Here is a 69666-nt window from a genome sequence, read left to right on the forward strand (position 1 = left end):
TAACTTATTTAGTCATCTCAGTGCCAGTCGAAATATGATTTCATCAGCAAACACCAAATCTTGTAAAAATTCAAACACACGGCTAGAGGAGAGCGAGATATGGCTGTAATAGATGAAAATGTACTCACTGGATAATCCCAACATAAATGTCATTTTGCTGTGTGGTCACAGCTTCAAACAGCGTCCTCATGTTAGTCGTTTGATTGTTTGTGTGGTGGAACTGGACTCCCGTTACTTTAAATTCGATCTGCTTGTTTTCTCCAGTGTCACGATCTGTAGCCTGAGAGCAGGGAGAGATGTGAGCAAGAATTCGTAAAGACGTCAAGTCTGTCGTTTTTCAGAGTACTTACAGTGACTCCTGCAACCGATGTCCCTTTGTTTGCACTTTCTGACACCACGACTAAAGGACAAAGAAGAGAATTAGTGTTAGATTCACATAGTGACAAATCAAGTACCTCTTCAAGTGTCTCTTCTAATCTTTGCTATAAATCATAGATAATTTAAAGGAGACGTGACTGAAACTGTACTAAGAAGTAACTAAAATAGAGTGAAAATGTCTTGTTGTCAAACAACAATCAAACACAGAGCCGTTGGTGCATGTGTTCAAGACAATCAGCAGCTTTCATAAAGCGAGCTTGTATTGCGATACCTACCCTGAACTTCTTAAATGTTGTTCTTGACAAATAACCCCATATAATAATAATAATTTAAAAAAAAACGTGCATATAAATCCACTCTGGAAACTCACAGAAACTAAATTTAAAAATAAAATTAAAATAAAAACTGATGAAAAATAAAAATAAATATAATAGCTCTGGTTTGTGCACAAACAACAGTGTTTACATGGCTTCAAAGAAAGTGCTTCTTTGGATAAAAGTTACAGTCATTCATTATCAGATATATACTCACCAAACACAGCGTCTGAGGGGAGGAATTCTGGAGCGTTGTCATTGATGTCTTCAATGTTGATGACCATTTCTCCTGAAATAGACCAAAGAGCAGTGAACCACCTTTTGTACCACTTGTGTGACTTCAGGCTTCTATTGTGCTTCTACACAGTGACCTCTGCTTTCATTATGTAAAAACTACACAGTGCCTACCTGTTGAGACGCTATAGTTCTCTCCTTTCTCCGTGTACATGTCCACCACCTGAGCCTCGACCACTCCCTGAGTACACTGCTCATAATCAATCTTGTCCTCCGGGTTGACCCTAACCTCTCCTGATGGATCGAGGATAAACCAGTTGCAGGGTTCCAGGACATCGTTACATTTGCATTTGATTGATTTCAGCTCGTAGACCAGGGAATGGTTCCCGTCCTTGTCGATCGCTGTAAAATTCCCAATGCCCTCGCTAATGGTGGTGTTCTCCTTCACTGTCACGGGCGCTACTGGCGTGAACTCAGGCCTCTCGTCATTCACATCCTCCACTAACACCTCCACTGCCACTACAGCAGTCCTCTGCCCCAGATCTGTTGCCTCGACCTTAAGGTTGTACTGTGTGCGAGCGCTCTCATAGTTCAGCTCAATGTCTGGGTCCACAGTGATGTTTCCCATGTAACCCCTTCCCGAGGGAAAGGTTCGAATGATAAAGCTCCCGAAGCTTCCATCAATGATGCTGAAAGAAATGCGGTTGAAGTCCATCGTTTGGTCAGAATCCTCAGCATAGACAGAGCCCACAAACGCGCCTGATTGGATAAAAAAAGTAAAAAGTTATAACTTTGACACATAGTTACAGACAGGTAAAATTTTTGCAAGATGACAAACTCACCTATTTCGCCTTCTTTAACATGAAACGTATAAGAGGGGGGTTCGAAATACGGTGTGTTGTCATTGATATCCTGGGTCCCAACAAAAATAAAAATACATCAGTTGTCATCATCCTCAACATGAGCTGAAAGAAAATTTGTGATAATTTGCTGCAAGACCTACATCTATATTTATGATAACTGGAACCGTGGCGGACAGCTGGGGACTGCCCTGGTCAGTGGCTGTCACGTTGATCTGGATCCTTCCGTTGAGATCTGGATCCAGGGACTCACGATCTAGTTCACCGCTGCTTCTTAACACGCCGGTGCTGGCGTCGATGGTGAAGTTGTCACTGTAGTTGCTTGGCGCGATTCCATACACAATTTGGCTGTTTACTGTGTTGGGTTCATCAACATCAGTTGCCTGTCCAAAGCAGAAACATTAGACAATTTCTTACTAGGTACTGATGTTAGCTTTCTCGTCACATCACATGTGAAGCATCTGCACAAATGAAACATACACGAAGAGATTTGGTTAGATTTGTTCCTCTGATTAAGTCCCCCACGACAATTCCAATTCATATTAGTTTTAACCATTAAGCCACTGGACTTCAGTCAGCTATACAGCTTTTGTTATGTTAGAGGTGCATTGTCATATTCTTACATCATTTCAAAGCAACACTGTAGGCTTAGCATTGTAAATCTTTGGCAGAGTATGCACCAATTGCATTGAATCCCTAATGTAGGAATCAGCAGCTTTTAGCAGGGGAAACGCACCCCTCAGTCCTCTTCACTTGTCACTGAAAGCAGCCTCATTAGTTCAGCTGTGAGTTATTAACACGTTATGTTATTCTGCTGTGATAGGTCTGTTACATGTGGGGGGTTGCTGAGATATTAACCTTTAGCTAGTAAAGGAACGTAGTCAGTGCTGTGTGCAGGGACACTGACATGTGCTATAGACCCAGTATTAACTACATCCCTGTCCTGGAGCAAAGTGACATGTGCTTTTTCACCAGTGATACAAAGCATCAAGAAATCCAGAATACCGCACCAACACCTGCAGTATGAACATGACCTGACATGAACTGCATACTGTTCTCACAATGTTCACACGTACCTCTATCTTAACCTCAAGTTGTTGTCCCTCTTGAACAAACTCCAGATAAGATTCTCTGTTGAAGACTGGGGGATTGTCATTGATGTCCGTGACAGTGATCTCCAGTACCGTGGTGCCGGGCTTGCCATCAGTGTCCGTGACCTGAAGTGTTGCTGAATACGCAGATCTGACCTCGCGGTCCAGCAGGGATCCGTTTTTCACGTAAACTACGCCTGTATTTGGATTCACGTCAAAATACGGCAGTCTGAAACACAGAGAGTCAAGTGGAGTTGAGTAAAAAAAAATTGCAAAGTCAAATATTAAGGAGGACAGGCATGCTGGCTCAAGTGTAGACATACATGCTGTCCGGAAGAAGCTTGTATTTGAGTTTGCCTTGGTCCATTGTGTCGGGATCTACTGCCTGGGAAAAGAGACAAAAACAAGGTGAGCTTCTCTTTCAAGACTTTCTTAAATGTTTGATCAGACTGTTTCCATTTATTATGGACTCACAGTAATTGTTTCCAACGCTGTGTTTGCAGGAGATTGCTCAGGCACGTCCAACTTGTATGTGGGCTGAGGGAAAGTGGGACTGTTGTCATTGGCGTCCCTTATGTTTATAGTGACTGTCGCAGTTGACCGGAACGTGGCCTCTTCTTCATCTGTGGCGATCACCTGTTCCATGACACATGCACAGGAGGACACACCAGGTTCAAAGAAAATCACTAATATGAAAAATAAATAAATGACGCCTAATACTATTTTAAAAGGCACCTGTTTAAATCTTTCCTACCTGTAGAACCATTTGCTGTTTTTGTTCAAAATCCAGTGCTTGGGGCTGTTTGACGAGCAGCTCAACAGTGCTTTCTGACATGACCGATGAAGGCTCCACAGAAAACACGTCCTTGTCTGTTCCCTCCAGCGTGAGTCGGATGCGTGAGGCCTGGAACATCCCAGAACAACTTTTCATGCTTGATCATTTGTATTTATCAAAGCATTTTCTTTTCAGTCGAAAAACATCTCTCTTACCTTATCCGCATCCTTAACCGTCATGTTAAAGGAAACAGACCCCAGGGAGTGCTCTAAGACCTCTCCTGTGAACTGACTTGCGCTCACACAGCCCGTTTCACATCTGTAAAACTCCGGCCTGTTGTCATTGATGTCTTGGATGTGGATCTGTACGTCTGCTGTGGTGCTGGCAAAGATCCCATGGATGTTTGACTGAGACTCTGTGGCCTGACAGAGAACAGAATACAATTGTTATACAGTCTCAAAAATTATATTCTCAATTGAATAACTTCTTATTATAAATTGAGAAGTCTGTCAACATTTTTTCATCCAAATGGTTTTGAGGGTACCTCTAATTTGTGATAGGCCCTATGTAATTATGTTATCTAGGTTATATTCCCCCACTCCACAGTGGTTTTGTCCTAAATGTTGACATATATCCTGTTTTCTCCCCACATAGTCATAGTTGTTTAATGTGCTCAAAATGAGTCAGACACATAATTGAGGGAATTCATGAATTATTTTATCTATTTTCTCTTAAACAGGTCCTTCAAGGCAAATGAAAGTTGACTTGACCTCTCTACAGTTTGAAAATTGCAGTTGTGTAATTGTCCCACCTATTTTATTCAGAACACGTTGGGAGGTAAATTGTATGGACTTGGTACAGCCCCATATCCCAGAGTGCATTTTATGGGCGTCATCAAGTAGACTGCTGTCCAAATTACAGAAGAACCGTCCTCCAGAGTCCGTACTTTAGAATCAACCGCGTCAAGTCCAAACTACCAAGAACACAGGTCAGTGTGGGGACTGATAAAGGCCTATAGTGTGGTGGCATTAGTGAGACTCTTCTAATTTTACCCTTTGGAAAATGCTGTCTCATTGCTCTAAACCAAGATAGGATAATATTGACAATAAGATGATAAGACAAAGCAGACAAAGCACACACATAGAGGAAAACTGAAAAATGTACCTTCACAGTCAGTGTTACAGTATCGCCAACAGCTTCTCTGTCAATGGCCGAGGATACTAATATGGTGCCATCATCTGGTCTGATTTTAAACAGGCCACTTGCTGAGGAATCTTTGAAAAAAACATCGTGAAAACACACACACATCAAATCTTACTTTCTAGTTCACAAAAAAACACATATTGTATGCACTTGAGTGTCTGCTGCTCACTTTGAATGCTATAGGCCACTCTATCGTTCACGCCTGTGTCCTGGTCTAGAGCAATCACTTTAAGCACAGACAAGTCCTGGCAAAAGACAAAAAGAAATTTTTTAAACAAGAAACATTTCTCAGCTCAGAGTCCATTGCCTGTAGATTTGTCTCATCATTGCTGACTTCTCACACCATAATGGTATATTTCCATAAAGTATCACATGTTGATAGTGAAACATTTCATATTTCATTCAATTTTTATAGTCAGATTTAGCAGAATCCAGTTCATCATCACTCACCACAGCGGCATTTTCTTTAACGCTGCCTATGTATGGAAGGCCAATGAACCGTGGGTCAAGGTCTGGGACGTCCACCACATTAATGAAGGAATACACACTGCTCGACAAGTACTTTGTTTCAGCAAAATAACACTTTCCTCCACCATCCTGTCACGAGACACATAAAGACACTTTTTGGTTTTCATGGCTATAATATTAATTTTACTGGAACGCGTTATGAATTACTACATAATAATAAATAAATAATAAATAAATAAATAATTGAATTTAACTAAATTGACGAATCAGTCCTGACAGCAGCGGTCGACACTCAAGTAAACATTAATAGTGTACATGAATAAAGATACTTTCATAATATGATAAAACAGTAACAAACAGTAACAATTTTAACAAACACCACTTTTATTGAGGCGTATTTGCAAACATGGATGCGGCTGTCAAAGGCATCTTGAAGTTTTAAATGATGCTTTGATGGCACTGTATCAATATGGACGAAACATTTCATACCTTGCAATATTATACTTACAGTTGCATTAATCTTCAGTCGATAAAAAGAGCTCAGTGAAGTGTAATTCAGGCTTTGAATTAATGTGACATGACCGGTTGTGGCTGAGATGGCAAACAGGCCAGCTCCTTCAGCTGGAGTTACCTAGAATAACCATGTAAATGACGCTTTGCAGTTTATGGAAAATAAAAATATAATAGTAGTATAAGATTTAAAAAGGACGCTTACTTCATCGATCTTATATGTGACAGCCGCAGCACTTGAAGTGTCGCCATCATTGGCTTGCACTGTGAACAGAGTTGTACCTATAGCTGTGTTCTGTTAAAAGCCAAAGAGAGGATAACCAGAAATTAAAACTTTAATTGCCCTAATGTGTACATCAAGATGGACTGGCAAATTGATGTAAATGAAATTGACACAACATACTGTATGTTGACATGTTGAGGTAGAAAAACTGATAAAAATGTGTCTGACTTACTTCTGGGACATCTTTGTCATAACTGGACTTAACAAATGTTGGTGTATTGTCATTGGCATCTCCTATTATTAAAGTAAGAGTGCCTTGTATCTGAAAGACATGATGGACTGAATGAATATGAGGAGCAAACTTATACATACAACATAGATAATGACCAGAACTATGTCACTTACATCGTTGAGCCCATCAGAGACATCGACTCCAAGTGACATTAAAGGAAATTGCTAGAAAATAAATTGATAAAACACTTAATAGATAACCCAAAATTAAGTTGTTTAAAATGTCAGGTTCTTTACTGAACACATTATACCTCTCTGTTTAGTTCCCTTGCGACCGTTACAGCCCCAGTGTTCCTGTTAACTGTGAAGAACTCTTTATTGCCGTTAGTTAGTGTGAACGTCATGGAATCACCATCAGGATCGCTTGCTTGTATTATAAAGGCAACAGTACCTACAAAAACAACACAAATGGAACACATTAAAACATGTGTTGTATGCAGAAATGAACTAAAAACAATTTTAAATATTTCAGTGCTTCACATTCCTAATATACGTACCAACAGGAGTGTCTTCACACACTTCGTAAAGAACGTGAGTTATTGTGGGACTGGAATTTGCTGTGGAAACACACAGTTTTTCAGTATTAAATACTGATGTGAACACACAAATGAAAGAAACGGGAAATGTTCTGAATACGCACCATTAGCTAAGCTGATAACACACAACAGTAGTATACTTCCTGTGATCGCCTCCATGTCTGAAAATGAAGACACAGGAAATGACAATTTATATGTGATAAATTGTTCAATGCAGTTTAATTCAATACAGTTGTTTATATTTTGTCAGCAACAATCTAAATTTTGCCAAGAAGCTTTACAGAACCCAAAGCCCAAAATCCCCAGAGCAAGCACTGAGACGATGGTGGAAAGGATATTTTTAATTTTAAGAAACTTTTAGCAGAACTAAGCTCATATGAGTGTAAGGCATCTGCTTAAGTGTACATGGAGCATATACTGTATGATACAAACAGGAATAAATTATATTTGGTGACATATGGCACAAGGGAGGTTGATAGTGGATAAGAAGAGCTAGCTTTGCAAGACATCATAGTTTAGTGGGTAATGCATATGTTTGTAGTATAATATGTCTATATATAGTATATATGTATATATATATATATATATATATATAGATAATATATATTATAATAATAGTATAATATATATATAGATAGATAGATAGATAGATAGATAGATAGATAGATAGATAGACACACACACACACAGTTATATGTGTATGCATATAAAGATACATATATAGGTTTCCTAACCAGAGTTGGTTGACATCCAGGCAGGAAGAGATAGCTTTGAGCCAAGAAGCGGCCAACAAGCCTATAAACCAACAGCTCTCACTAACGAACAGCAAACATGGCAGCTCATCTGAGACTGTATCGAACCAGTGTTTAAAGCTAAATTTCGACATCAGTAAGCTAGCAAGCCTACGTTTAGACGGTATACCTTTTGCAGTCTTCAAAATATTAGCTTAGCGTGTTAGCATTAGATAATTAGCACTGACATACAGTTGGTATTGAAAATTGTGCACAATGTACTTTGGACAACATAACTCAGCCACTATATCTCTTTAATCTCTTTGATGGTGCGTATGACACATGATGTAGTACACAATAAAATGTGTCTGTTACATAATGATAAGGGTAGGAAAGCAGGTCTCCTAAATTTTGGTTTAACGTTTAACAGCTAAGCAATATGCCGTTCCTAAATTAGTGACAGCAGCTAGTGAGGACACCTGTAAAGTTTCATTTACAGCGAGTGGAAAGCAGAAATTCTCACACGGCTTAATACTTCCCTCTAAGGCAGATAATGAATATGACTATAAAGACAATTTTGGCGGTTTCCTTTATATTCACAAAAGGACTCTGAATCTCTCACTTTCTTAACTCCTTATCATGTTAAAGTTACATGAAATCAGTTTTTAAAGACAAACAAATTAAGTTGGTTTGACAGTCTCACAGTCTGATTTTACAGACACTAATGTAAACTTATATATATATATATATAGTCCACTTTAAGAATTCAAGTTGCATAGAGTTTATATTAGTTGTATGAAAGGTTTCTTCTTGCTTTATTGGGTAACGCCATTTGTTGCAAGTTGGGCTGAAGACCAAAGAAAGTCAGAATCTTGTCTCAGGTTTACGTTTTGATGAGAATTATGATTAAACACATCCGTTAGAATTGATCATTTTTTTTTTTTTTTTCTGTAACACATGAAAACACAAACATAGGCTATGGCTGTATATGTAGTTATAGTCATACAGCGCTAGGAACCAAATTAGCGTGAAGAGAATGACATATTGTATCTTGCGAAGCGTTGCAGTCACCAGACTATATATACGGACACTAAAATTATTACGCTAATATTAAAAACGCTAATATTAAAAAGATAAATATAATTCAAAATGCAGCAGCCAGACTTACCGAACGACATTCACGGGGTATTCTGCCTTACTGATGTCTGGTGGAGACCTTTGGCTCTTGTCTCTCCTGGTGATTATCGTCCCAAAGCTGTAAATGATGAATGATTTACACGCAAAAGAAACGCCTAGCCAATAACACAGCTATGCACCACCCTCCCTGTGTTCGTTTGTTAAATAAAAAATAAAAGGCAATGTTAAAAGGTAGCTCAGCTTCACATAAATTCACATATCATAGTGAATAGTGAATAGTTGCTGTCAAGTATGGCCCCATTTGCGCTGGACAAGCTTAGGTTGAAATGAGAAGCAACACAGAGACCAAACCCCTCACCCCACCATGGCCAGCCCTGTCACTGTAATACACGGCATCGTGCCATTCTGGGCCAGCAGTGTTTGTACCAGAACCACAGAAGCATCTGAACTAACCTCTTGTCTGTGTGGGTACTTCTGTTGTCACAGCAACAACAGTAGCGTGTTTTCCTTCCATTGAGAAAACCTGATGTGACCGGGGGCCTTTCTGAAACACTGTCTCGTCAGAACCAATCAGGGGACCGATGGCTTGGTCAGAAACCACAGATCCATCCTTTAATGAGCTCTTCCCAATAAAGCCCTCTCCCACCCTCACCACCCACCCACCAGCCTGCCCTGCTCATTAAAGGGCATCTCACAACGTTCTCTTGTACTCGCTGGCATCATTCATAATCAGACATTTGCCTCAAAACAAAAGCGCAGCACTACACCTCATGCTGTGACAAAAACCAATTTGCCAGTAAATGAGATGTTTTGTTTTGGGGGGTACAGAGGCAAATACATCTGAAAAAAAAAAACAACAACATAGAAATATTATGTATGTTCCCAGAAAGATGTTTGTTGTGTACTTCAACAGGGTTCTGTGGATTTTTGTAGAGAATTATTATTAATAGCGCAAAAGTGGTATTTTCTAAACCATTTGACCTTAGATTATGTACTGTATTTTATACCATGAATAAACAGTGCAGACACGGGATGGAAGGGAGACTTAGACAGGCTTTAATGACCCACGATGGAAATTACTTTGTCACCATAGCTTCGTTGCAAATAAAAGTAAACACACATAAAATCACAAGAAATATAAATAAACTAAGATAAAATAAAAAACTTAACTTAAATAAAATAAAAATAAGCAGTGTAATCAAAAAAAATGTACAGAATTAGCATCATGAAAATATACAAAAGTAGATGGCAAAAATAAAATAAATAAATAATAAAACTGCATAGCAACTGCTGTGTGGATCGTGTCGTCATGGTGTTTCTTGTCAATGGCGTCTCCTTATCGGATGTAAATACAAACGGAGTGTGTCTCCCGAAGCCGGGCACAGACTACTGGGGTCCTATGAACCAGGTCTCCCAATCACCTCTCACGACACACTCCCTCGGGTCCCATCAAGCCACCAAGCCACCCCGTGAGTACAGGTGGCACCGCCGACCTGAAACTCCTTCTCCCCTCCACCACCGCCAACTCCAGCCTGGCATCCAAAGCACTTCTTCGAAAGTTTAGTGCGAATCTCAGGCCTCACTCCGGCAATTTCAGTCCTCACTCCGGGCCAGAAAAAGATAAATAAAAACAGCACAAAAAGACAAAATCGACCAAAAACCATTTGACTGGTTCAAGGCACAGAAAAACAACAACAAGTAAGACAAAAAAAAAAAAACAACTATTAACACTCTAAGAACAACCTAAAAAGGTTATTCTTGGCGGAGCTACTGGCTACATGCAGCCACTCTTTCAGGCACATTTTCATTAAAAAATAAAATAAATAAATAAATAAAAATAGGGTGCAGGTACAGTTTTGTGCGTAATTTGTTGTTTTGTTTTATTTATTGTTATTTGTGAAGAACTTGGGACCTTTCAAGCACACACAACTGATGTAGCATTCATTTTCTGGATACCATGTCATGTGATCCTTGACACTAAATTACCAAAAACAAGACAAACCTACTGAAGAAATTAATGCAATTATTCTTTATGTGAAATCTACTTAAGAAATTAAAAAGTTTAAAATTACACACTGACTAAAACTGAGAAATGGCAGTCATGTCTCTTTTGTGCCATGGATTAGTGCTGTAGAGTGTAGAGCAATGCTAGCAGCTTTATGAGTTTTGTGCCATGGTCACATAAGAAGTTATGTTACAGAACAGCCAGGCGTGGTTGGCAACATTGTCAATAACTCGCTGTTGATGTATTGCTGGGGGGCTTGGTTACATGATTGTGTGGCCCTCCCATTATAAACCAGCTCATGAAATGAACACTTTGATTGACGCCTCACCTCTCATTGGAAGACTGACAAGATCAACTTTGATTTGTAGCGTGTCAAGACTTTGGAGTTTGACTTTGGAGTTTCATGCCTCTAGTTTCCATTCTACATTACTTATGGCCATCACTTATGGGATTGCACTTATAAAACTTAAATATTGTCCATTTGACAATTGTGTTAAACATTAGAAAAAGAATCAAAATGGGACATTTGAGTGTCTATGACAGAAATCACTCATTTCTAGATTATCAAAGCCAAACTGACTTAATGTAAGAGTGACAAAACAAGCAAATGACATATTGATGACATATTATATTTCCATTATTGCCTCTAACAAACTTATCCAGACTGACTTTGTTTTATGACTTCTATTGCTACCACACCTGCTCCAGCAATAGAAATATATAAAACAAGGGTCAGGGTAATAAAACCGTTTCTAAGCTCTCTGAGTTCCAGTAAACACCACCGTACATCATAAAAAGATAAATAAAAATTAATTAGACAGATTGCATGATCACAGGCTAAGGATCACACGGGGTTGTGTTCCCTCACAAAAAAAGTTTATGAGACACACGTGTCATAGTTAATAAGACACTGCTGTTTAAAAATAATCTCATTTCTATTTATGTTACTTAGCATGAACAACAAAATGTGATCGACTGGGAGTCAAACTTCTCACTAGAATAGGTCTTTGTCTAAGGTTTCTTCCATGCAGCTCAATGCTATATGTAACTTGCAACATAAAACAATAAAACAATAATAATTAGTGATTTATGGTGAGTCAACAAAAAGAGAACCTTGGTTTAATCACTAACCTCTGTTGGTTAAGTCAATAAAGGTGGTATAGCGCTTTATACAAGTATAATTATGAAATTATGATTGTATCTCCGACTGCTGTGATGTCTTTTCCTAGTTTCGTTAAAAAATACTTTCATACAAACGATCAGTTTTGGTAGTCGAAACTTGATCTTTACAGTCAGACGGGACTCTCGTTTTTTCTGTTCATTACGGTAAAAATGGCCGCACGGCGTGTGCTCACCGCTCATGAAATACGCAGAAATGGGGGTGTAACAGGGAACTGCAGAAACCCAAAACAACCGCGGGGCCGGATCGCCGCTTCCAAAACGGAAAAAGTGGCTTTAGCGGAAGTAATCTCGACTGTTGCGAAGCCCTAAGCCGGCACAGTCTCTGGGAAGAGTGTATCGATAATGTGAGACTCTAATGTTTTGCACCTTTTTCACAGCAGTGGTGAAATCCACGGAATGTTCCACACGGCAACAGCTGACCATAGGATGCCGCACTTAGCCTAGCGAGATGTGAACATTACAGGGACAATATCAGTGATCAGATGGTTGCATACTAACAATCAGGTAACTACACTCCTCGTCTCGTTGCTGCTTTGTCTTGGTTGCATTTCGGAAGGTTTGCGGTGCGTTTTCGATGAGATGGCTAGACGGCTTAGGAAGGCTGTCATCCTGCTCAACCTCCAGCCCCTCCTTGTTTTGCTGCTACCGAGTGCGATGTTGTAATGTTTACATTTAGTCTGTGTTGCATACGGCTGCTCCTGTTCTTAGCCTGCTTTCCATCATGTGCGCGCTTTGGATGCGTTCAAAAGACCCGATATGCTCCACTACTTTGCAGTGAACCCTCCAAAACACACGGAATTAATTATTAACTCTTCCTGGACAAACTGGGCCTGTTAGGTAGCCTAATAATAAGGCCTAATAGTAAGTGCAGCACTAAACTAACATATTTTTCAGCTGCATGCAATGACCTACAAACTATAAGAGCACAATTTATCCAAGTAGCCGATGAAGGGGGATTCTGACCTGATCATGCAAGTGCAATATTACATAACCAACTGGGTAGTCTACAGTAGGACACTGTGGCCTCCAGTGGGAGTCAAAACCGACCGTGAGCAACAGTAGAGTTACAGACCTCAAACAGTGTGTTCTGCAAAATAAAACGGCTCTGTGTTTGTTTTTACTGGGGTGTATCTAATTAATTGAAAATGCAATTTTGTTTGACACTGAACCTTATTTTCTGTTTATTGAAGGGAGAGAGCTTGGCAAAAGAGATGCATTAGATTAGTGAGATGGTAAAGTGTCAAACCAGGATCCTCGTGTGTAAAAGGTTTAACGTTACTGTTAATGGAATAAGGAAAATTAAGAAGAATTATGAACAAAAATGCACTTAAAGTACCAAAAGTACACATACCCACCATGCAGAATAGACAACCAGGGCTAGTGAATGTTACTAGATTATTAGTAGTACTAGTTCATGAAAGTAGTACTTTAATTAAGACATGCTGAAGTGCAGCTGGAAAGAACTATATAATCATGGTCCAGTTGGTTAAACGGAGGCTTTGTAGAGTGTTATGGCCTGAGGGACAAACGACCTCCTCAACCTGTCTGTGGAGCAGGACAGAGTCGTGTAGAGGCTTCATGATGGACTGGATTTTGTTCAAGGCCCTTGCCTCTGCCACTGATATCAGGGACTCCAGCTCTGACCTTACCACAGAACCTGCCTTGTTCTGTATCACTTTGCCCAGGTGCGAAGTTCCCTTCTTCTTAGTGCTTAGTTCTGTTTTTGTTTTTGTTGTTGTTGTTTGGATGGCTCTGCAGCCTCTCGGGGAGTTTGTTGTCTATAAGCTATCACCAACACCAGCAACTGCTTGTTTTGATATATTGTAACCAGGGCTGTCTGGCTGTCTGCTGTCTGTGTTTGCTGCACGCTGATTGGCCGCTCGGGGGGAGTGGGCGTGGCTTCACCATAACAATGCATTTCAAGGAACACACACGCGCCAAGGAATGTTGTCTGTCGTTCGGTAGCTAACGTTATCTTAATCACTTAGAGTTTAACGGTATTTACCGCCGAGGTCACCGCTGCCGTTAACGGACAGACCTTTTTTTTTGCTTGTTTCTGAAGAAAACGGATTTCCCATGCAGCAGCTGAAGAGCCCGTGTTAGCTGGCTAACGTTAGCAGGCTAATACCTTGGTCTGTCGCGGGACATTGTCAAAAATCATCGACTGATCCGTTAGCCTCCGTCCGTCTTCTGTCGGGACACGGTTGTCGGTTAGAGGCGGTTACGTTCAACGATAACTTGATGGGACAAGACATTTCGGAGACTGGGACACCTGCCATCACCCTTCACCAGCGAGCAAGCACACTAGCTAATAAAGTAAGATGTGGGCTGTGTTGTTGCTCAACTCATAGCTAAACATGTCCATGCAGATGCTCTGAATACGCTGCAACACGTTATGTGGTTAGATGTGCAATAGTAAGTGAGCATATCCCACCCGATCAGTATCCCACCCTGGCTATCAGTGTAGCTGACTAGTAGCAGTTTTAAGTCCCGCTATGTTGGACAAAGCGTTAGCCTAGCTCGGCTAAAGTTAGCTTCTCTCCTTCAACAGGGGGCAACGGACGTGTCCTTACTATAAGAAACCAGCGGCTGCTATAATGATAATATTTCTAATTTCCACAGTGGTTCTACATAATACTTGTAAGAAAGGGTGCAATGGTGCGATGGCCTCCTAAACTGTATGGCAGCGAGCCGTCCCGCTTACCTACCACATCTTTTGTTGTTGCTTTGTCTTATGAGCACATGGCTTTCCATGTTTTTGTTCAGGAAGGCTACAGCGACCCCTGTTTATGATCTACCGCGTCAATTACCATGTCACCTCACGGTGTTTCATCACTAGTCTTAATCTCAGCAGATTTAACTGGTAAATCTCGATAATGCCATAACATTAAAAACACGATGTGTATGATATGTTTGGACCTTTTAATAATTAATTAGAAATTACATGAATAATACATGTCGTTTGCGTAATGGCATAATCGCCTGAGTAATTTTTTGACTTACTGTTACAATATCAATAAAAATACCAATGTGCTTGAGCGTGATTTTGCTTGTTTGTTTGTTTGTTGTTGTTTTTTTCAATTATGCTGTTAGGCTAACGTTATGATAAAATACCAAATCTTGTTCCAGTTAGGCACCTGTATCATGTGCGGAAAGTAGGGCTTGGATTTTACTGGCAGTTTAGTTTTGGGGTCTTTGAATAAACATTTACAATATTTAGTGGAACTTTCAGTGGCTATTCACAAGAGAAACTACTGGAAAGGGCATTTTTTTTGAGCACTTTTGGTGTCAGTTATCTAGAAACTGGGTTGAGCTGTATTTTAGTCTATGTTGACAGTGTTGGCATCAGTCAGAAGGGCAGTGACGTAATCTAGGCCATTTCCAATGATAGATACAACTCAATGAGTATGGTCAGTGATCTAGTCAGTGAAACGGTGCAATATATGAATCCACAATAAAAAGGTATAAATTAATCATTTTAGGGGTCGTACAGCTCAGCTAAGGGAGATTTAACCAGGAGAGTGCAGTTGTTGTGACCAAAGTGATTAGGATGAAAGCCTTACTATTTTTACTATTTATGTTTTATTTGCATGTAATTGTATAATTACATGCATGAACCATTGCACTGAAATTTAACTTTTACGGAAGTCTAAATGACAAAGACTGTCTTAGTCTACAGTCTAATAATTCTGCAGCACGAGTCTTGGGTCTGTGACTGACGCTATACACTTTTTACCTAATATTGAGTGTATTCCTGAATATGTGTGTATAAACAATATACACTAAGGAGCAGGTTTGCTAACCTGGCAATTGATGTGTTTTTACAGGGTTAAGACAATCAGAGGCAACATACAAGTGCCTCCACTGTACGGTTTCCTTTCCCAGAGTGTGACTCGTCTGCACGACGTCACCAATGCGACCATGGGAAATAGCAGTAAATAGGCTGCCACCAACAGCCCCCTTAAATCCGAGGAGGTTCCTTGGAGAGCCCTGCAACGCCCCAGTGCATCTCAGGAGAAGGTAAAATCCCTGCCTTGTCCTCCCTTCAGACATTTTTATTTTAAAGATAGCTATTGCGTAGACTAATTTCAAAGCAGAAAAATGAAGATAGGGGTATTTTCAACATCCACAAGCTGCCAGCTTTGTGTGTGACTCATTCCCTTTCTTGCAGGCTAAAAAAACCCCAACATCCACTGTTCTTTGTCCACAGTTAAATATAAACACACTTGTTAACAGGAAGAAACGTTAATCAATGTGTATAATCCTGACATATGTTATAATGTCACTTTCTAAGTCACTAAGCTAAAACTCTGATGACTGATAAAGCATTGACTCCCTGAAGATATTGAAGTAGTTGTGTAAAATCACCTTATGGTCTTGAGAGCACATTTAATCGAAATAACCTGTCGTCCAGCTAAGGTTTTTATAGATGGTGTGCTGAACAGTCTGAGCTGATTATTTATTTTCTCTGTGGAATTGCAGCCCACCAGTGAGACGCCAGTGGGGGAGACGAGACAGACCTGTACTGCACGCTTCCTCGGTCCAGGATGAGAACTTCCATCATCTGCTTTTCTCCCAACATCACCAACAGGTTCCTTTAGATGAGTCCAGACAGTACAGCCACACCAGCACACCACCACGCATGCTTCACCCTGCTGCTCACCTGCCCCAGCAGAGCCCCATCATGGTGGATCTACACGACCAGGTAACGGAGCACCTCACGGACTATCATGCGCCGTCCACAGTTACATATTTAATGTGGTGCAGGTCTGTTTTGTGATAGTGTGTGGATGGTTTTTTTTTTTAAAGAAATTTTAGGAAGGGGGGGTCTGGTTTCAAATTGCTGAATTACCTCCTCCTCCTCTCGTTTCTTCTCTCGAAAGATGCACCAAGGATCAGTTCCAATATCATATACTGTTACGACGGTGACGACCCATGGATTTCCCATGCACACCGGGCAGCCCCTTCCAGGGTGCAACACTCAGCAGCTCCCAGCATGCTCGGTAATGTTCAGCGGACAGCTCTCTCTGCTCTGCTGCCTTCCTCCTCCTGTGAGTTTGAAAAGGAAGAGCCCAAATGTCAGTGGCATCCATGTAGCACACCATACCAGCCATGCAATCTGTCACTGTTCATGACTAACAAACAAGTTGCTTGGATTTGTAATTTAGTGCTCATGTCAGCACAGTAATTAGAATCAGTTAGGCAACATCAAATTGTGTTCCTTTTACTGTTGATTTGTTTGCTGTGGAAACACTTAAGCAACATCTGGTGTTAGTGGAACAGTTAGTTTATTAATCAGATTGATGTTGTGGAATTACTGTCAGTGGTGTGGCTTTATGTAACGCATCGCTTCTATTCACTACATGCTTGTAACATGCTTTCATGACCCTGTTTTGAACGTGAGAAGAGTATTTGCTTTGGTTAGGTGAGGCTTCTTTGAAGCGTAGAGTTTGATTCATAAATGAGTTAAATGTCTGTCCGTTCCTCTGTTGTTCTCTCTCTTCAGCTCATACAGGCATGTACCATGCAGCATATACCGGTGTCTTATCAAGCCTTTCCTCCCCTGATCTCCAGCGAGCATTTTGTATTGCACCCAACCCCATCTGTACCCCCCCACCAGCCGCCGCACCTTACTCCTTTGAGCCAGTTTGTCCCTTTACAGCCTCAGCACCCACGCATGGTGAGTAGTATCCTGTGTACACAAGGCAGAGGATGTAATAACGTCGTAGCTTGCACATTTTGAGTCCCGACCTCTTCTACCTCCTGTCAGCCTCTACAGAGGGTAGACAATGAAGTTGACCTAAGAGGGGACCAGCACCCTTTAGGGACCTTCTCCTACCCTCCCTCTCATCACCCACCAGCGCTGCCTCCTTCTCTGCCCCTACAGTATCTTCCTCAAGAGCCTCTGCATCAGGAGCTTCCCTTCGGAGTGGTAAGATGCTCTTATCAGAAATGTCCAGACTTTCACTCCCAGGGATATTGACAGCACTTTTTCAGCGATTTTACTTGAACATACTAAATATTCAGTCGGTGAGACACATTCTTGCTGGAGGCTCTTGAGTTTAGCTGCATTCTCATACGTCTGGTCCCTGAGCTGCTCCGCTGCAGCAATCTGGGACTAACTATCTTGCGCAAAGGGGCCTCGGTATCCACTGTGGAGCATCTCTACACATAACAATGGCTTAGTAAGTTGAGTAAAACTAAGGTTAAATAGATTTTTTCACACTGGGAATTGTTTGCAGTGAAATATGTAGCCAGTCATGTTGTTGTTTCGCAATAATGTTTTGAATGTGCATGTTAAATCACTTAAGCTTTTCCTGCTTTGACATTTTAAAAATATGTGAATCAAATTCATTTTTAGACAATAAAGAAACAGGTGATTCATAACTCAAACCAGTGGGTCGTATGGTAGCAGTGCCTCCCAGTGCATTTGCAAGCGTTTACTTTTTACCAATATAGACCTGTAAAACGTAGATTTCCATTACTGATACATAGTTTTGTAGTAGTTTAGTAGTTTTGTACATTTAGTAGTGAGTAGTCATTTACTCGGTTTAATCAAATAATAGTTTAATTGAAGAAATATGTTAGTAGCAGCGCTTAGTGCAAACACATGAACTTAACATTTCTTCAAAGAATATCATAAGGAAACTTTACCTAATATGATTATGAGGGAAGCACTGAATGTAATTGTTTTGCTACCTTTAACTATGGATATTGGCTTATGTAAAATATCCATGTTTTTCTGGTTGCTTTTTGTTTTTCTTCTGTTTAGCTGGTCATAATCCTGACTCAGGTGTTGGACTCTATTTACATGGGAAACTGATAGTTATTTTCTCTACTATTGCACAAAACTTTAGGGACATTGCTTGGTACTGCTCCTTACTTAAAAAGTGGCAGTTGCCGTCACTTAAATGCAAATGACTGTTGCTCTGCCAGCTCTGTCAAAGGGAACCTTTTAACAGCTGCGTGACATGCACTTAGCGTAACACACAACCTATACAAACAATGTAATGTAATGTAAACCTTTCATTATCACACCAAGAACTTGCTGTAAGTGTAGTGTTTTCTTTTTTTTTTCCCTCCACAGCCATATCCCCACATGCTGCCCCGGCGAATGAGCGGACAGAGATACCGGCTGCAGCAGCCTCTCCCTCCTCCTCCCCCTCCTCCATCTTACTACCCAGGCTTCCTCCCTTATTTCCTGTGAGTACCTGTTTATGAAGTAAAGCAGTTTTAGTCATGAGTTTTGTGGTTAATCATAATTTTTCTAAGGGTCCTGATGCATCTTACTCTTCCAAAGACGCATCAGGTAAACTGCTTGCTTATATAATTATGGGGGTAGTTGTATTGGTCCATGGTTGATTTGTTCCAGAATGGATTGCGATTGCTGTGTTCACACCAGCCCAAATGAACCAACCTTGAGATGAGATGCTCCCAAGACCTAAGCATCAAAGCGCCGTAATAGCTGGTATTTGCGGCTCATGTCAAATCTCCATGTTTGTGTTAATACTCAGCAGGTTCTGTTTCTCTTCCTCTCTCTGTGCTTAGGTCAATGCTTCCTGTGCCTCCAACCGCAGTGGGCCCAGCCATCAGCCTAGACCTGGATGTGGATGATGTGGAGATGGAGAACTATGAAGTTAGTGAATTTGTCAGTTAGATGAAAAGTCCATGTAATTCACTGGAAATGACAAGGAACAGATTGTACAAGTGCTCAAGTGATCAGTGGGGAATTTTAGCAGAAATTGCTAATTTTTTTTTCATCTTATTTTTAAACATGGTCAGAAATGTTAAAGCCAAGAAGCAGCACCAGATCTTTACCTCAAAGATGAAATCCTTGGTCTAAAACATCAACATTATCTTTCCCCCTCTCTCTCTCTCTAGGCATTACTGAATCTGGCAGAGAGGTTGGGTGAAGCCAAACCACGTGGACTCACAAAAGCAGATATAGAGCAACTTCCGTCCTACAGATTCAACTCAGAGAATCATCTATCTGAACAAACGCTGTAAGCCTGTTCTTCACTCTGCTTTGGTCTCGTTTTCTGCCACTGGACGTGATCAGCTTCCTGCTAACTCGTTCCTCTTTTTCCTCACAGGTGTGTTGTGTGCTTTAGTGACTTTGAGTGTAGGCAGCTACTTCGGGTATTACCTTGTAACCACGAATTCCACGCTAAGTGTGTGGACAAATGGTTAAAGGTGAGTTCACATCAATTTTGACGCACATTTATTTGATATAATTATTTGTGTTTTTAAACTTGACGTCCTTTCCGCTTCCAGACCAATCGCACTTGTCCTATCTGCCGAGCCGATGCCTCGGACGTGCACCGGGAGGTGGAGTGAGAACTGTTTCCGAGTTCTGAACTGGAAAGCTGTACACACCAGAGTCTGTCCCAAAGCTGGGGACACCTGCCACCTAACCTGCGTCCTCCAGTAAATATAGCTTACCAACCCACTACTCCTGCCCTTTCCTAAATAATAAGCAATCCAGGATTGTTTTCCGGAGCCTGTTGTACCTCTGCTGTGCTTCATTGTCCGAATCTCATGAAAACCCACTGCCTATTGCAGCCTATAGCCAGAGTTCTGGGATCGCCAGCCAGTCCTTTCTCTGCCCCCTTGTTGCAGATTCCAAAGATCTTTTCCCTACAATGCATTATTTGCTGCTTTTGTTTACAGGGTTTCGTTTTTATTTAGTGGATTTGGTTGCGGTGTTTATGGAAAAAGCGAGAGTCCTGCATGGGGAGAGATGTGTTGGGAGCCTGGAGGATGATAGGCTGGACACCTTGTGCAATTAGCAGAAAAATAATAGGAGTACTTCAACATGGGTATCTGTGTTTGGAGGCGACGCCTAACCATCATAGATGCATGTTCGTGTAGGTGTTGGGCTAAGCGACTTGTTAATAATGTATGTTCTGCAATAATGTATCGATCCTTTTTAACAGTTTTACCCCTTAGTTTGTTTTAGACTTTGCCAATGCTATTGTGAAAGTGCAACTTGCTGTGGTTAAATGCAGATTCTGTTAAGCCTGAGTTTATGGACTGTAAGTGACGGGACATGCAACTGTGGGGAGTCCTCCACCCCAGATAATCCACTCTGGAACACAGATCTGTACAAAAGCGGTCACGGATTAATGGACTGCGTCTTTTTTGAGGTCACCTGGCATAACTGCACAAGTGCTACACCCACCCTCCACGTCAGCATTGTTCCTCTGGCAAGTGTGCGCGCGCGCCTGTGTGTGTGTGTGTGTGTGTGTGTGTGTGTGTGTGTGTGTTTGTCCTGTTCACAGAGCCAATGCATTGTGTAACCACTGGATACAGGGCAGCATGCTAGGATTTGCATGAACTGTTGAGTCAGACTAGCAATATTTTAATCAAGCATTGCCACCAAAATTTATCCAATTTTAAGAAAAAAGAAGAGACAAAGAAGCATACTAAAAGAACTGCTTGCTTATTGTGAAAGCGCCATGAGGGAAGACTAGCATGTGGTTACACCCCGGCCGCGTCCGCGTGCGGGAGTCCTCGTCCGAAGGCTGTGCTGATGCCGTAGAGCTCTGGAGGCCTGCGCAGAAAGCAATATTGTGCAGTGAGCAGCGAGTTTTAAATGAACTTTTTCTTCCCCTTTTTGGAAGACTGGGCTTTTTATTTCTTTGTTTGTGAGCCAAATCCAATATACAGATATAGCCTACTGTGGAAGATTTCAGATCTGCCTTTTTATGACCTTGACAAGCACAAACCTATTACTAACCCTGAAAAAAAATACTTTGTCATTTCCACTTGTTTTAAAAGTATGCCGTTTAAAAAAGCAAAAAAAAAAAAGAAAAAGAAAAAAAAAGGTTTATTTGTTGGTTTTATCTTCTAGAGAAATCCATTGAAGGAAACCGTTGGAGCACTAACAATGTTTGTGTAAGGTATGTGTTATAATCTGGTAACTTGGTCAGGTCATTGTCTTAGGCCATGGTAACGGTGTCGTAAAAGAGCAACTGTATGTTTAGCTTCAGTGTGAATGCTTTTAGAGAAAAAAAACGAGAAAAAAAAACAAACGTTTGAAGACAGAAGAATGTTAAAAACTCTTGTAGAAGTCACTGGTGACGCTCCACGTTACACCCGCTGTCAGATCAGAACAGGCTTCAAATAACCCAGAGCTGGAGTGTTCAGTAGTGTAGAAACACTGTTAGACTTCTAATTCCCTGCTTGTGTTAACACTATTAAAAAAAATAAATAAAAAAATAAAACAAGATATATTTGGGGTGGGAGGGAAAAGAGCGACAAATTAACTTTTGGATTCACTCTTGTCTCTTAACTGCCCCATTAAGCACTAACAGGCATTTGTAACCTTTGCTTTTATGTGTAAAGGGATCTTGCCTTTTTCTTTTGTTTCTTAAGTGAATGTGAGTCTTTGACTTGTGCCACCTTCAAGAGAGAAAGAGAGAAAAAAAAGAAGCCATTTAATGAGTTAAACCCACAGCTTTGAGAATTAACCTATGTGTACATATCTATTCGCTGGCATATATTGTAAGTTTAAAAAAAAAATCACTCAGGGCCTCTCGGTATATAAAAATAAAGGAGAACAGTCCATTTCAAATGGAACGGATGCCATGAAAAGGGTATATCTGAATTTAAGTTTGGTCGTTTTCCTCAGACCATAAATAATTTAATGTACTCAATTATAATATTCTGTTTTGTCTGAAATAGTAGATAATACATCATTTAAAAACAGGCATGCGAGAAACAAACAAAAAAAAAAGAGATCAGTAAATATGTTAATAATATTCACTGAAAAGAGGCAATGTACACTGCAACTCATTACAAGTGTATTATTACAACCTGTTTGACTTTTGTTCTTGTCCTCGGACCACATGTTCAGACATAGCGGCTGTGATCCCACCTCTGAATGTGCCGCAGTGCACACTATTCTACCTAATTCACTCCCAAACCTACTTCAGAGGTGTTTGCATGACTTAAAAAAATAAATAAATAAAAAATTTAGAAAAAAAAAAAAAAAAGGTTAAAACAAGTGTGTTATAGTGGAGGACATCTCAAAATGCGGTGGGGACCTATTTAACGGTGCACAATATGCATGCTTGTCGACCAGATCCCAACTGATTTTTAGCTCTAGTTGGCTTTGGGTTCTGGGGGTTTGGATCTTAACGCTCAGCTGATAACTGCCATGCATTGTACTGCACACATTTGTAATAGAACTGAATGACTACAAGATTTTATTGCGCTACCTTCATTTTATAAAAAAAAAAGAGGAAAAAAAAAAAAGAAGCTGGTCTTGAATCCAGAAATTCTTACATACATTGTGTTACTGTTATTGCCCTAACGACTGAAAATTACATGCTCTGAAACTACTGTAGTTTATCAAAAAGCCATAGTGAAAAGGTGCTAGATGTTCTGCTTTTAGGTATGAAAACTCACTTGCGTGAATGCAATAGTTTGTCATGGATCCCATGTATTCTTAAAGCATGTTATACCAATACCCCTGAACAATGTCAGTGAAAACCAATATAGTTTAAGGGATTCAAAAAAAAAGAGAAAAAAAAAGAAGAAGAGGCATAAAGTGTTGTCATACTTATTTCAGTGTAGTACTGTACCTGCCTATCAGGCTCTTGCTCTCAGTGTATCAATATCTCTAAAAATGTATTGTTCACATATAGATACCTTAATTCATGTTAATGTTAGCACTGTTCTTTTAAATATTTAATTGACAATATCCAGCTACCCTACGAAATAAAAAGAAGCTCCCATTAAGGCCTAGGTAATTTTTAACGACAACTGAGAAATAGAGTCTTGTAGTCTTTCCGTTAAGAGTTATTGAATAATCTCACAGCTTGTGTGGTGCAAAAATGTGTTCCAATAAGCAGCTAAAATTTCTTTAGGATTTGTGATTGATTGCTCCGTAGACGCCATTTATTATTGTTTACCAATGATTTCTGTTTTGTTTTTTCTTTTGCTGTGGTGGGATAGTGGTTTACTGTTCTTACTCTCCTTGGCCTCCAGGGGTCCTTGCCTGAACACCAGACTACCCACCCACCCACCAACAGAGCCAGGGGCATGTGTTCTGTGTTAGGCAGATGTTTTGCTTTGGTACTTGCACATTTACAGTTACCTCATTTTTTCCATGTTTGTATTGGGGAGGGCGGGGCGGGAGAAAAACGACTAATATATATTATATATAGGAAATGGTTCTTATTAATGTTATAATTTTTCATTCCATTGGAATCATATTGTTTGTAGCATTTAACATAACTAGTTAGTGTATTATATATACATCTGTATACTGTTTGAAATTTTTAAGATTTGTACTTTTTTTAAATGAAAGTTGCTAGTTATGCTTTACCAAGTAGTGCAATCATATTTTTTTTTTCTTAATTGTTGTGGCTGATTTGAGAGGGTTGTTCACTAATAAATGTATGATGTATACCAATATCACACAGGTCTCATGTGACAGGTTATTGAAAAGTTAAAATTAATTATGACGATGAAACTGCCCAAAATATCCCACTCATCTAAATTAATCACTGTGGAAAAAACATCTTGTTCTGAACACCTATATATGTGTATGTATATATATATTTATATTTATTGAATTTAATCTCTGAATTAAGTCTGATGAATAATAGATGCAAATATTGGAACTGACTTTATTTGAAGATTACATTTATATCTCGGATACTTAAATTTAATCAAATCAACATTTTCATAAAACAGTCAAGAATTCTCCCGATTGAATTCAGGACCTTAATCTCAATTTTAATTTCTGATTCTGATTTGAATCCTATAATTCTGAGCTTCAAGTCAAAATTCAGACTTTTTCCAGTAGACTGATCACGTTTAATCTTACAACTCTGAATCTAATTCTTCCTTTAATCTTTCTATTTAATTTCGCTTTGGAATTCTGTCAGAATTATAAATTTATAAAAAAAAAAAAACAAAAAAAGGAAAGAAAAAAAAAGATTTCAAAAATCCATTTTAAAAACGCCACATGCAAGCATCATACATTTTCAATAAACCCGCATTTTTTTAAAATGTTTTTAATTTATAGTTGGAAAATTACATCTTTACATGAGCCCATTTAGATGTTACAGGCAAAACAGGCATCTATGAGTAACCACAGGCACACTATGGGCAGACTCGTACTATGCTAGATAAAGCCACATGTAAAAGCTGTGGCCTCCGTTAAATATTTGATTTTTTTAAACTTCATGAGCTTGAGGCAGTCTGCTTTACATAGTAGCCAACCTGTGTTTGGTCATTTCATGACACACGAGTCAAAAACAAACAAACAAACAAAAAAAAAAAATAAGGTCAACTTGGGGACTTTAAATATCTAACTTATGTACAGGTCATGGCTCATTTAAAACAGGGTTCCCATGTGTCTTTAATGTCCAAATCCACCAACCTGCTCCATCAAGTAGAACGTGCGCTCTCCACATACACACACACACACACCACATGGATAAACAGTCGCACAAGTACCAAACCCAGCTTAGACCAGTTTTGTTGTGTTCGTCAATTACTGTGGAGGACGCACGTGTAAACTCAAGGCAAAGAGGATGTTGAATTAGGACAAATGGATGAAGTCTTTGACAGAGACAAAAAAAAAATAAAATAAAAACAGACAAGGCATTGACACCGTCACAGACACGTCAGTGCTGTATCCTGTGTTTCTGCAGGTGTTAACACAACCCGTCTTCCTCAGCTGCCCAAACATGGAACTACTTTGAGAAATAGTTCTGGTTTTGCACAAAGCTACGCTAGTGTTTCAGTACATGAGTAGATGATTAAACAGTTACTGGTGAGGAAGAATAAGAATTAACTGGAAGCTAGTACAGACGATGCAAAACAAAGTTTGTCAGCACAGATATAAAGATGAGTTCAAGAAAGGACTTCAAGAAATATTTATTTGATAAAATTCAAGACTTTCCAGGCTATTGGGAACCCTGTAAACACAACCAAACAAGAACTGAATGCAGGGTGGTTTCATTTTTTTTCCAGGTTAGGATTTCATCTCAATGATCCCTTATGCATAATGGCCATTTAACAAAATAAGAAAAAGGGAAAAAAAAAAAAAGTGTGGGTGGGCGTTGGAGGAAAGTGTGTTTCCATGTAGAAGAGGTATGTCATCTATTAATCGTCCGTAAGGTCCTGAACAAAAAGGACCTCGGAGCGGCTGAGTCCCGCCTCTTTCAGCGTGGGTGGGTTAGGCTGCTCTTCAGTCGGAAGGCAGGGCAAGACTCGGCGAGGGAAGTTTGTAACTATCTGGAACTTCTCTGGAGTTTCTTTCAAGGAGAAAAGGAAGTCGTATATTACCTGTGAAAGGAGGAAAATACAAAAAACATGAGAACAGACAAAAAGTAGCAGTAATGAGGTGTGTTTAGAATCAGTATCATTTTGTTAAAGCGTATTTAGTAAAATTAAAAAACAAAAAACATTAAAAAGCAATTTAAAAAAAAAACAGTTGCAGATGCAGGATTGGGACAAATGATAGTAGACGAACGTCTGACCATTTCATTACAGACAAAAAAAAATGTAGCATAAGTCTGAAATACCTTACAAGTGTTTAATCTTCAGTAAAATCACTGCTTCAATGTAGTGCACTTACAGTAAAAACTTACCTCCTTTACAAAAACCTTTACAAAAGATTTTAACTAATTCCGATTAGTTCAAGCTACTGAAAACCCTTAAATCTAACAGGCAGGGTCCAAAGGGTGTGATCAAAGGGCGCTGATAACTCTGGTACTCACAGTCAGAGACTGACCAAACAGGAACCGTCTCTCTACTCGTGTGTCGTTGGGCAGCTTGAACACTATTTTGACACTTTCAGGATCATCTGCAGGCGGCTCCGGAGGAAGACATTCTGACTTCCTCTCCTTCTCCTCCTCGAGCGTCTGCGGTCACAACAAAATATTGACAGCGTGAATAAGCAAAACGAAAGGTTTTCATGTGTGGATGTAGAACATAAATGTAAAATAAGACTCACTCGTCGTCTCCGCTCCTCAGCCAGAGCGCTCTGTCGGACCTTCTCCTCCTCTTGCCTCCGTTGCTCCTGCTCCTCCCTCTTCTTCCTCTCCTTCTCCTGGTCTGCGCGGAGGGAGGCAAGATAGGCTTCATCCTGCTGCTGCCTCAGGACTTGGGTCTGGTTCCTCTCCTCACTGAAACAAAAACTTCAGTCTTTAACTGCACACTAATAATCTGTTCTGCTACTCTGTGACGTCAGAGGATGATTACATTTATTTTCAACCAAGTATGTCCTCAAATTCCTGACTGGTTTATTTTTAATTACATTGCTGTGGTTAACGGGACAAATTCTTGCTTTGCTTGTATGAGTTTGATGTCTACAAGTTGGGGGAAGACACGTAATAGAAATAGAACTTGATATTTTATTTAAGGAACACTCCGCTCTGCTAAAACTCTCAGGGAAACATTGAGGATCTTCTCTTGATATCAAAGCTCCATATATATACGGTGAGTTTGTCGTGGCTCCACGCTCCAGCTGTGTGTTGCTGTCCATGTTGCAGTGAGCGGTGCTCATTAAATCTGCCCTCTGTCCCCTCACCCTTCATATCACATCACTACGAGGCCATGCACTCTGCTGCACTCACTGCTCTGCTCTATTCTGAACACGCTACTAGCAGAATTCAAGACCATGGCCGTCCTCTCAGACATGCTTTGACCTGTAACCATGACAACGCACTGCTGGGTCACCTCAACACGCAACTTCCTGTTAGATAAAAATTGAAATTCTATTTGAAGCCACTCAAAGGCATATGAATGTGCCGATTTCTCGTACCGTTCAAGGCGCTCTGACATCAGATATGTTTGGTTGGCTTCCATGATGAAAGTGAGCTGATTGATGAGGTCCTCTGGCTGAATGAGACCCTCCAGTCGTCCCACCACAGTCATCTTACGGTCCTTGAGCACTATCATGGCCAGGAATGGGTAGGTGTTCTCCCGCAGCGCTTGGGACACTGAGAGTGAAAGTAAAACACACCTTACATGACTCCCTCACAACTCACTCATCACTATGATGCAACATGTGGTTAATTTACATGCTGCTAATTAGCAACTGAAATTGTGTTTACTCCAGCCCAAGGCAAAAAGAGCAACTTTTAATCCTGTCATGCTTTTCACAGTCAAACCAAAACTCCATTAAGTTTGTATTAGTGTATCATGTGAATCTCACACCTGTGAATATAAAAAAACAAAAATGCCTACATGGATAAATACTGTTAAAGTTTTACTGCAATTTGAATTGTTTTGTTGTATGACCTGCTACACATTCATGATGAAAAAAAGACTTATTAGATGCTCAGTGACGGATTTATAATCAAAGTCTGGCCACACAGGTTTCATTAGGTTAAAAATAAAGAGGTTGCTTTGATTTCAAATCCTTCGCATAACTTTCGTACGGGAAGTGCAAATGTGGAAGAGTGAAACTTGACATATTTTAACAGAGCAGCTGACGGACAATAAAGGGAGTGCCAAAGAACAATAAAACTTGCATACCTCTGTAGCCCTCAGGCTTGCTGGTTGAACATGCCCAAAAGAGCATTCGCGTGTTGAGGAAAGTTATGACCTCTTCCGTACATAACGTGGAACTAGACAATGACAGATCAGTAGCATAAAAAAAATATTTTACAAGGAATGCCTTTTCCATTTGCACATGCATAAAAAACACACAGGTTATGTATAAAAGTATTAAACTGGAGTTTAAGTGCACACAAAACAAGTACCGAAAACCAAGCAGACAGCAGCTCTACTCAACTATGACAAACACCACAGATGATGCCATAAAAATACATGTCATACCGGCAAAACTCATCAGTGTCTTGATGATCCTCTCCGTGAAGGTACACTAATAGGTAGCGGAGCTCCCGTTTGGCATCATTCAGCGCCTACACGTATCACAGTGAACAAAGGCAACATACATTATAGAAATCTTACTTTGCTGAACACGAGCAGAAAAGAAAGGGTTTTCTAACCTCTGTATCTACAAACTCACCTGGCTGTATGTTCCCTGGTAAAATACAGGGTGTGACCGACCGTACTTCTCTTCAAAACTATGCATGAAAGACACAACATCTCCAACAGGGTCCGTCACACGACCACGGGGATCTGGCCTGATGAACCGCAGGGCAAACCTTGGGGAAAAAAACCACACAGTTAAATCAATCAATTACCTTGCTTCATCCAGCAACAAAGTGTGAATCAACGAGATTAAATTACCTGAATATGTCCAGAAGTGTATAATATGTAAATCTGAAAGGTAGCATTATCAAGTAGTAACTCCATCCTAATAATCCCTGTAAAGAAAAAACAGCGGTTACACAGCAGAAAATACTTAGAAAGCTAAGTTTCAAGATGCAAATATTTGTCTGTTCACTTGGAGAAAAACAAACAAACAAACAAGCAAGCAAGCAAACAAACAAACAAACAAACAAACAACCTCAGGCTTGGAGAGGCACACAGGAGTACTGCCACAGTCAAAAAGATCAACAACACATAAGGAAATATCGTTGCCACTTTATTTCACCATCAGACCATTTTCAAATGGTTAACTGAAGCCATTTTATTGCTCTCTTAAAAAGCCAGACTCAGCTATGATACATTGCAAAACACGGGGATACTGTTGTACCACTGTGTGACTATAACATTTTAATACATTAATCTGGATCCAAACTTGTATGTCAACACACTGAAGTTACACAAAAAACACAAACTAACTAACTGATAAAAGACAATGGTAGACCACCAACTCCTGTGTTCTGAGGTAGCTTTAAAGACTTTGACTTTAATGACCCACAAGGTAAATAAATTCGTCATAGTAGCTTATCTTACAAAAGATGTTGTTATACAGCTGGACAGAGTGGGCTATAAAAGAAATATATGTAACAGCTTCAGCTTCCTGCTACTGAAGACTGTCTCGTGGTTCAGTAATGTAGTGATTATATTAAAAAAATATTGCACAGTTAAATTGATTTTAATTTAGATCGACCTTGTTTTATGTGGCCAAAATACATTTTGCCGTTGACCCTGTCCACAGAAGTACATTGCTTGGCCTCCAGTCAGGTACTTATTTCTTTTTCTCTAAAGCAGCAGCGCGCCAACCACCAATTAACCTAGGTGATGCACTCACTATGGTTCAGTTCTTCAAAACCATCCCTTTGCAGGAAACGTTCACCTCATTATGTGAGAACAGTTATCTGAGTGACCCCATGTATGAGATAAACCTAAGCTGAAAAGGCTAAAAGACGAAGGCAAAGGACCAGAAATAAATAATCACTTTACAATATATCGTAACAGGAATCCCGTATCTCATTTTGGGTGGGGAAATACAGATGTGACTAGACATGAGATCCTGCAGACCTACCCTCGGTTGCGGCCTTGAAACGATGTAACTATATACTCTATGGTCTGCTGTGTTGACCTGAAGTGGTCTTGATGGTGGAGGGTTAAACACACTGGGCACTCCTTCCTGCTCATTGAGTCTGTCTTGTACTGCAGCCTGAAAAGACACAGACATTCAGATGAATCACAGTTCATCCATTAGGGAATAAAACACGTCTCCATTGCCTTGTGATCTTACCTCTATGTTCCAATTATGCTGCTCTAGTGCTCGGCGACATTGGTCCATGGACTCCAAACCAGTTAAGTCCTGTTAGACACGAGCAGAAGTGGTCCATGAAAATGGGTGTGTTATAAGCTTACTATGGGACTAAGAATTAAAATGTATGATAATAGTAACAAAAGAACACTGGCTGTGTCGTCAAAGGAATAGACTGAAATAATTAAAGTAACAGAACAACTGCGATTTGACACAGCTATCCATCATAGAAACCAATGTAAACATGCACAGAGGAGAAAAAAACACCCGTATACCCCAAGCAGGATGGCGTTGAGTGTCAATAATAGCAGCTCCATTAAAAGGGTGTATAATAAATTAAGAGTAACAACAGTGTCATGGTTATGAATTAAAGTTATAGCTAAGGTAGCTGTGTAGCTCAGAAACTTAACTGACAGCTTCGTGATGCCTGCCATGCTAATGTTAACTCAGCAAGTCTTCAGTGGGCAGCGTCAGTGGAAACCTAACGTTAGCCAGGTTAAGTCAGGAAAACGTAATTAAATGCACGGTATGGTTGAGGGCGACCGGCTTATATTTCAATGAGAGGCACACGGCAAACTACAGCTTAACTGAGTCCACCCATGGTCATTAGAGTGTGCTAACTTGTTAGCACGCTCAGCTAATATTCGCTAGCCTTGCTAGCGCTAGCAGTGACTCAAGTTGACGGCTAACGTTCGAAGTTGACTGTGCAAAAAAGCGTTTAAACCCACACGACTCCGCCTATTCGCAGCAACACAACACCACCGACAGAGTATCGACAATTGAGGTTTCAGACGGATGTGTGTTAGTATGGGATTTAGGCTGTCTACCTGAAACTGAAGGAGTTTTTCAGTCTGCGCCTGGGATAATTCTGGCTCCTCTGGCGCCGCCATCTTACTTCGCCAATCATCTAGCAAGGCGACGTAACCACGTAACGACGCCAACTGTCTTTTCCGCGCGGCTCCTGACTGTGCTGCCGGGAGCCGTGCGGGCTGCTGCCCCCTAGCGCCCTGGATGTAGCAAACACAACAGAAACCTAGGACTATTTACAGAAATTTCTTGTTTCTTAAGTGTCTGGTCGTTCATTAAAATGAAAATGTTAACATTTTCATAACGTACTTTAACTCTTTTTGCTCTAAGACAGAGGGAACATTTGGAGTTGTTGCTATTTATAGGTAAATATGCTATTGTGTTAAAGGCCCACCAGAGGGTCTAATCTGGCCCACAGCATAAAGTTGGAAAAAATGCAAACAATACATTAAAGGCATTCACTGCAAATTTTCCAACAAAAGTAACTGCTATTCCTTGGGTTCACAGCGTTTTAATAGTTGGACATAACACAACAATAAGACACAGGATGAAGCAACACACGGCAATGTGCCCAAACTGCACTTATTATGTTTCCCTTTGTTTTATTACAAAGAAATACACACAAATTATGAAAATGTTTACATTTAATGAACTATTGTTTTACAAAACATTTTATGAAAAACCTGAAATTTCTTAAGAAAATTAAATGCTTTTTTTTGACACGTTGCTGCCACCTGGTGTTCAGTTGTGGGTGTTGCGTTCTGTCTGTAACCCAGACTCAAACAGTGGAAAAATTAAGAAAAGGGATTTGTTTACAAAAAGTGCAGTTAACGTCTTAAAGGCCATAATATTTTGATAATTTTAAGTATGTGTCCAAAGTATTCACTCAAAAGCGACTTGAGAAATATTCAGTTAAATATGGTAACAACATTATGAAGTTCATTTTACCTGCTTCACCTTGAAATAATCCAGTTAGTAATTGGATTAAAATAATTTATTTATACTATACTACGGTTTCAATCAATTTCACATTTTCCCTTGTGCAATAGTGACCTGAAGGACCTGACCCTGTTTAACTTTTTCCAATTTCTAACAGTTTTTAACTGAGGAACAACTCAAACTTACCGTTTACCTCAAATGTAGTCACCACCGATGGCTAACTATGGTTTTGTCTTCAGTGCAGAATTACAGAAACATACAATTACAAACTACAGATTTATTTCTGCCATCAGAAATCTTTTATTTTCATGTGCCGAATTTAAGGAAAACAAAAAGTTATTGAACGTCATACACACATACACCAACCTCAAACAACTTGTAAAACATTAAGAAAAATGCATTTATTTGGCCATTTTGTATACTTTTACCAAGTAAAATTATTCACCCAGGCTGAACGGTCAGTATGGTTAAGCAGTGTGCATTTAACAGAAAAGTACTCCACACCAGGATCATCATTGTTCATAAGTCATTTATAATCAGGAAATCCATACAGCACACTGGAGAATTTATCCTAAGTTTGAGAGCTGAGCTGGCCCACGCTACTTCTTCCCCTCCACCATAATGATGTGGTACCCAAACTTTGTCTTAACAGGTGGGTCTGTGTAGACGGGTTTATCCATGGAGCTGATGGGCAGGGCAAACGCTGCCTCCTGGAACGGTCCAACCATCGACCCTCGCGTCATCCACCCCAGGTCGCCCTGTCAGGAACACAAGAGTAATGAGGGAAACGTGCATTGTTCTGCTAACATAGCTGTAAAACAGGGAGGCCTAAAGCTTAAATGCAAGAAGTATTTTGACTAGTATGAATAAAAGTGTGTCCCTTCCCGATTTCTTATTTTTTGCATGTTTGTCAAACCTAAATGTTTCAGATCATCAAACAAATTTAAATAGAATACAAACACATGGTTTATCACACCTGAGTTCAGTTTCTCTGGCCACAACTGTTCTCAATCTAGACTGAGATCAATCAGTCTGGAAAAGGTTATAAAGCCATTTCTAAAGCTCCAGTTAACCACAGTGATGGTCATTATCCACAAATGGTGAAAACATGGAACAGTGGTGAACCTTCCAGGGAGTGGCCGGCCGACCAAAATTACCCCAAGAGAGCAGCAATGACTCGCTGCATTGTGTAATGTGTGTGTTGTTGTGGGGTCACAAAAGACCCCACAACAGCACCCAAAGAACTGCAGGCCTCACTTCCCTCAGTTCAGGTCATGAGTTCATGACTCCTGGGCAAAAATGACTGGAATGGAAGAGTTCAAGGCCAAAATCACTGCTGAGCAAAAAGAAGATAAAGACTCATCTCAGTTTTGATGATCCCAAAGACTTTTGGGAAAATACTCTGTCCGGCCGGTCTATTCATGTCCTCAAGTTGAACGTTGGTTCTGCAACAGGACAATGATCTAAAACACACGAGCAAGTCCACCTCTGAACGGCTGAAGAGAACAAAATGAAGACTTTGGATTGGCCTAGTTCTATTGAGATGCTGTGGTATGACCTTAAAAAGGAGCTTCATGCTAAAAAAAAACCCTCTAACGTGGCTGAATAACAACAATTGTGCAAAGATGAGTCAGCCAGAATTCCTCCCCAGCGCTGTAAAAGACTCATTGTGAGGTGTTGCAAACGCTTGACCTTTTTCACACAAGATCATGTAGGTTTGGATTTAGCTTTCCCTCAATAATAGAAAGCTTAATTTAAAAACTGCATTTTGTGTTTACTTGTGTTATCTTTGATCAATTAAATTAACTCGATGATCTGAAACATTTAGGTGTGAAAACCATGCAAAAAAAAAAAAAAAAAGAAATGAGGAAGAGCGCCAACGCGTCTTCACACCGCTGCATGTGGTGTTGGTGTGATCAGTTTCGCAGTGGCTAATAATAAGAATGAGTACATCTACAGAGTCTGTAACAACATAGTACTCATTTGAATTACTGGACATTTAAGAATGAGTGTACTATTCAGTGTAGACTGAGTCACCCATGACCATGATATTTAGATCACAAAATCCTGGTATTCACCTCCTTTGTGTTCAGTCACAAACCAATCTTAATTTTTTCAAACGTGGGAACTTTTGCGTGCGATTTAGATTTCTTCTGATTGAGTTTCATTTGTAACAATGACCTCATCACCTCAAAAGTGGCTGATATCTCCGAGCTATGGGACTCTCTGGAGGCCGTAATTCAGGGGAAACTAACAGTTGCCAAAACAAAATCAACTCAAGTGAAATGCATATCTTAACTTGACTGAAATATTAAAAAAATAAATAAACAAAATACCAAGGTGCTCAAGAAATGCAACTGTTATAAGAACACGTACAACATTTTTACAGACGAGGCGACATAGGAAACAATAGACAGACAAAATATAAGAGAGATTTATATAATGTAACATGACCTATGACCTCAACGTGAGACGAAGTGTTTTGTTCATAAAAGGAAGAAATTGATGAGTCATGACAAAGTGGAAGGCGCTTACCGATATTATATAGATATATATATCATACTATATTTGATTTATGACAATTAAAGTTATCAAATTTCAAGATGTTGGATCTGTACATGCCTTTCTTTGATGAACACTTTCAAACCATGGCTGTTCTGTATTTGCTTTTTTTTAATGTTCAGATTATTTTTGTTTTCTTGTTTCAACGGCAAAAAAAATATTAAAGTTAAAAAAATATTACTCAGTACGACAAAAAAAAAAAAAAAAAGAGCGCAACACCGCACAAATGCGTGTGAGGGCATGTGCTTACTCCTTGTCTAGCTTTGTCTTCACTGTACTGTGACGCTACTTCACTGAAACGGACTCCAGCCTTCAGTTTCTCCATTGCCTCCATGCACTTTCCATGTTTTTCGCAGAGGATATGCCGGACCTGGAGGCAAACAGGGATCATGAAAGCAATGTTAGATTGAAATGCTTAACATCACTGTAGACATTGGCATTTCTTGGTCGACACAGATAACGTGCTCCAGTGCCAGTTCATGACCCCCCAACTTCTCAACACTTCTGAGCGTTTCCTCTTCTACAGGATGTGACACCATGCTGATGCTTGTGCACCCTTCATATTTATTTTTAAAATACCTCCAGATAATAACCTGTCTTTCTGGAAAGGGTGAAACAAATATTAAGCAATGACATCTGAGGCCAGGAGGGGAAAACATGTATAGTGATAAAAGTGAAGTTAAATACAGAGATGACTTTTTTTTTTTGCGTGAGTGTTATAAATCTTATCAGTTTGCGTACGTGTGTCTTAAATTAAATTGCATTAAATTTAACTCAACCACGGATTCATCATCTTCTCATTCCGACTCCTCCACAAGTCAATCACTTTGTCGCAGGGAGTGTCACAGGACAAAAAAGAAAGAAAGAAATTCCCTACATTACGTCCCTCTTAAGTGCACCTACGTATGACCAACATATTAGTATGAACGACACCTTCACAGAAGTTCCTCCTTTAGGGCCCTTTTCTTTCTTGTCAGTGTCTGCACTTCCCGAGGCAGCCCCTACACAAGTTCAACACAACAGAGCAAGCATGAAAACAAAGAAACCCACAGCGAATAATAACTCTGTAGCAAGAAACAGTTGTTAGAGAGAACTATGTCACCACATGTAGCTGTGTGCTAACTTACATCTCACTTTCGGCATATATTAATACCACTTCATATATATAATTAAACGTACATAAGTTACGGGCCACTAACCTTTACCGCCTTTGCCGCCTTTACCTTTTGGCGGCATATTTAGAACAACGTATTCTCAATTTTAAGCAATAATAATAATAAAAAGGAAAATGTGCACTAGCATGCACTCATGCTCTGTTGTGATAAACCTGCGCAGCAAACGTGCGCAGAAAGCTGCAGTCTTCTTTGGCTGGTTATTGGCAGATTGCGAGCACACAACACACATACCGCCACCTAGCGTAATGAAACAGGAATGGCATGAAGCAGCAGGGGAGCATGAAGTAGGGTAATGTACGCGTCTTTAATCAGGTTGAACTGAAAAACGGAGATTAATGAACAGGCACATCTATTTAATGGTACTATTAATGTCAAACCGACGCGGCTACACATTTTCCAAGCCTTTGCAATCTCTGTCATGTACTTAATCTACTGAAAATGTGTGAATTTGTTCACTATGGCAGCTACATGCTTATTAATGAGTTACCTCTTGCAACTCCATGGACATGAAACCTTAAAAATTAATCTAAAATGAGCGCCGCTCACTTTTAATAAAATTAAAATAAGAATAGTAACAGTATGTGATATAACCGGGTAAAATAATGCACAACCTAATTTCCCGGGTTATTATTATGATTATAAATTATTAAATATTTTATCATTTCAACGTTTGTGTATAGCTAAAACCTTTACTCTATATATGTAATGCACATATTACATATAAAGATATAAAGATACAGTCCACGTATCCGGTTTCACAGCGTCACTCGGTTACCATAGCAACGGCTCTGTACACAAACGGCGTGATGTGCTACGGAGCAGACAGCTGCTGTCTGATGTTTAGGTGCACCTCACCTGAACACTGTTTTTAAATAATTTGTTAAATACGGATTTGTCGGCTGCGCAGGAGGGGGGGAAAAAATGGAGAAGTATGAGAAGGTTTTGTGTTTGGGCAGAGGAGGAGTAGCAGACGTGTTCCTAATGAGACATGTGGAGCAGAAGAGGCTGTGTGCAGTGAAGAGGATCAAAGTGGAGGACACAAGGGCAGCAAAGACGCAGAGGGCTATTCTGCTGGAGGCGGAGATCATCAGGAGGCTGCAGCACCCTCACATTGTGACATGCCCTGATGCCTTCGTCAACTCTGACGACGGCTTCATTTACATCGTGATGGACTACTGTGATGGTGGGACGCTAGACGACCGCGTCAAAGGGAGGAAGCCTGGGGAGTTTTTCTCCGAGGACACTGTGATGAAGTGGTTCGCGCAAGTTACCATGGCTGTTAATTATATACACGCGTCCAAAATACTCCACAGGGACATCAAAACCTCAAATGTGCTGCTGACAAAGCAAGGAGTGGTGAAGTTAGGGGACTTTGGCATATCCAGAGTGATGAGCAACACATCCGACATGGCGTCCACATGTGTTGGGACGCCCAGCTATCTAAGTCCTGAGCTTTGTCAGGACTTGCCATACAGCTGTAAGTCTGACATCTGGGCTCTTGGCTGCCTCCTGTATGAGGTCTGCGCTCTCAGATCTCCGTTCGCAGCCACAAACCTCCTGAGTCTGTTCTACAAGATCACCAAAGGAGAGTATGACCCTGTCCCTAGTGCATTCTCAGACAACATTTCCCGTTTGATCCAAACAATGCTCAGCCTCAACCCAGAAAACAGACCAAGTGCCGCCTGTGTACTTGCCATTGCACATGTGCAAGCTCACATGGAGTCTCTCAGAGAGGCAGACTGTACACCTGTGAGTGGTGTTAATACAGAAGGAACTGGCGCAGACATCAACAAAACAGCAGATGTTCTCGGTCAGTCGCTCACACATGAAAACCGAGAAGACGATTTGGAGGTCAGCTGCTGTGATGTCGAGGAAGAAGATGCTTTGAGCGTCGACGGACTGGACCACTATCCTGAGGACTTTGACGAAGACGGAAGCTCTGCTTCTCTAGAGGAACACAGTGAACGCTCTGGGGCGGGAACGAGGAGCAATTCTGCTGACTGTGTCGGTAATGATGAGGTGGTAACGGAAAGTGAGACATCATTTCGTCACTGGTGCTGGCAGCGACCTTACAAATGGTTTAAGATAATGCAATACGATTAACGGGACAGGAAACAATGAAAGATCTGCCGCATAGATTTGTGGTCAATTGTCAAGGCCACGTGCGATGTTGACAGTAAATCATTCTCACGCGAAAACGTTCCTATAGATAGTTTTGATCTCCAATAATGTGCTGAATTTTAAGGGCATTTCAAGCTATTGAGCTGCACTAAACAGAACAACGCTGGTTTCTTTATCAACATGACTCTACTACTTCTACTACTTCCTGTTCTGCTCTCTTACACAGTACATGTTTTTCTGTTGCCCTGAACAGTAAGTCAACACCCTAAACATTTTATTGTAGATCTTTTAATAGGTTTATCACTATCAAACACATCAGTGCAGATGTTGAACAGTTGGCTGACACTGTGTTTCACAGCACGTGTAACCGTGCAGAGGATGTTGTAATACTCCTTCACTAACCATGGCCGCAGTCAATCAAGCGTATGCACTTAAAGCAAAACACTCACAGGTTACAGTTGCTCAGATGCGACAACGTTTTGTTTTTCTTATTTGTTTGTGATTGTAAATCTACGATCATTGGTGAAGTGAGTTTGTTCAATAAGGAAATGTGCAACTGGGAATGCAGAAAACTTTAAAAGCTTCTTTGTTCGGCAGTAAGACTCGGTGTCATAGAGTTGAATCCAAAACGATGAAGGTAGATGAGGACAAGAAGGCCTGTGAGCTACAGAGACGAGGGAATGATTGGCGCTGAGAAGGTGGGGAAATAGCTCATTGGATGATTTTGAGAGAGTTGTGAGAAAGACGAGATAAGGAAATGAACCGGCAAAAATAGTCCACATTCACTGGAGGGAAACAGATTGTGACGGGACAGATCTTCACTACTTCATTTGGACAAAACAAACTATACAAGTTTATTTTGGGTCACGTTGGGTTGCGGGAAATGTGACAGCCACTAGTCTCTGAAAGGTTATAAAGTTTCAGACACTCGTCAGAGAAGTATTAATTCACAGTGCACACGTGTCGTTAAACACATGTTTAAAACCAGATGAAACTACGATACTGGCAATGGTTCTCAATAGTTCTGGCCTGTTGGAACTAAACAAGCTTATGTTTTAATAAAAAGATCATATTGTATTTTTTAAAATATCTAAACATATTAATAATTTCAGAAATGCATGCAATAAATATTAATTAAGGGAAGTTGTTTTTTGTCTATAGATGATTATCAAATCATAAGTCTCTGTTATGTTCTCTGTTACATAAGAATCAAACGGCTCAGCAGATGTTTTCTGTCTTTCAGGTTTTGCGGAATCTCCTGACACTTCAGAACAAGTTGACTACCCAGATGACTTTGAGGAAGATGAGGAAAGAGAAGATCAGGGCGATGTGTCACAGCAACACGACGATGCACTGGTCGAAGAGTTTCAGCTCTGCGATGCCGGAGGATTGACCATCACGCTGAAAGCACTTAAGGAAAAAGGCTAAAAAAAAAAAAAGGTCACAATGGTCCTCAATGTTAAATAAAGGAACATTAGTTGTGAATATTTTAAGTGCCTTATTTGTTAAATATTTTCAGTATTTGAGGTCCAGAGGGACATCAGACCTTATATGTTTGACAAAGGTCATCAGCAACCTCTGCCACAGGTCGGGCATAAGCATTGGATTTATTGATTTATTATTATTTAGTAGACATAAAGAATTCCTGTGCGGCTGAAATCAGTCGTTTCACTGCTGGATTATGCTGAAAAAACACGTGGTGGGGCTAGAGAGATTGAACCGTCACACTCAGCGCGAGCAGTTCCTGTCGCTGATCGGTGATGTGAATATTCCTTGACGATGTTTCTGATCAGTGGCCTAAGATATGGCAATAATGACGAGTGTGGCACAAGTTACTGGATTATGCGTTTATTTTTATAACATTTCCATTTTATATTGTACTCTTGTTGAAAACAGCACCGGGAACGATTTCTTAAGTTGTAAATCAATATTTAACATCAAGACTTTCAAAAATAAACGCGGTTATATATAAGCAATCTCCTGGACGTCCAAGTGTGTATTTTGCATTCATAGCTTCTTATATGTTTTACTATCTTAACACTAAGATGTGTATTTTAGCGTGTGAACTTTCTCTTTCAGTACGGCTGTTACGCTAGACAGTACATGAAATATAGCAGCTTTTCGTTAATCAGGTTTTTATCTTTGTTTCAAAATGAGATGGAAGCGCAATTATGCACGATAGTGCCTTCAACGGAAGTATGTGGTGTGTGCAGCAGGCCTCAAAGATGTGAGGATAACAGCGATTATGACGAAATAAAGATAAAGATAAGTAAGAGTGACAAACTTATTTGGTTGGTAGCTATAATTAAAATAGCAACAGTAAGCTATACATTATATAAGAGCACTCACAAATTGGCACAGATATGTCTGAGAGCAACTGAATAAAATAAATAGTATTTGTAGCTGTTTTTAAAGGACACTTGTTTTTCTAATCACAGCAATGTTTTTCCCTAACCTCAATCCTGACCTTGACTTTAACCACTAACCCACAAATCAGTACTTTGCTAAATAAGAATCAGCTCTTCAGACGATGGAAGCTTCCTCTGCTCCTGATTCTGTGTAGTGTGTGTTTCTAGATTACAGTGTACCTAAATACGTAAACTGACGGACCAGAGGGCTCCTACCCATTGCAGAGTCTTGACTATGTTACTTTACCGTTGCCAGGTTCCATTCACATAGAAAACACAAGCAAGATGTGCAGATGAAAATCTGACAGGTTACCAATGCTGGGGACCGTTCTCAATCTTGCAATTTGGGTGCTTCAAAAATGTACAAAAACGTACTGTTGACATGTGTCAGCAAACTCTAAAAATTGGAAACTGGTGAAAAGAGTAGTCATTTTGTCATTTTTCCACCTGTCAATATTAGCATGTCCATGTTACTTCTCCAGGTTTTCTAAGTTTTTCTACGGTGATGGGCCCCCACGTTGCTACTATTTATCTGAACTACCAACAGTAACACAGGAAGCTGGGACTTGACAAAGGGTTGGAGCCCTCAGGTTGGGGGTCAGCAGGTCGATATAAGGCCAATTGTCTGACGCCAAAAACTCTTTCATGGCCTAAATCATAGGCCCCCAATAGGCGCCCCACTGGGATTCCTTCCGAGTGTGTTTTGGTTGGATCAGCACACATAAACCGGGACACTCATTCGTAGTGGTTCGCTTCTCGACACGCTGCCGATGGTAGGTAGGGACGGGCGATGTGGGTGACAAAAAAAAATTAGCCCGATAAATTTTGCCATTCTCCATTATTCTAATTCCAATCCACGTTTTTGACTCAGTCTGTCTCTGCATTCTGTCTTGAGAGCTCTTAAATGATACTGACCAGTTATAGTTAAGTAAGCTGCTAACTACAGATTTACATAGGAAGCGACTAATCAAACAAATTTGAAATGCGAAAACAGCAACATGTCTTCCACCAGGCAAAATGCAAGTCCTTCGGTTCTATCTTTCCATCGTTTGCTTTGCTTCTACTATGTATGTAACGGACTGACTGAATACGCTTTTTTTGTTTTTTTAAATTTAGCAGTGACCAGATTTCTGAAATGAAATCCGGGGAAATTTACAACTCTGACACAAAAAAAAATTATAATTAAATGTTACAATTATGATTTCATTTATTTTTACATATTTATTCATATTAAAACACATTTATACTGCGATGTCTGTAATGTCAATAGCAGCGCGACCGGCTACCTTAACATATGTAGTCCGTGCACAACATTTCTTGTTTCATTCATAAAACATTAAAATCGGGGACAGCTTGAGTCGGGGGACAGCTCATTCAAAACGGGGACTGTGCCCAGAATTTGGCGACGTCTGGCTCGAGTAAGTTGCACGACTACGTCATCAACTTGCGTTTATCACATTTATCACAAGATGGCCAACGGACACAAGTAGCCATGTCTTTCATTAATCAGTGTTTGACACTGACACATTTAGAATGTAAAATATTATTATATTTTAGTATGTGTTTTTGTTGTTTTGCATGACATGAAGGACATTTTGTTTTGAATATTATGCAATAGAATGGCATGTTGCTTGACCTCAATAACTTTTGACTCACTGAAAAGTTTCGTTGTGGCCCTTTAAGATCCGTATTTGAGTACCCATGACCTAAATAAAAGAAATACTCATGCGTGGGGGGCAGTGATATTTGCACAATGGTGCACTCTAAGATGACGAAGTCCTAATATAGAAAACAACTTTTCAAGATCCCATATTTGGAAAGAGACCAAGTTGTAAATTAGAACTCTAGTTAAATTTAAATGGTTAATTTTGTCACCAATGAGCAGGAAGTGCACACTGGTAGGAAATGCTCATCAGTGCTTTGTCACTGACAGCCAGGAATTTGTACTTTATGACAGAAAGACAGGTAAGTCATGGTTTCCCCATTAGCATATTGCTGAGCACTTTCAAGAAGATCATGGGGATAAGGTATACTTTGAAAGTGCCGCTCAACGTCGCCTCAACGGAAAAGTAAGATTCACGTTTTATCTACACACGATCTCTCTTGAGGAGACCAAAGGTTTTCCCGCTCACTGTCAGCAGTCTCAACCCACATTACATTTGCAAGCGCACAAGCTGCACTCTGAGGCAACAGACACATTGATATTTCCATGAGCTAATATTGCACACACGAATGCAGGGGAGACGATCTTTTCCTCCGCAGCTTTTTCGGGGGGAGACCCTGGGAAACAAAATTGCATCTTTTTTTAAAATTTTTTTTTTTTTTAATGCAGAAGTTAAGGCTGGTTACTATGGGAGCACCAGAAACTGAGGGAACAAGGCTCCATCCGCAGCGATTATAATTAAGCGAAGCAGCATCTGTGAGGGGACTACCAACCCGCAGTTCATGATCAGCACAACCGAATTAAAAACACATAAATAAGTGACATCAACAATTTAACCTGGGAACTGACAGTGGCATTTTTTTTTTTTTTTCGGCCATGTTCCTGTTACGGCTTTCCCTCGTTATAATCATTCCCCTATAGTGCAAAGAAGAGCTCTGATGTTCCTCTCAATCCTCCTCACATCGACACCTGTACACTCATCTGATTCTAAGCCCATTGATGGTGTAAAGACAAAAATACCACATAAACTTCCATGATGACAACTGCAAAATGCTGAAACCACATTGCTGAGATAGGCACACTGAGTCATATCAAGCTCGCCAAAGATAGGAGAAAGGCCCTCACAGACTATTTCGTTTTGAGAAGAATGAATTTATTTGTATTATTTATCACATTCTTCTTTCTGTTCTGATGATATCTTCGTTATCTCTGCATCTCCACAGTAGTACCTCAGGCGAACTCACCTTCTGTCCAGTATCGCATTAGGCAATCACAAAGGCTTATTCACCTCAAGAGAAGGACGCAACACTTTAGTTTCATTAGATGTAATGACACTGCACTTTTTGTATGACTGAGTGTGCCTCATACAATTGTTTGTACACATTTTCATTTGCCCTTTTCAAATGACAGACCTTTACCTCCTGTCATGAACACAGCAAAACAAAAACAATAAAAATAAGTAAGCGGAGAAGACAGGCCTTTCAAGCTGTCCGCTGACACCGAGAAGAACAAGATCAAAACCTCTTACCTGCTTAACCCCAGCCTATCACATAATGGCCCGACGTAGCTGTTGTTAGAAGAGGGACTTAGCTGAGAGGCCAAAAATACCGGGACATGTCCATCTAGATTCATGTCGCCACTTTCCTGACACAGCCACATCTGAGATCCTTCCACTTGACCATGTTTTCTGCTTCTAACGTATCAACAGTGAGTTCAGAACACACAAACAATGTGACTATGTTATACCTGTCCAAGAATTAGAGATAAAAAAAAAACACACAATTTGATGAGCACATGGTGCAGCGTTGTCCTGTACTGGAAAAATCTCTTTATCGCTGCATCTGTTTGTTAAATAAAGAGACTTTTCCAGAGGTAAATGCGAGCTTTATTTACATGGGAAGGAGAGGAACCAACACCGTACACACAAGCAGCAGGGTGAGTTGGTTCCCTCCACCCATGACATACAGGTGACGTACAGCTGTTGAACATTTCAACATTAAGGGAGATTTTAACTTAGACTGAGACTCCTTCCGGTTCAGTAGTTCTCAGATGACAGTAGAGTTCCTGATGAAACTAGACATAATTTATAGCCAGACAGGTTGGAAAAGCAGCACTTGAATAAAAGGATGGCGGAGTAGCCTGAAGCCATAACAAAAACTTTTTTTTACCCAACGACTTACATCTGTAAGGTAATCTGTGACGATGCACAAGACATGTACACAAATACGCGCTGCACTTGCACATTAACCAGAAACTGATCTTTTTTTAGATTCATAGGAGTTCCCCATTAACTTTGAAATTAACCATCTTTGCATGCCATCGCTTTTAACTCCCCTCTAACCAAGGTGTTAGACTGGGCTTAGCTGGCAATTTTCTGAGTCATCAGTGGTGTGAAGTGGACAAGGGAGGTCACAGAAACTATGAGATCACAACGAATAAATAACTAATCACTCAGGAGAAATTTGGGTTAACTTAAGGTCACTTTTCTTTTGAGAATGCAGCGGAAGAGAAAAGCAGAACAGTTATATGCCCTCTTCTAGAACATACTTCCTTTACCCTTACTAAGAACATGCTGTGTTTATCTAGTGCGTTTACGTGCACATGAAAAAAAGCCTTAATCAGACTCTAGCTGAATGTAAACGCATTACTCTGACTAAAATTCATCTAAGTTCTCCTTATCCGAATGAGACACTGTGATAATGTGTCTGGAGTTCGTTTCTTTGCATACGTTTAATCAGACCACAATCGGATAACGCGTGTGTGCATGCTCCACAAAAACATTGGAGAAAGTGTGAATGAAGAAAATGGAGAAAATGTAAACTGGGACAAGGACTGTAGTCAGAAAGACAAATTTCGGGCGTTGCTCGATGAATCTGTGCATGCAAATGCAAGTACCAGTTAAAGAGTTAATCCTGAACAGTCGTAGAGATTTTTATTTTTAGCGTCTCATCTTGTCATTTCTCCATTGCAGTCCGATTGTGTGGGGGTCTTCAAAAGAGAGCTGTTGAATGTTCTTGACAATGTTAAGATGGGTTCCGAAAAAGGAATGGATGCCCTCAAAAAACTCAGGTGGAACTTAGACGCTCTGAAACCAAAGCAGCAAGTAAGAGTCCCAAAATCCTGATTCAGTAAGATCTATCTACTTGTGACTGCTGCATCAGTCATGGGCATGAAGATCAGTTGTGACGTGTTTTATATTTTTTATATTTATATTTTTCACATTTATATTTATATTTTTTATATTTTATTTATTTATATTTTTCACATTTATATTTATCAAGGGGAATCCTGCACTTAATGTAAAGGAAAGTTCGGAAGCTCATATGATCAATAATTGTGTGATCCACGGCACACTGACCGTCTTATCAAGAGGGTACAACCTATCCTAGAAAATGCATAGCTAATATTCATAGCTGTACTACACCACACCTTTACACAGATTCGTTGCAAGTTCAAACATGACACAGCAAAAGAGACATTCAGATTAAATTAAAAACGTATTGAAACCGCTCACAGTGATATATTGACGTACTTGTGTTGTTAAATGCAAGCCCATTATCTCATCAAGTCTGTAGTGGCACAGAATGTAGTAAAACAAGTTGTACCCTTCACACACAGCTAACCACGAATGTCAAGCTGCTTTCTAAGATGAGATCAATATGTTTAGACACATGATACAACCATATGAAAATGCAAACACATATGTGGTAGGAGTAGCACTTCCGTTTGTTCTCGGTCGTACAGTATAAAAAGAGGCTAGGCACTGATGACATCTACGCTCACACCTACACCGAAGCAAAGAAGCTGCTGAGGAAGGAGACAACGCTGCGATACGATGAAGTGTGTGCTTGTCTTGGTCGTGGTGAACCTCTGCTATGCCATGGGGTTATACGGAGAATTGAACAACGAGATGATAAAAAACCTGAAGACTCTACATAATTCCAAATGTACCATCACTGTGAGTACAGTCACTTGATACTTTCACACTTTATTTCATGTGACACTTGCAGCTGTGTGTTACAAAGTGCACTGGTGCATGTCTGCTACAGACACATCGCTCTCAGTGATGTTATTAAACACCCTGTGCATGTTGCATTAAAGGGACGCACTGTGTTTCTCTGCCCCTCTAGTCAAACCCTGCCACACCACTGCGCGTGCCAGTGATAAATTCTACTAAAAAAGTTGTAAGTATTGCTCTTCTTTACTACTCCGAACTATTCAGTGCATGGTGATACGTGCATTGTCATGTGTTTGTCATTAGCCTGACTAGGTCTTGTCATTTCTCCATTGCAGTCCGATTGTGTGGGGGCTTTCAAAATAGACCTGTTGAATGTTCTTAACAATGGTACGACGGGTTGCAAAAACGGAATGGATGCCCTCAAAAAACTCAAGTGGAACTTAAAAGATGTACCAGAGCAGCAGGTAAGAGTCCCAAAATCCTGATTCAGTAAGATCTATCTACTTGTGACTGCTGCATCAGTCATGGGCATGAAGGTCAGTTTCAACCGATCCTCTTTTTGTCCTCTTTCAGTATGACGAGAATTGCACACAAGCAGTGGTATCGGAGAAATGCAAAAAATTCATTTTCAAGAAATACGAAACTTTCGTTCGGAAACTGAACAACCTTGGATGAACATTAAAGCCTATTGTCAGCAGGGAAGCTGCGAGCGTTACCTTCTAAGTGTTACCTGCAATTTCAAAGCTTGAAATGAGAAAAGAGATGTGACCTGTGAATGTGTTAGACATGAGATTTTAAAAGTTTTATTTTTTTTTTATGTTCAGATTTACAATTGTCCCAAAATGGTATTTATTTAATGTTATTTATGCTATTTATTTCATATTTTGGTATTTATTTATTTTTGTATTATCACACAATGTTTTCTACTTAAATTATTTACTATGCCAATGAGATGATATGTAATATTCACCATGTGAACAACTATTATCATCTCAAATGAGTGTGAGATGCTGCTTTCAAATAAATCACCTACTTTCATAATTTGTTCTCGCTGAGTTTTATTTTATTAGAAAATCCATTTCTTTATAAATTCGTTACGATTCCCAAAGAGAGACGTGTCGACACCGAAGTGCTTCTGTTGTTATTGCACCGTGACGGCGCTGCAGCCGGCTACACGTCGAGTTCACTGCAGGGTTTTCGCGATGACGAACTCATGACATATCGCACAACACGTAAACCACCTTATACGAGCATAAATATAAGTCTGGTGGGAGGAGGAGGAAGCGTTGGAGGAGGAGAGGACAAAGTGGGAAGTCTTGAAGTTCCCCACCTACTGTTTGACCCCTATCTTATGTTAAAGCATGACAGAAGGGATTTTACAGGCAATGAAAACACAAATAAACAGCTCCGGTTGCAGTGTTTGTCAGTGCTACAGTGACTCAGTGTCTCTTCATATCCCTATCTGTTGTACCCATCTGGAAAGCAGCCAATCAAAAAAAATAAAAAATAAACATATATGGACTTGCATGAACTTGCAGACCTGTTAGTTCTTGGCACTTGCAGGCCGCATGACAGTTGCATACATAAAACCGTCCATTCACACGTACACTTACACAAACATGTGACTGTGCGCGGCTCCTAGGCAGCCTGTTTTTGCTCTCAGTCACCTTACTCCCGGTACTTGTGCTGCTTGTGGGAGGCCGGCTACCTGTTAACCCCCATCAAAGCAAAAACCCCTCTTTTTTGTGTGTGTGAATTTACTGCAGCTACACGAAGGATCCGGTGAGGTAAAGCTGAATCAGCTCAGTTGTACCTAGACAGCATGTGGTGACTGACAGAAAGAGAAGCACATCATATCCCCTTTTAAGTGTCACGCTGTGTGGAGAGCAAATTACTATGCGGTTCATTGCATGTGAGAATAGCTACAGTCAGGTCCATATATATTTGGACAGTGACTCGAGTTTTGTTATTTTAGCTGTTCATCAAAACATGTTCAAGATACGGTAATATAATCAATACGACTCTCCGCTGTTATCTGATGGTATTCACATCTAAACTGGAGGAAGTGGCTTAGAAATTGCAGCTATTTAATATGTAGCCACTTCTTTTTCAAGGGACCAAAAGGATCTGGACAGTTGATTCAAAAGCCATTTCATGGGCTGCACGGGCTATTCCCTCATTAATCTTTCATCGTTTAAGTAGGTAAAAGATCTGGAGTTGAGTCCAGGTGTGGCATTTGCTTTTTTAGAAAATGTTAGTGCTAACCCAGAAAGTGGCCAAGAAAGAGCAGCAGACCCTCCTTAGGTTGAACAAAAAGAAGAAATCCATCAGAAGGACAGTGGTCAAATCAGGAGTGGTCGAACCAACAGTTTGGTACCTTGGGGAAACACTGATGACCTCAGGAACTCAAAAAAGTCTGTGTGGTCAAGGAAGACAAAAGTGGTGGATGATCGTAGAACCCTTTCCACCGTGAAGAAAAACCCCTTCACAACATCCACTCAAGTGAGGAACCACTGCAGGAAGTAGTAGGTGTATCAGCATCTGAGTCTACCGTATAGAGAAGATTTCATGAGAGCAAATACAGACGGTTTATCACAAGATACAAACCATTAATCAGCCTAAAAAATACAAAGATTAGACTTTGCCAAAAAAACAAAAAAATCAACAAAACAAAAAACTATTCTGAATAAGCCAGCCCAGGTTTAGGACAGCATTCTTTGGACAGATGAAACTAAGATCAACCTGTAAAACATGATGGACACAATGTGATGACACGAGCATGTAAGGGCTTCTAATGGCACTGGGGCAGTAGTGTTTATTGGTGATGGGACAGAAGACAGAACTAGCCAAATAAATTCTTAAAGAATTCTGAAGCATATTGGGATATAATTTCTGCTCAGATCGAGCATGCATTTGACAAAACTTAGGGCACGAGGACTAACAACCTAGCAACACAGGAAAGCAGCTGCAGCGCAGGCCTGGCAAAGCATCACAAAGGGGTGAAATGTCTTTAAACTGAAGTGAGACACGAGTTGAGAAGAGCAGTAGTCACACCTCTGAACACAGAAAACCAGCAGAGAAGGAGGCAGGTGGTGAGTCAAACTCTGAAATAGGCCAAAGGTTCACTTCAGCTTGACTGCCCATCCAGAATATGAGGGCACGTTTAAACAGTCTCTAAAGTTAGTAACTAAAAAAATATAAATATATAAGCTTTCAGAATAATTTATAGCTGTGGGATATGGATTAAAGATAATCAAAGGGAACAAGGGATGAAAGACAAAACATAGCTGTTATTTTCTGAATGTCAACTCCCTTTTCGACATCCAGTGGAGTGGATGTTTGTGAAGGAAACAAGTATAAGCTGTTTCTTTTCCTCCTGTCAGAAGTAATTACATCACTGTAAGGTGACAGCTGGCATATCACAATTGTCTCTGCATCCCATGATGCTCTGCAGGAAAGATGCCAGATTGAACGGAATAGCCAGGGCTGCTCTGGCATCAGACAGAGCAGACTGTATTATTACACGGGCCTAGAATAGGTTTTCTTAAAATCTCAATTTCATTCTGTAAAATCCCTCCTCACTATTATCTGTTACATTCTCAACTATTGTTTCAGAGAAATGAAACCCTTTCACCATTAGGTGGCATCAACAGCCCACTGCATCGGAGTGTTTGGTCCTCGTCCCGATTTTGTTTTATTTTTATTCATCCACACCAAAGAGCAGATTTTATTTATTTATTTATTTATTTATTAGACTAAATTAAGTTAAAGTGCTCTCAGTAGCAGCTGGGGTAATTTTATGGTGCGGACCATAATATTCATAACCTTTAATGTCCGCTTCAAGGACCGCAGTCAGGACAAGTCCGGACTTTTACCTGTTGTTATCATACAGCATCATACCGAGATAGGTCGCCATCGGGCCACCGTCGCACGCTTCCCTGCTGACTTCTCTTGAATTACATCGGCCTGAATGGGACAGCGTCAGAGCGCCGGTGTGAAAGTGAGCCGGCGGTCTTCAGGATTTGGCCGCAGACGCGCACTGTGGCTGCAAGAGGACGCAGCCACGGCGCCGATGGCTGAGTGACATTTGAATCCAGTGGTGGTGTTATTATTTATTCAGAGCAGTAGTCAACGACGTGGCGTCAGTTGAGGATATAATCGGATTGTTTGAGGATTGTTGATTTTTTTTTTTTTTTCTATACATGGAGACCGGGTGCCCTTTGGATGGACTTTGCACTGTTAAGTTCGAACGGAAGCGATGGGGAGATTGATTTTGTGTTATGCCAAGACACAGCTGACTGCATCCCTGTGAGTAATAAGAGAATATGATGACATACTTTAATAAAGATTTGGGGTTTGTGCGTAGGATGGCATGACTCTTGATTAGAGTCATGTCTTGAAGATTACAGTTAGCTCAGTGGAAAGTCCTGCCCAGTTTTAGATTTTCAACCTGATCGTTGCCCATAAAATGGCAATAAATAAATCAGTCTATAAATAACATATATGTTTAAGATATATAATAACAAATATGACAGAATTGAGAAACGATAAATAATAATACTGTTCTTTTAAACAATGTTGTATTTTTAGGTTAACTACTATTGATTACATCAAATATATACAGTTTATCCAGGGTTTAATTCATTTCTTTAATCCACAGGGATGCTGGTGAGTTCAACAAGCAGACAAATTCCTGAAACGAGTGGGACTAAAACAGAGCAGATTCAAGAGGCTCAAATATCGCTGATGAATTAAGTTGCCACCATCTCTTCATAAGTAGGGCTCAAATTATGTCGAATCTAATCTACAGAGGGCGGAGGCGAATGTCCGGCCCCCAAGAGCGACTGCCTCAAACATCTCATCCTCCGTCGTTTACCACAATGAGGAAGATTTTCCTAGATTTTAATCTAGTGGACAAAATGTAGCAGGATGACTTAGACACTGCCCAACCAACGCGTGTTCAGGGATGGATCTCGTGAACTTTACGACCGTCATCGACAACGGGTTTTTGGACGAGGCCCCGTCGAGCCGGGTCCTAACCGGCTGCTTCCTCTCCCTGCTCATCCTCACCACCCTGCTGGGAAACACGTTAGTTTGTGCAGCCGTCACCAAGTTCCGACACCTGCGCTCCAAGGTGACCAACTTCTTTGTCATCTCGCTGGCCGTGTCCGACCTCTTGGTGGCCGTCCTGGTGATGCCGTGGAAGGCGGTGACGGAGATCGTCGGCTTCTGGCCCTTTGGCTCCTTTTGTGACACCTGGGTGGCTTTTGACATCATGTGCTCCACGGCGTCCATTTTGAACCTTTGCGTCATAAGCCTGGACCGCTACTGGGCCATCTCCAGCCCCTTTCGCTACGAGAGGAAGATGACGCCGAGAATGGCCTGTGTGATGATCAGCGTGGCCTGGACGTTGTCGGTCCTTATTTCCTTCATCCCTGTGCAGCTCAACTGGCATAAGGCCCAAACTAAATCCTACAGCTCTCTCCCCGCGTCCTCTGCATATCGGGGATCGAACGAAACCACCTACCGCAGCCCAGAGAATTGCGACTCGAGCCTGAACAGGACCTACGCCATCTCCACCTCTCTCATAAGCTTTTACATTCCCGTGGCCATCATGGTGGCCACCTACACCCAGATCTACCGCATTGCCCACAGACAAATCAGGAGGATATCCGCACTGGAGCGGGCGGCCGAAAGCGCCAAGAACAGGCACGACAGCATGGGCGGAGGCTCCAGTATCGCCGAGTCCGAGAGCTCTTTCAAAATGACATTCAAGAGGGAGACAAAGGTGCTGAAGACGCTGTCGGTGATAATGGGGGTGTTCGTGTGCTGCTGGCTCCCATTTTTCATCCTCAACTGCATGGTGCCCTTCTGCGAGCGGTCGAGCGGAGGGGAGGCTTTCCCCTGCATCAGCCCCACCACTTTTGACGTGTTCGTGTGGTTCGGCTGGGCTAATTCCTCCCTCAACCCCATCATCTATGCCTTCAATGCAGATTTCCGCAAGGCCTTCTCCATCCTGCTGGGCTGCCACAGACTGCATCCAGGAGGCCACAACATAGAGACGGCCAGTCTAAACAAAAAATGAGTCATGACTCTCTCACAGCACTGACTCATCTCTTAATTCTTAGAGTCCAAGAGTTCCTGCTGCAGCCGGTCTGGTCGACTTCAAATGAGGACGCCGCTCTCCGCGCTAACCCCCGTATGTGTTCCCATGTCTGAATGAGGTGACTGGGCTGCCTTCGTGCAGACTGTTTTGCTGTGATCACACAGGTCTCTGTACTGTCTTCAGATGGGAGAAGCTCCAGAATGATGAGAGGGGGATTTGGGATAGAGATAAAGACTCTTGGCTGTTGTGCCAGGGATCTGGGAGTGCAGCAGTGCTGACACGCTCCTGGAATAGATAATCCCATGACTGGGCAGAGCACACTCTAATGCTGTCAGACACCGCTCTCTTTGGTGGCGTCACACACGTACACAGAAACAAACAGTGTCAAAACGCGATCGTCCAAATACAGTGCAGCGTGCACGCTACAAGAAATTACATGACAGCGCACAGAAACACTGTTACTCATTGCATTAAGACCCTTGCTCTGCGAGGACACCCGCGATAAAGCTTCAAACCAAATCATGCACATGCACAGGTAAAGATACACCCACAAGTGACTTAATATTACAACTAGAACCAAAAGAGTTTTCATTAAATGTCAGTGTGCTTTAAAATAAGGCCCAGAGAAGTTATTAACATCCCTGACAGCAGGCAGGCATAAAAAAAAAAAAAATTGCAGGCTGCCTCGTGGAAGATACGAGCCCAGGTATTTATAACACCCAAATGTCACATTATTAGAACTGTGAACTAAATTTACTCACCTCAAAAATGATTTGTTCACAGCTTGAAGGTGTCCATTCTACAGACGAGTGTCTCGTATTACCTGTGCGTGCATTATAAACAACAGCTGATGACCTCTTTTTTTTTCTTCTTCTTTTTTTTTGGAAAAATGCAGTGTCCCAAACAAAGGTTTTACTTGACGTGTTTACAACCTCACCTGTAAAAGACTGAACCATGTTGGAATTTTACTTCCTGTTTGAAGTGAATTATTCAAGGATCAGCTTAGTTTACATCAACGTGGGTCTTATTCTTATAGGTTTGGCCGTGGTGGGAGATTTACACCGTTCAGTTTCCCAGTGATTCTTCGATGAAATACAACAGGGCATGAAACTCAAGCTGCCAGATGATCAGAGAGGCTGTAAACCAGCCCTCAGTCTGGAAACGTATATTGTTGAAGTCACCTTACTTGGAGGCATACCTCAGAGTGAGCATACATATAACGTGACTACAAAGCGAACGCCGTGGCTCGAATGCAGCTCTGTCAAATCCTGAGAAACAAAGCAAAAAAAAGTAATTTGCTTGTGCAGCCTATTGTGGTTCTGTTTATTCGATTTACTCAAAGTGAGAGGAACAGCTTTGCTGTTATGTGTAATTTTTCAAAAACAAATGGCTTCCTCAAGTCATAGTTTCATGCACTTTATGTGACAACAATACAACAATAATCTAGTTTACTGAGCACTGCAAGACATGCAGTGGATTAGACGGGCAGTGGAATTTGTGAATGTTAAAAAAAAAAAAACAACTTTAATTCCAAGCAAATCATTCCAGATCGGACGATTTCCTAAGTTTGAATGTAGTTTGTATTTCTGTTAAACAGGGATATCCTCAGTGCACATAACGACGAAGGTACAATACATATGAAAGCGGAGTGTGTGAACCGTGTGACTAATGTTTACAGTGGAATAATTTTTTTTTTTACAGCTTTTCTCGCACGTCAGGTGACTAAATTGGAGACTTTTTTTTTCTTTTGTTTTGATTGTATCTGCTTGTATTTCTTGTCTGATGTATGGTTAATAATGTCACTGTGTCATCTCCAGTCAGAAAGAAAACAAAGGGTTCTGCATTTTGGAAAGTGGGTCATTAACTCTCTGCAGCCCTACCGAAGCACACATTAAGAACATAATGTGTAGCAAGTCATGAAATAGTCTCAACTATTGTTTTTACACTTCAAATTACAACACAATTAGTAAATTAAAATCTTCAGAGGTCCCGATGATCTTTCTTTTTTACTTTTGGATGAAGCCAGTTAGCGTCATTACTTGTGATCAGTATGAAGCTAAGCTAAGCTAAGCTAAGCTAAGCATCTCTCAATTTCATACGGTATTTAATGGACAAAACTATGACAATAAGACCCAGGAATTATCCACTAAAGAGAAGCGTTGCATAGTGGATTAGAACGAACAGCAGTGCAGTGCTCTCATCAACATTTACCTCCACGTTGGTCAGCTGTAACGACAGAACTTGTAGCTGTGTGTAAATTGTTGTTCGTAGGTCTGACCGTTGCATACGTGTTGTTATGTTACGTCCACAGCAGTAGAACCCATCAGAAGAAAAAAGTTGTGCAGTGTCTGCTTCAGCCGTGTGGAAATATCTCAACGGACAGGTTAATAAACGTGTGTTTGTCCAGTTTGATGAAATCCGCTGTGTGGTGTGTACGTGCGACCGGCTGCACAGCTTTGACCTCCACACATCAAACTTCCCGGAGCCAATTTCACACCACCGTCCAAAGGGGGAACTCACCAAATGGGACCAGCTGTGTTTCACAACCAGAAACTCATGCGTCCGTTCCGTCTGGTGATGTTAGCAAAGTGAAGCGTCTGATCCTGAGCGGTGAACAGGCTGGAAAAATACTGTTTTTTTTTTTCAGTAACTGCATTAAAGCTATTTGTTTCTCCATCTTCTCAATGTTAAGATAATCCTTTAATGAATTCTGGGAACACCTTTGTCGCCTCTGTCACCAAGGAGCTGAAAATAAATGACAGTTTTCAGCGCTTCAGTAAATTTTTACATAAAGGATGCACCTGTCACAAGAACGTGCACGCCCTAATCGGTTCAGATGCTTAAGCAGGGAAGAGGGCCACTGAGGCAGTTGATGTAAGCGGAGCACAGCAGCTACAAGGACATGTGATGGATTTTATGTGGTAAGACCGAGTTAAACATTTATTCTCGTATTAATCTTCTGTAGCTTAAACGATAAATCAACCTCTAACTCGGTTTGTCAAGAAGTCTCGTTCATTGATGGTCTTCTCTTACCGTGAAAGATGGAATTTTAATATTTTTAGTGTGAAACAATTGCGTCGTCTTGTCAGATGAGCATTTTAATCAGTCTTAAGAGTCTCATTAAGCAGCAAGTCTCAAAGGATTGATTTTTTTTTTTTTTTTTTTTTTTTTTTTTTGTTACACCCACATTAAGTTTGTGCTCTTTGGAAATGTGAAAAGCTGCAAGTGCCGTAGCCTTTCTCTTTCTCTCAGACACACGCAAAATGCCGGGTTGTCCTTTAAAGTCCGCTCTCCCTGGGCCCTGGACTGTCCTTGCCTCTGTGAAACCTCCTCAAGCGTGCCACGGGAAGGGAACAGCAATTAATTTGACTGACATCATTCAGAGTGATGGCTGAGGTGGCGACAAGGCGGGGTGCGCGCTGGCGTGCGCGCGTTCGGGCGAATGTGCGCGCGGAGCAGCGCTGCGTTACTATCACCTGCTCCGGCGTCCAATCCACAGTCCTTGCAATGTCAGTGGCACTCTTTAAAACAGACAATTTGTCGTCCTCCTCCTCCTCCCCCTCCTCCACCTCCTCCCCCCAGTGAGGAGCTTGTGAGATTCTCAAAGCGATACCGTCTTTAGATTGGCACATCAGAAAAAGGGATGCTAGATGTGACAACTTCAGATGATGCTAATGACTGGCCCTGGGGAAATGATTTACTGAGACAGGGACGGAGAAAGAGAGGGGCAAAGGAGACAGACAGAGTCTTATGTAATAATCAAGCAAAGCTTAAAAAAGAGAAGGGCGCTCTGTAAACATCACATAACCCACCAGAAATTGTCCGACTGGTGTCACATGCATTTTTTAAGTCTCCAACGCAGCCACACGCTGTTCGCTTGCACATTTGGCCACGTGAAAATGGATCCTTAACGCAGCCGATGATTTCCTTGTCACCCTCTCTCTTCGGGGTAGACCGTGGGAGTTAAAATGCAATTAAAAGGTTTGCAATAATGCGTATCGCTCTCCATTAAATATGTATTATTCACGACCGGCAGAGCTATCATAATTGCTCTAGAGCCTAATGCATTTTTTAATACCTCACACGACAAAGAGATAAGAATAATTGAGAGTGAACTTGTTGTGTGTGACTCCATCCAAGGTGCGTCAGCGCGGTGACTCGAAAATGCACTTGGCATGTAAAAAAAACAAAACAAAAAAAAAAACTGGGTTGCCTTTCTCGTATGTCGGACTTTCGCTGGTGAAATAATGTGCTTCACTTCAACCGGTTCAGAGGGGAAACAGCAAGACGTCATCGACAGCATCGGGCCACAAGTGCACAACACATATTTCTTAAGGGAGATCTCTTCATTTCAGGGTTGAAACCACAGAGTAAATTTAAACAGCGTGCGAACACATATCTGATCTCAGCAATGGGCTTTTTCATCCAGCGCTTCAAAAATAGATACATAAGTCCCAGTCAGAGATTGCCCCGCATATATTTTGACCTTTAGTGCCCGTCCTTTGCGGCGAGCCCCTTCATTCCTCTTCCTCGTTTACACTTGCTCCTCTTTCTTATCGCACTCCTCCGCTCTCTCCCTCCACCCTCGCTCTGTTTACTGTTTGCGCTGCGGGCCCCTGGCAGAGCTGCGTTGCCATTCGTCACTCCAGCTGACTGCAGCGGAGAGGACAGGCCCTCTGACCCCACCACTGGGAAAGGAGCAAGGGAACGAGGGGAAACGAAGAGTCACGGGGAGGGGGGGGCTGTTCAACGGGCGACGAGAGCAGAAGAAAAATAATTATTAAAGGGAGGGGCGCAGAGGCTCCGGTAATGTTAACAACAACAATGTTAACAAATAGACTTGCTCTTTTTCTTTTAATTTACCCCAAAATACTGAGAGACATATACAAAATTCATAGAAAAGCTGTAAAAATTGGGCAATTTGCAACCGTTTTAAAATTTTGTCAAACCCCAATTTGTCAATTCTTTTACACTGCAAATTAAAAATGATCTACAATGAAACAAACAGTGAGCTTCAGAAAGGTTTGAAGGTTGATTTTTGTTCATCTTTACACAAAACCAAGCTGTTTGCCCCTACTTCCAATTTTTTTTTTTTTAACCCTTTGCATCCTGGATGTCTTGCATCTGCTCTACAAAAAGAAACCGCGCAAACCAGCGCAAAATTTCAAAGGTTGCAAAGTGTGACTGCAGAGGCCACTTCAATTTGACGCTGACTGAAACTGACACAGCATTTGCTGTGATTCATTTCCGTTGAGCTTCAGTCCAGAGTACGATGAAATAAATACGGGATGTCACCTCTTTTTTAGCTGGGACTGATGGACTCTGACGCTGGTCTGGTGGTGTTAACATGTTAACGTCTCGTTGTATTTTAGTATTTAGTCCACATGTTTCAACATTGTTTGGAGCTTACCGACTAAATTTGGGGATGTGTTTTGTCAGGTGGAAATTTAAAAGGCCCATGGGCGCGTGGGCTTACGCTCAGCTAGCCGTCTCCTGCCAGTATGTGCGAATTTAGGCGGACACGAGAATGGTATCGATCATCTCATGTCACTTCCACCAAGACGGTAACTAAGCTTATTAAGGAACACATCAGGATGTTCCTGTAACTGGTGGCAACACCAAAACTCTAAAGACTACAAACTAAAGTACAAACTTATCCGTTAGAAAAGAACCACTGCAACGCTGTCTTAAAATGTCGAGCCACTATGAGGCCAACGGTTTAATTCTCTCGAGCTTGAGGAGTGAACACTTATCTCTGAAAGGCATGTTTTCATGCCGGTGGTGGAGAGCGTCGTCTAGTAGATGCCGTGCCAAAACCGCGTAAGGGCTTGGGAATATTTTTTGGCCACTGACCGGGTACAGTAGAGGGCGCCAGCTTCTGCCCTGCCAAGGACTCCTGTTTCACAAACAGTGACCTACATCTGTACACTTTGGTCTGCAGAAAATCTGGCCTGCAGGCGGTGGGATCGGGGATGGAAAAGATTAAGAAATTAAAACTCTTCAAGTGCCGACCGCCGTGTGGTCTGTAAACCAAAAATAAAAATGGGCAGGAAAAGAGCTTATCCAACCTATATATATATATAATACTTTTTTACTGTTAGAAATGTGCATGCGACAGGGAGACTAGGGTAGAGTAGGAGCTTTTGTACGGGAAGAACACAGTCGTTGGCTCATAAACACCTATTGTTCTTATATTTCTCGGTTCCTGGTAACCTGTCGCTCCTTAAGACTGTGTGTGACGTTGCCTCAATCTCACTATCAGAGAGTATAACCTTTCATAGACTGACACAGTTTGCACTATCGCGCCGTAACGCAATGATCTCCAACGGATATGGGTCAAAAGCAGAGATGAGTCAACCTTTGTTGACGCTGACTCGATCAAGTCCAGGAAAATAACGACAGGTTTGATGCACTGGATGTGTTGTTGTTTATATCACACTCATCTCTGGCCTGTCGCTACTTGTCAACCAGGCGGAGTAGAAAAACATCTCCGAAGCTAAACGCGTAACAAGCCAAGACAGTGAGCACTGATCGAATTATGCCATGAATAATAAGCAAATGAGGTCCGTGGTTGATTAGTGTTCACAACGGGGGCGATGTCCATTCCAGCCATGCTCCGCCGCTTAGCTGCAGAGAGGTGCTCGTCTGGAGGAGACGGCTCCGAGTGGAGAGCATGATCTTAATGATGCCCGCGCTGGTAGGATGCCCCGTAGGTGAATGGCGACTATGTTAATGCTAATGGGCTAGCTTGTGGGGGGGGGGGAGCAGATGTGTCTTATCGCTTTAAGAGTCCAACATCAGCAGCAGGAAGTGACAGAGACGGAGCAACCGACAACTACGCAGAGAAACTGGAAGACGGTTGTCTCTTCCACCTGGGCTCAAAATAAACGCGCGGCGTTTTAGGTTGACGGCTGCTGTCTGAGTGTGTCAGCAAACAGTGCTGACTGCGGCGAGGACGGGAGCTGATGACCACGTCTGCTGAACCGCGTCACTGCCCCCCTTTAAAAAGGCTGCTTAGTCATTTACTATTATTGACGGAAAAGGACAAACCGAGCATGCGACACGAGCTGCTTTGACAAAGGCTCATGGAAAATACTATTGTCATCATTAGCGAGACATTTTAGGAACGTGTTACTAAAAAGCAAAGTTTCACATTCCTGTGAAACACCCACTTAAAGCGGTGATTCACGCTTTTTGTAAAAAAAACTGTCTGTTTCAAACATCTTTCCCTATTTGAAGTGGTTATAATCTGACATGCCAAATCTCTTTCTTTGACAAAAAGAAAAAAAAAAAAACACTTTCTGTTCTCTGTGAGTAAAAGATCTCAACCACATTCAAAGTTTATGGTATACTGACAGCCTACTAGGTACCAACCAGTTTCTTATTAACTCTCGTCTTTTTCCCAAGCAGAACCTTATGTTTTTTAGACCTTAATTATGCAAAATAGTTTGTGTTTTAAAAGTTATAAGCAGAAAGTCGGTCCCAGGAACTTAGGACGTGGAGTTTGGAAGCTACTGTAAGTCGGGACATCACATCCTTGGCTTTCAATGAAAACATTCTAATATTAACCTCTGTTACAGTTTTATTTAGACTGTTGTCTAGTTTCCCAGCTCATCACAAGGGCTGAATGCTGAATTGGAGGCTTCGAGTAAACAGGTCAATAGGCGCTTAACACTGTTGCTCCCTCATGCGTTACACAAGGAAAGTAACAGTGAATTTATTACTTGATCAAATAAAAGGTAAAAATATAAACGACGGTTACATTATGTTTTTATCACAGAAGGATGAAGTAAATCACTGATTAGAATGTAAGAGGGTGGAGTAGAAGGTCGGGGAAGATAAAAACCAACTACAACCATTGCCGGGATCTCCCAGGAGAATATAAATCCCTGGCAGTTTTTTTTATTTATTTTTTTTAGGTTCTGCTCTGTGCATCTGAAAAAGGGGATTAACAGAGCAGGAGGATAGTACAGAAGACCACTCAGCAACAGACATCCCACTCAAGCGATGGCACGGTGACAAGCTGAACAAACATCCCCAACAGAGAGACGGAGAGAACAGGAAGGAGGAGTGGGGAGGGAGATAAGGACGGCGGGGATGGAAAGACGGACTGAGAGCGGACTGTGACGAAGGCCACGATAATAAAAAGCAGTCCTCTCTCTCCCTTTGAAGGGCTGAACTCTGAAAATCTTTGAGAAAGGCCATTGTTTCTGTTTATTTGTGCTGACTTGATTTGGATCCGCATGCTGGTTATTTGGATTTAACATCGCAAGTATTTAGAATTCATGCTTAGGCCAATAAAAGTATTTCCCATGATCTTTAGAGGAGTGGTTAAACTCATTTTCAGCTCAAATGGGGCACCAGACAAGGTTAAAAAAATGTAATTGAATAAAAATAATAATTAGAATTAAGGCTAAGATTCAATGGTGATGTTATTCAATGCAGAATAGTTTTTAATTTGATTTATTTATTTTCTGGACCATGCGACAGGAGTTTGAAAACACAGATTTTATTCATTATAATTTGGGCGATTAAGACATGTTTGCATGCAATTTATATTAAGAGCGAAGAAAAAAAAACAATAAATAAACACTAGACTGTCTGTTTCAGGGAGATTTACAAATAATTATACGGGAACAATAATGTACGAGAGAAAAGGGGGTGGACAAAGAGGAAAGTCAGCAAAACACAGCTTCTCTCACATGGTCCAGGAATAGAAATAACTCAAACAATCACTGCTGCAGCAAGACGGAGCTGTGTCTGTGCATTTATGCTGTTTTTTTTTGTTTTTTTTTTCAATTCCATTGAAGGAAAACAGACCACAGACACAATTTGGTCTATTTTAGGAGGGGACTCGTCAAACAGGAGCACAGCAGGAGCTGCTTTTAGCCCCTGGAAAGTTCAGATGGGACCATGCGAGCAGACACAGACGTGAACACACAGCTGGGAGACTGTACGTACAAGGATTTAATCCTTTATTTGGTCAACGTTGGAGAAGCAAAAGATACTGCATCACATCAGCATTGCTCTTTGACTGAGCATCGCACTCCAGCCGGGTCTCTTCTCTCACCTTCAGTGACATCATTGATAGAGAAACCGAGACAAGGGAGGACAAGCGACACCACAGCCAACCGGCTTGTCTTATTATAGCTAAAATGCTGAATGACCAATAGCAGACCAGAAGGAGAGATCCTCACTGATCCGTCCATCTGCGTTCACTACTCTTACGGGAAAAATATAGTTGAAAAACATCGACTCTAACAACACACCAGTTGACCAGACGCAGCTCTAACCCACACAATCTGCTGTGAGCCACTTCAGGGCTTATTGTGCATGTAACAATGTAATGCGACTCCCGACTGGAAATAAAAATCCCTCCGGCTCCCTCCTTCAGAACGAGGTCAAATGTCGGGGTCGGCTGCCGAACAGCCATCCTGCAGCTCGTGTGTTGCTCAAGGACACCGCAGCAGGGCGGACGCTCGCAGGCTTGAAACCCAGTCTCTCTGGTGCTCATCGCACCAGCCTGCTCCAAATTTACTCTCGGCAGTCCTCGCACTCGACAAGTTCTGCAGACTAACGTGTTTCCTCCCAGTACGTATTAGCGAGAAATACAAGCATATAAGCCCAATGCTGTCAGGAAACAGGTCATTTTGATAGAAAGTTAGTGATATGAAGCTACGACCCGATGCCAAAAGTTTGTTGCTGTGTAACTAAAACAATGTACTACAAATCAGAGTTGAATTAGCTTCAATTAGTTTTTTTGTTTGTTTTTTTTTACTATGCTCCAATGACCAATCATATCAATCATACGTGTTTGTTTCACCAGTTTATTGTTGAATGGATGACAAGAACCAACAACCTCAAGGAAAACTTCTTCAACAGCAACCACATGACAATGTAGGTGGCCGTGCTCGGCTGTTTGGTGGCGCTGTCGATGCCTACAAGCCTACAGCCAAGCTAGCAGGTCTAGGTCTGTGAGGGTACACTTGCACACAGTCAGAGGTTCATTTAGTTTAAATGTCAGGATGCTAAAAAGCAGTCTGGACCAAAAATGCACCGTTCAATCAACCAGTATTTCAGAGCCAAACCCTAAACAAAGGATCTATTGACTCGGCTTCGGAGCACCCACAAGGATGTCATAAACATCAAAGTGTAAATGCTGAAAGAAGATTTTCAGGAAGGCTTAACAGGTTGGAGGAAACACTTAAAACCAAAGGCACAACGATAATCAGGAAATTGACGCCTGGTGAACTGTGGGTACAAACGCTCAGTCGATTAGGGAAATGTAAGCAGATTAGTAGCAAGCTGTGGAAGTTAGGCCAATAAATTGGTGGGAAACAGCGAGTAGTCACGTTTGACATTGTCACACCGTGGTGAGGGCGTCTTGTCTTGGGGTTGTTCTGTCCTGTCATTTCCTGTTTTATTTTGAAAAGTAACGCTCCTCTCGTTTCAGGCCACTTGCCCTTCCTCATGTGTCACAAGTCTGATTGTCTTCCCTGATTCCTGATTGTGTCCACCTGTCCCCTATTTCCCTCCATGTGTTTAAGTAGTCTGTGTTCCCCTTGTCTTGTGCCAGAGTGTTGTCGTCGTCAACTTGTTCTCGTGCCTTGCTTCATGTTTTCAACCAAAGAATTTCCAAGTAAGCCTGTGAATCCTCTCGGAGAAATAGTTTTTGTTTGTCTAGTCCTTTCTTAGTTATTTCCTCAGTTCTGAGGTTTCCTCCATTCGGAGTGTTTTGTTTTTAATTAGTGATTTGTTTCTTCGATTTGTATTTCCTCCTTTTGGAGAGTTTTTGTTTTCATTGATTAGAATTACGTCCAGGAATTTTTGTGGCCATTTGTTTGTCCCTCTGTGAGGGATCTCTGAACATTCCAATTAAACCCCCTTTGTCATCTCTGCATACTGAGTCCTGAGTTCTGCTTCGAGTCCCGGCCTGACAGACATGGCGAGAGAGGTTTGTGCGTTGCTGGAAATTTCAGTGCACAAAAGATACCTAGAAATTCCACGTGCACCACGTGATTTGCTACAGTCATTTGAAGAATTTAATGCAAATATCTCTAAAAAAAAAAAAGTATATATCCTACAGTGGAGACGAGCAAATAAAGATGTAAAAGGAGAGTACACAGTTTCCAGGTTTCATGAATTTGCTGTCAGCTGCAGGGTAACAGTTTCCAAAGTGATCCGACAAGCCTGGTGGTCACATGACTGGTCACACACTGCAATATATGCTTTTATATAGCATGTAGCATGTAGCACCCAAGTATGTGACTCACTTGCGCAGTGCATGAAAAAAAATAACCAGAGGGACATTAATAGCATGGACAAAATCCATGTCATTTGTTTAAAAGGATTTGAGGATACGAGGGAAGAGTGCAGGAGCGGAAGTGGAGGTGGACGGCTATGTTCATCTTCTCTAATTGTCCCGCCTGGAAGCCTCCTTTCCTGCCTGGAACACCCGCTGTTCTTCAATAATTCAATATGTGGCCCAACAGGGCACCAAGCCAGCGTTGGTTGCTTTACAACAGATTTTTGAATCGCAGATTTATTAAAGCTGGTACGTATGCACATGTTTAACAAGAGGGGAAAACGCAAACACGTGCTGCTCACATGTAGAGCTTTCGCCGTGTTCTACACGGGCTAAATTACGTCTTCAAATGGAATTCAAAAAGCCGCTAACTTCAAGTAAGGCCGTGAGAGATAAAAATAGCAGAATCACTTCTTCTGAGGCTTGCAGAGACATCTGTTTAATAAATTCTTAAAACTGTACTTTCAAAACAGATCTTTTTCCATATCTAGATAGTTTTATTACAACTATACAATTTCACTGTTTATCCTCTCTCTGTGCGTATAGTAGCTTGATCTTGATCGTTTTATTGCGCTGAACTGTTTTATCTGGATTTCTAACTGTTGCTTTGTAGTGCAACCCAGAGATGAAGACATGTCATCACATTTGTTTTTTCACGATGCCCTCCGGCCAAAGTGGAAACACACAGCTGAGTTGCAACACAGTTGCTCTCTGTTTGAACTGGCTTTTGTGTTTCTGTTTATGTTGCGCGCATATCTCATGTCACCTTGCGTGTTATTAAGTTTCAAGAAAGAGTTGACTGGCCAGATCTCCGTCGGTACGGCAGAAGCTATTGGGGGGAGATCGATGAGTCACGGGCTCTCAGGAGACGGCGTGGACGCACAATAGTAAAGGCTATAGATGGCACTGCTCTCAGAATAAACCTCCCCCCCGGGGAAATGTATGGATGTCACAGCCTCATGTCCCATGTGGAAGAGCCACTTCCAGCCACACAAACACATCAGACCTAAAAGATGTGGTCCTTAGCCGGCTTATGAGAAAGTGTGCGGCAGGTACAGCCACACAAACATCGCGCTGTGCTTTAGTCTCTGAGGTAAACAGCAATATTGAGCCCAGATGTGCTCGGCTCAGCCTTTCTAAAGAGCGCCGAGGCTCCCCGGGAGAAGACACACACATTAAGCCAGAGCACACAACGCCCGGCTGTTGCGTTGTAGGGGGTTAGAACAGTTTTCCAACAATAACACCACGAGGGAATAAAAACACAGCGACTTTCTGTACATTCTGTACGTCTGCGTGTTCCAAAAAAAAAACATTTCTAAAATGTCTGTGAAAACAAAAATAATATATATATATATAAAAAAAAAAAAGTCATAACCCAAGAGAAGCTTTCTGTCTTAAGACCTCAAAGCCAAAGCTTTTAGGTGTGTCTTTATGTTTAAATAGGTCATGTTGTTTGGCCGACCTGCTTGGGGGAAATGTCTCTTGAAAACCACTTGAAAGAACGAAACAAAAGACAGAAACTGCTAGAGGTGGGATTACTCTCAGGATAGAGGACAAGGTCTGCCTGTCTGTGTGTGTGTGTGTGTGTGTGTGTGTTTGAGCATGCGTGTTAGCGCCAAGATCAAGTTCCCTCAGTGAGGAATCTGTCAACTTGTTACTGTGCCCAAGTCACCGCTGCCGTTATAACGAGCACACAAAGAAACGTGAAGAAGGTTAACTGCGTGTCTAATGATGTTATGATTGCTGACAGCCCTTTCTGCCTTTAACACAACATGAAACATGAGGACACAGCGAGATAGATCGAGAGATAGATAAAGAGAGAGACAGAGAGGGAGAGAGAGAAAAGGTGTTCAAAGATGCAGAACCTGAAAATCCACAACAAAGATGGAGGATAGTGCAGAGGTTGTTTCGGGGAAGCACACCTGCTCCACAGCTTTGAAGAGTAGATGAAAGCTTCCTTATGATTGCACTTTCAACAACACAAATGTCAGTGGCGGCTCTGAGTGCTCAACGCACTGCAGCTTAAGACAACACATGCAAATAGACTGAAAAAAAAATAAATAAAAAAAATAAAAAAAGCAAAGCAAACACTGAAACACACAAACAACAAAAACGTCATCGTCATTAAGGCACTGCGAGGGTTTCCCGGCCGCGCTTTCAAGTTTCCAGTGGAACGGTTTGTGCTATTTGCGGCGTTACAGGGTTTCTCTCTTTGCAGCGTTTTGTTTCTGAACGCTGCCATCGTGGAGGAGATGCGCTCGTTTTAGCCGCCCGCTCGTGTTTTGTCTTTTGTGCATCGGCGACACGTGAGGTGTGTCCAGTTAAGAAACGAACTCCACCCCTCTCATAGCTCACATTTGTCATATCTCACGTTACAGAACTGCTTTGTGAGGTGCGATCCTCGGATTTTAGTGCTTTTTTTTCCCTCCCCTCACTGGTGTGCACTGAAGCGAGTACTGTATCTCAGCTTTGCTGCTGCATGCAGTAAGAATTTAAAATGTTGCTCCGAATCTCAGTTGCGCCTAACAGGCTAGGACAGGAGAGGAGAAGGACGGTGAGAAATCCCAAAGAAAGTGCCTTTTGTTTTCCGAGTGTGCTGGCTCCACCTTCTACCTTAAACAGATTTTTGATAGGATTGAATGAATCTGTACGTCGTGTGCAGTCATGTTTAATGAAACGCCACTCAGACAAAGGCAATTAGAGGACTGTCAATTCCTGAGAACATATATATATATATCAGAATGATTGCGGGTAGAAAACAGTCTCTTTATCTCAATCAGATAAAATCTCATTCTCAATCTGAGCAGACGCAACACTGCCCGTGTAAGAACCCGAAGGCTTCTGTTCCAGCAACACTGAACTCTAACAATCCCCAATCCCCAAAACTCGTGCCATTTACCATCGGCACAACGGAGAGTTTCATCTTTTATTCAGCAGGCCGCTCATGATGAATTCAACAGACATTATCTAAAAGCCTGTAAGTTGAAAGTTAGGTAACATGCAAATCCCTGTCTCAGATGATGGTGTTACCTGAAGTGTTCCGAGATGTCTTTTTTAAACGCCAAGAATAAGTCTATTAATATGAGAGCGGCGAGGACTGGTTGGCCTCGGCGATACCAGGGAACAGCAACACACGGGAAGCTGCTACATCTAGTGGACTTCAGGCAGAACTTCAGGTCAGGAACCAGCTGTTATGCAATGACATGCCGACAGCACCTCTTTAATACTTTTATGAATGAATCAAAGAATAGAGTGGTGCTCTTCTTGTTCAATATATTATTTTTGCCTCAAATGGCACCAGTCTGGCCGGAAATAACCCCGTCCTTCGATGAGTTAGGTGTAGGTAGCTCTTAAGATACAGCCTTATTTTCTTCTTTTGATAGCTGTGAGTCATGTTTTTGTTTTTTGTTTTTTTTTGTTTCACAAACTGTTTTATTCATAACCGGCGTTAGTTTCGACCGACTGCGGGGAAATCCGGGATGAGCTGGAGCGAGCTTGTCAGCTGGCTGCCTGCTGACCCAATGAAACTGACAGCACTGTGTCACAGAGAGGTCGAGAGGTCGCGGAGGTGTGGCTCACCTACGCCGTGTCTCAATTTGACAACCTCGCAACCTCAGCGCAGAGCCTCGGACATACCCTCCTGAAACAATGTAAGACACGAGGGACAAAATCATTGCTCTGTACAAAAAGATCTAAATTTTGATCTTTCTCATAAAAAGTGTCTGTATGTTTTGACGGCCAGGAACAACTACTGCAACAGGAACCTGTTTCACTGTACACATGGTCATGCGAATACTGCATTAAGTTAAGTTGCAAAATGCGAACTTCTCCTTTAATCCACCATGAGTCCCGGTGGATTCAATAATCGCTCAGCCGAGGAAATTTTAAAGCTTGCCCAACTTGAAGCCTCATTGACTATTCTGTCTGAGAAACTCAGATTAGCTCTATCAGTATTTGAATAACTCCCCGAGGCACATTTCCATAACATTATCGTCATTCCTGTAGCCCTATTCGCATGTCCATCATGTGGCGGTTTTGTTTTTTCACTGTACGTGTTTGTATTTATTATTATAAACATACGTGATCATTAAATGTGACAGAACATTACCCATTTTTTCTTTATTTTTTTCCATTTATCAGATGTTAGATTTACACCAAAAACATCTGAAACTGGAGACTGCGGTTGTTGGTCAATCAGAGCCATTAAAGGCCTTATTATCAGCCTAATGCTGGGTTAAATTTCAAAATGGAGAGGAGCAAATGGACTGTGAAATATGTGCTAATGGTAACAAGATTTCCCCACGTTTACAGGGGGGGAAATGGAAAGAGAGAGTGGGAGAGAGACCATATAATGCCCTGTTCTGTTATCACCGAGTCTGCACATATAATTTCACAGAGTTTTGGAGTCAGAGTTCTGAGACGAGCACAATTAAACCAGGAACTGCAGAGGGACAGGGCTGGTGTAATGCCGCGTTCGTTGCAAAGTTCACGGAGACAGGCCGAGTTCAGCTAAAGTTATACTGTTTGAAAACAAAGCTCACGTCAAACAAATAAATCCCGACCTCCTGCGACATCCAAGAGCAATATGAAAACACGTGTTTACGATTGAGGCGGCGCGAGATGTGCAATTTGCAGAAATCGTTCCCCCCTTTTTTTCTTCCAAACGTAATTTCACATCTTCAGGGGAAATTTGATATTCATTAAAGAGTGCAACACCTCTGCACCCGGGCCACCCAGATGTGTACCTGAACGTTCGCGCTGGATCCCAGCTCATTTTTCTTAGCACACGAGAGCAGCCAACAGTCACGCAGTGTTACACCATGCTACTGTGAAGCTCTGAATCAGATTGGTAAACTGAATAGCTCACTGGTTCGACTAATGGGTTTTGGCTCGTCAGCCACTGCTTTCCGTCTTTACATTGGATTTTTGCATTTTTTTAGGAACCTTTGAAAGTTGAAACGCCTGCATCTTGGATACATAATAGTTTAAATCCACACGTTAAGCATTAAGACCACTACTCCGTTGCCGCTGTTAGGCCCAGATGATTTACTGTTGTACCGTGAGTGACTAATCAGCTCGGTTTGTGTATGAATTAGTGACACACAACAAGCTCCAAACTCAAAGACTGTGAAGTTAAGCATTCTTCCTTCAGTAATGAATCCAGACTAGAGTGGGAGTGACAGAAGAAGTGAGCAGTACGTGCAGCGGCGAGCACGGCTGTCCCCTTGTGTTCGGGATGGAACTAAACCATTTATGATCAGGAGCTAAAATCCATCACGCTGTAAAGGTCAGTGCAGACATTTAGATACGCAACAGCAGAAAACAAGAACACAAATAATAAAATTAATGTTCCAGTGTTGTGTATGCTTGTATAGGGCAGAGCTATCATTAGTTATGAGTAACGCTAATGTGTGTGGTTCAGATGGGGAGGGGTAGTCCTGGAAAGAAAGAAGAAAAGTAGAACTTTTCCGGGGGGAAAACATGGCACGGAGACTGGGGCGAGAACTAGATGGGGACACGCTGGATGTGGAGTAAACAAAAGAAACTGGATAACAGAAGCAGATGGGCTCCCAGACTCAATTGAAGAACTGAGATTGACTTCAGAAACACCCATTTAAAGTTGTGGCTGTAACTTTTTCGTATTGTGCGCATGGCCCGAACAACTAAAGGGAGCAAAAGAGAAAATGACCTATAGACTTCAATTTAATATCAAACATATAAAACATTAACATTTATGAAAGAAAATATGCATCATAAAATAATCTAAAGGCTATAACAAATAAATATGTGTGTGTTTGGAAAGACTTTAATGGAAGAATGCACTTGGGTCGTGCTTTTTCTCTGATAATTATCAGATTTCTCTCCATATCCAGGGCTGACGAGTGAAAAATATGTACAAAAAGAGCAGAAACAAAACAACAACAACGGTTACAATGAAGCTTTCAGACAGTAAAGGAGACTCAAAGTGTTGTTTCCTCGTCCCTCCATGAAATGGACCATTCAGAAGATTCTTCTTGTGACTCAAGAGAAAATCCACTTTGCAGACAAGTTTTTTTCCCACGTGGCGCATCATTTAATGATAC

At 41.2% G+C, this 69666-nt stretch overlaps 7 protein-coding genes across 15 annotated transcripts in view; 3 read left to right on the plus strand and 4 right to left on the minus strand.

Annotated features, from left to right (window-relative positions):
* Positions 1-8836, minus strand: part of cdhr2 (cadherin related family member 2) — a 12645-nt gene extending 3809 nt beyond the window's left edge. Inside the window, exons 1-22 of the mRNA XM_047585485.1 lie at positions 8783-8836; positions 6988-7044; positions 6845-6904; positions 6599-6738; positions 6462-6512; positions 6289-6378; positions 6039-6128; positions 5832-5954; positions 5306-5452; positions 5025-5100; positions 4817-4926; positions 3868-4074; positions 3632-3781; positions 3352-3513; positions 3201-3262; positions 2863-3106; positions 1930-2169; positions 1769-1838; positions 1101-1685; positions 910-981; positions 351-400; positions 129-280 (exon numbers count right to left, since the gene is read on the minus strand). Coding sequence (XP_047441441.1) covers positions 129-280; positions 351-400; positions 910-981; positions 1101-1685; positions 1769-1838; positions 1930-2169; positions 2863-3106; positions 3201-3262; positions 3352-3513; positions 3632-3781; positions 3868-4074; positions 4817-4926; positions 5025-5100; positions 5306-5452; positions 5832-5954; positions 6039-6128; positions 6289-6378; positions 6462-6512; positions 6599-6738; positions 6845-6904; positions 6988-7044; positions 8783-8792 — 2948 coding nt within the window. The 5' untranslated portion in view covers positions 8793-8836. The remainder of the gene's footprint in view (positions 1-128; positions 281-350; positions 401-909; positions 982-1100; positions 1686-1768; positions 1839-1929; positions 2170-2862; positions 3107-3200; positions 3263-3351; positions 3514-3631; positions 3782-3867; positions 4075-4816; positions 4927-5024; positions 5101-5305; positions 5453-5831; positions 5955-6038; positions 6129-6288; positions 6379-6461; positions 6513-6598; positions 6739-6844; positions 6905-6987; positions 7045-8782) is intronic.
* Positions 8837-12125: 3289 nt separating this feature from the next.
* rnf44 (ring finger protein 44) lies at positions 12126-25992 on the plus strand. Of its 8 annotated transcripts, XR_007112767.1 has the most exons (13): positions 12126-12442; positions 15766-15958; positions 16421-16643; positions 16822-16989; positions 17445-17618; positions 17709-17870; positions 19026-19141; positions 19487-19574; positions 19820-19941; positions 20032-20131; positions 20213-20365; positions 21792-21840; positions 23933-25992. XR_007112767.1 is itself a non-coding variant. In XM_047584442.1 (11 exons), the coding sequence occupies exons 2-11, from the start codon at positions 15852-15854 to the stop codon at positions 20273-20275; spliced, it is 1323 nt and encodes a 440-aa protein (XP_047440398.1). In that variant the 5' UTR covers positions 12126-12442; positions 15766-15851; the 3' UTR covers positions 20276-25992. The 8 variants fall into 8 exon arrangements, 4 of the variants coding, with proteins under 4 accessions (XP_047440398.1, XP_047440402.1, XP_047440401.1 ...); XR_007112766.1 differs by having other exon boundaries at positions 20213-21840; XR_007112765.1 differs by having other exon boundaries at positions 21792-25992.
* Positions 25819-31503, minus strand: faf2 (Fas associated factor family member 2). The gene is made up of 11 exons (XM_047584441.1): positions 31367-31503; positions 30522-30590; positions 30306-30440; positions 29162-29238; positions 28938-29076; positions 28745-28830; positions 28442-28533; positions 27726-27903; positions 26916-27087; positions 26680-26823; positions 25819-26245 (listed from the first exon to the last, which is right to left on the minus strand). The coding sequence occupies exons 1-11, from the start codon at positions 31427-31429 to the stop codon at positions 26063-26065; spliced, it is 1338 nt and encodes a 445-aa protein (XP_047440397.1). The 5' UTR covers positions 31430-31503; the 3' UTR covers positions 25819-26062.
* Positions 31504-32555: 1052 nt separating this feature from the next.
* On the minus strand, positions 32556-36208 carry pin4 (protein (peptidylprolyl cis/trans isomerase) NIMA-interacting, 4 (parvulin)). Its single transcript, XM_047584352.1, has 4 exons — positions 36047-36208; positions 35781-35848; positions 35098-35217; positions 32556-33043 (listed from the first exon to the last, which is right to left on the minus strand). Exons 1-4 carry the CDS (start codon positions 36081-36083, stop codon positions 32885-32887), a joined length of 384 nt encoding a protein of 127 aa, XP_047440308.1. The 5' UTR covers positions 36084-36208; the 3' UTR covers positions 32556-32884.
* A 603-nt stretch (positions 36209-36811) lies between these two features.
* Positions 36812-40110, plus strand: nek12 (NIMA-related kinase 12). 2 transcript variants are annotated; one of them, XM_047585425.1, is made up of 2 exons: positions 36812-38054; positions 39387-40110. In XM_047585425.1, exons 1-2 carry the CDS (start codon positions 36944-36946, stop codon positions 39569-39571), a joined length of 1296 nt encoding a protein of 431 aa, XP_047441381.1. In that variant the 5' UTR covers positions 36812-36943; the 3' UTR covers positions 39572-40110. The 2 variants fall into 2 exon arrangements, with proteins under 2 accessions (XP_047441381.1, XP_047441382.1); XM_047585426.1 differs by having other exon boundaries at positions 36812-38030.
* Positions 40111-50160: 10050 nt separating this feature from the next.
* drd1a (dopamine receptor D1a) lies at positions 50161-55049 on the plus strand. The gene is made up of 2 exons (XM_047584430.1): positions 50161-50480; positions 50833-55049. Exon 2 carries the CDS (start codon positions 51139-51141, stop codon positions 52255-52257), a length of 1119 nt encoding a protein of 372 aa, XP_047440386.1. The 5' UTR covers positions 50161-50480; positions 50833-51138; the 3' UTR covers positions 52258-55049.
* A 14355-nt stretch (positions 55050-69404) lies between these two features.
* Positions 69405-69666, minus strand: part of LOC125008228 (homeobox protein MSX-2-like) — a 3185-nt gene continuing 2923 nt past the window's right edge. The window contains exon 2 of the mRNA XM_047585375.1: positions 69405-69666. This exon is cut by the window's right edge and continues 513 nt beyond it. The gene's annotated coding sequence lies outside the window, so the exon portion shown is untranslated.

Source organism: Mugil cephalus, chromosome 5, assembly GCF_022458985.1.
Source record: "Mugil cephalus isolate CIBA_MC_2020 chromosome 5, CIBA_Mcephalus_1.1, whole genome shotgun sequence".
NCBI lineage: Eukaryota > Metazoa > Chordata > Actinopteri > Mugiliformes > Mugilidae > Mugil > Mugil cephalus.

Excerpts from the sequence above, each read along its gene's own strand:
- rnf44 (XM_047584442.1), top strand. The coding sequence starts at position 15,852 with ATGCGACCATGGGAAATAGCAGTAAATAGGCTGCCACCAACAGCCCCC. Across the intron at positions 15,959-16,420 it reads CCAGTGCATCTCAGGAGAAG|CCCACCAGTGAGACGCCAGT; the intron begins GTAAAATCCCTG and ends GTGGAATTGCAG. Across the intron at positions 20,132-20,212 it reads GTGTGGACAAATGGTTAAAG|ACCAATCGCACTTGTCCTAT; the intron begins GTGAGTTCACAT and ends TTCCGCTTCCAG.
- faf2 (XM_047584441.1), bottom strand. The coding sequence starts at position 31,429 with ATGGCGGCGCCAGAGGAGCCAGAATTATCCCAGGCGCAGACTGAAAAA. Across the intron at positions 30,441-30,521 it reads AGCATAATTGGAACATAGAG|GCTGCAGTACAAGACAGACT; the intron begins GTAAGATCACAA and ends GTGTCTTTTCAG. Across the intron at positions 27,904-28,441 it reads CAAGCCTGAGGGCTACAGAG|TGTCCCAAGCGCTGCGGGAG; the intron begins GTATGCAAGTTT and ends TTTCACTCTCAG.
- pin4 (XM_047584352.1), bottom strand. The coding sequence starts at position 36,083 with ATGCCGCCAAAAGGTAAAGGCGGCAAAGGCGGTAAAG. Across the intron at positions 35,849-36,046 it reads AGGCGGCAAAGGCGGTAAAG|GGGCTGCCTCGGGAAGTGCA; the intron begins GTTAGTGGCCCG and ends GAACTTGTGTAG. Across the intron at positions 33,044-35,097 it reads AAGACAAAGCTAGACAAGGA|GGCGACCTGGGGTGGATGAC; the intron begins GTAAGCACATGC and ends TGTTCCTGACAG.
- nek12 (XM_047585425.1), top strand. The coding sequence starts at position 36,944 with ATGGAGAAGTATGAGAAGGTTTTGTGTTTGGGCAGAGGAGGAGTAGCA. Across the intron at positions 38,055-39,386 it reads TGATGAGGTGGTAACGGAAA|GTTTTGCGGAATCTCCTGAC; the intron begins GTGAGACATCAT and ends TCTGTCTTTCAG.
- drd1a (XM_047584430.1), top strand. The coding sequence starts at position 51,139 with ATGGATCTCGTGAACTTTACGACCGTCATCGACAACGGGTTTTTGGAC.